At 31.6% G+C, this 72,089-nt stretch overlaps 7 protein-coding genes across 9 annotated transcripts in view; 3 read left to right on the top strand and 4 right to left on the bottom strand.

Moving 5' to 3' along the window:
- Nucleotides 1-38,620: 38,620 nt before the first annotated feature.
- Nucleotides 38,621-42,122, top strand: LOC125066951 (asparagine synthetase [glutamine-hydrolyzing]). The gene is made up of 2 exons (XM_047675288.1): nt 38,621-38,939; nt 40,378-42,122. Exon 2 carries the CDS (start codon nt 40,381-40,383, stop codon nt 42,034-42,036), a length of 1,656 nt encoding a protein of 551 aa, XP_047531244.1. The 5' UTR covers nt 38,621-38,939; nt 40,378-40,380; the 3' UTR covers nt 42,037-42,122.
- A 50-nt stretch (nt 42,123-42,172) lies between these two features.
- Nucleotides 42,173-42,989, bottom strand: LOC125066952. Its single transcript, XM_047675289.1, has one exon. It carries the CDS (start codon nt 42,871-42,873, stop codon nt 42,241-42,243), a length of 633 nt encoding a protein of 210 aa, XP_047531245.1. The 5' UTR covers nt 42,874-42,989; the 3' UTR covers nt 42,173-42,240.
- A 1,348-nt stretch (nt 42,990-44,337) lies between these two features.
- LOC125066712 (protein farnesyltransferase/geranylgeranyltransferase type-1 subunit alpha) lies at nt 44,338-47,634 on the bottom strand. Its single transcript, XM_047674944.1, has 5 exons — nt 47,181-47,634; nt 46,185-46,308; nt 45,934-46,024; nt 45,524-45,663; nt 44,338-44,975 (listed from the first exon to the last, which is right to left on the bottom strand). Exons 1-5 carry the CDS (start codon nt 47,308-47,310, stop codon nt 44,471-44,473), a joined length of 990 nt encoding a protein of 329 aa, XP_047530900.1. The 5' UTR covers nt 47,311-47,634; the 3' UTR covers nt 44,338-44,470.
- Nucleotides 47,635-49,529: 1,895 nt separating this feature from the next.
- LOC125066965 (cuticle protein 67-like) lies at nt 49,530-51,462 on the bottom strand. Its single transcript, XM_047675301.1, has 4 exons — nt 51,445-51,462; nt 50,862-51,038; nt 50,271-50,417; nt 49,530-49,639 (listed from the first exon to the last, which is right to left on the bottom strand). The coding sequence occupies exons 1-4, from the start codon at nt 51,454-51,456 to the stop codon at nt 49,544-49,546; spliced, it is 432 nt and encodes a 143-aa protein (XP_047531257.1). The 5' UTR covers nt 51,457-51,462; the 3' UTR covers nt 49,530-49,543.
- Nucleotides 51,463-55,828: 4,366 nt separating this feature from the next.
- LOC125067051 lies at nt 55,829-62,147 on the top strand. The gene is made up of 9 exons (XM_047675429.1): nt 55,829-55,855; nt 57,078-57,318; nt 57,778-57,935; nt 58,011-58,119; nt 58,801-58,886; nt 59,056-59,196; nt 59,888-59,987; nt 60,939-61,091; nt 62,047-62,147. Exons 1-9 carry the CDS (start codon nt 55,829-55,831, stop codon nt 62,145-62,147), a joined length of 1,116 nt encoding a protein of 371 aa, XP_047531385.1.
- Nucleotides 62,148-63,817: 1,670 nt separating this feature from the next.
- Nucleotides 63,818-65,919, bottom strand: LOC125066824 (3-ketodihydrosphingosine reductase). The gene is made up of 3 exons (XM_047675107.1): nt 65,206-65,919; nt 64,501-64,742; nt 63,818-64,246 (listed from the first exon to the last, which is right to left on the bottom strand). Exons 1-3 carry the CDS (start codon nt 65,750-65,752, stop codon nt 64,028-64,030), a joined length of 1,008 nt encoding a protein of 335 aa, XP_047531063.1. The 5' UTR covers nt 65,753-65,919; the 3' UTR covers nt 63,818-64,027.
- Nucleotides 65,920-66,516: 597 nt separating this feature from the next.
- The window catches only part of LOC125066728 (baculoviral IAP repeat-containing protein 7-B-like), a 10,508-nt gene continuing 4,935 nt past the window's right edge, over nt 66,517-72,089 (top strand). For all 3 annotated transcript variants that reach the window (XM_047674962.1, XM_047674963.1, XM_047674965.1), the window contains exons 1-7: nt 66,517-67,059; nt 67,762-67,907; nt 69,263-69,391; nt 69,647-69,851; nt 70,314-70,472; nt 71,133-71,204; nt 71,307-71,409. In XM_047674962.1, the coding sequence (XP_047530918.1) occupies nt 66,649-67,059; nt 67,762-67,907; nt 69,263-69,391; nt 69,647-69,851; nt 70,314-70,472; nt 71,133-71,204; nt 71,307-71,409 (1,225 nt within the window). In that variant the 5' untranslated portion in view covers nt 66,517-66,648. The remainder of the gene's footprint in view (nt 67,060-67,761; nt 67,908-69,262; nt 69,392-69,646; nt 69,852-70,313; nt 70,473-71,132; nt 71,205-71,306; nt 71,410-72,089) is intronic.

Here is a 72,089-nt window from a genome sequence, read left to right as displayed (position 1 = left end):
CGAAATTTCACGTTTTGTCTATAACACTTAAGCTCGCCAATATTTACCAAACAAATTAAAAAAATGTGACAAAGGTACGGCTCTTAAAAACATTTTGAAATATGTTATGTATACGCATCGCTTGATCTGCTGCTTAAGATAACTTAATAAGTGCAGTGGCGTGATTCAAGCGATGAAATGTGTTCAGTGAAATTAATAACAAAATTGATGACATTACGTTTTGGTAATTCTGTGTGAATTTAAATTAAGTTTAAATTGTTTTTTAAACGGTCACTCTTGTACCTCATATTGATTAGAGCAGCTTGTAATTATAGTTATAAATTTAAATTGTAGTTTTAACAAATAAATTTACGAAATTTTGTTTTTTTTTAAACCTACGCTGCCGTCGTACCTACTTAATTAATACTTACCACCAAAAGAACAAATAATACACACATCAACAAAACGTAGTTATAATATAAATTAAATTGATATTTTTAGCAAATATGCTGAACTGAATGATAAAATAAATTCTAACTACGGAAGAAATGTTCAGACTCTAATGTGCTTAATGACGCAGATAAATCTGAGGACATTTGAAGTCGTACATACGAAGTAGCTCTACGAAGAATGCATAATGACCATTTTAAATCTACACATAAAGCAAAAGAACTTTTCATGGATACCGTTGAAATAATTTCTGAATACGATTCCACCCTAATATTAATTTTCAAGCAAAAAATTATACAAGAAGTCATATAAATCTACTCGAAGAACAACTCAAAGAATTTGATACCTTTTTATTTTTCGTACGTTTTATCAGCCTTTTTGCTACCAAAATCTACGTACTAATATTTATATTCAATGAATTAATATTGGTAGTAGTTTTTATTTTATTTTATATTCACTTATAGTTTGGATCTATCTATCTATCTTTAATTTATCTATATTTCATCGATACATATATCTGTAAGTATTACTCAATATAGCACAGCCATTAGCAAATCGTATGGAATACGTAAATTTATGGTTTGTTTAAATTAATTCCATCTTCAATTGGAATAGACTTTAGTTAATCTGCCTAGTAGTAAACAGATTACTCCGAGTATCTTTCGCTCTTTAAAAACTAATTTCTTGTATGTTAATTTGTTTACTTTGATGTCCCTGTTAATTAATTATTAAAACGTTTTTAATTGGAAATAAATTAGGAACTTGTTTATGTTATTTTTTTAGGAATGCTAACCTTTATCGTGTAGTTTAGTATGTTTTTTGCTCTATACATATATCTCCACAAATATGTAAGTGCGTCTTGGTTTATATTTTTTTCTTAATTTTAAACTTGTATAATAATATGATAATGTATAACGGCGTTTTGTATAATTAAATATTAGATACTATAGGATATCCCTTATACTAGTTACTTACACGTACTTAACCATTATATATGTATGTGAAAGTGCCGTTTACCTGTGGAACTCAACTTTCTCTGTCCATTTTGATCTCACTCGATGCAGCAGTCTCCATTATGCCTATGAAAAGGCATTTAAGAATCTGCTTGTTAAAAATTAATTATAATGTTTTACTAGAGACGTAAGATTAAGCTCTGCTATGTCGTTAACTGTGACATTTGTATATATTTGTATAAGTATTAAAAACAATTTGTTTTGTGTTTCGTTAAACAATAATATATAATTATATATATTTTTTCAGTATTTCAATTTGAATATAGAATAAATACACCTTAATATATAACACATAACATCTTGATTCGCATGATTAGCAACTGACGGTGTAAGGAATGTGTTAAGTATCGTCTGTGGAGGAAGATGATCGTATATATAGCAAAACAGAGCCGTAAGAAATATTACGTTCACCTCTTTAGTATTGTTGATGTTGACAGACACTCCTTCGAATATGTCAAAAAAGGACAAAGCATATGGATCGGCTATTACGAGTATATGTAGTCTTGTATATAAATATTTATTTAAATGGCGGTGTTTTCAATAAACAAATTCCTTAATCGTGTTAGAAATACTTATTTATGCAGTTAAAATAATATCTAATAAATATGTATTTTGTTATTGTATGCGATTTAATAAAAATAAATGTAATCGTAAGTAATCCCGTGTAAAATTAGAAATGAAATCACTGTCAAATGGGAAGTTCTTGTCTATAATGATTTTATTTTTACCTGAGAATTATAAATTTTATAAAATTAACTAAGAATTTTTTTTTAGCATTAGCAGCCCGTAAATGTCCCACTGCTGGGATAAAGGCCTCCTCTCCCTTTGAGGAGAAGGTTTGGAGCATATTCCACCACGCTGCTCCAATGCGGGTTGGCGGAATACACATGTGGCAGAATTTCGTTGAAATTAGACACATGCAGGTTTCCTCACGATGTTTTCCTTCACCGCCGAGCACGAGATGAATTATAAACACAAATTAAGCACATGAAAATTCAGTGGTGCCTGTCTGAGTTTGAACCCGGAATCATCGGTTAAGATGCACGCGTTCTAACCACTGGGCCATCTCCAAACCTTCTCCTCAAAGGGAGAGGAATTAACTAAGTAATAACAATTTATTTATGGTATAATTATTAATCGTCATATAACTTTTAGATCAATTGTACCTATTATGACGGTATAAACGATCACAGAGAAGACCTCGTGCCATTGTGTTTTTTAATGTTCACATTTTATATGTTTAAAGAAAAGAATTATGTACATATAAACTATATAAAAACACCAAAATTTCGATTCGAACCGTTATACCAAACAAAGTGACAACGAAGAATTATATAGAACTTGAAGGTTTATAAAAATAGCAAGATGTGTTGTTCTAGCTATATATTCTCGGTATAGTGTAAAAATTAATTTATTTATGTTATCCCTTATTTTGAACCTTAATTAAGTATTATTTTTACAAAACAATTTCATCAGAAAAAGTCTTTACGAGAAATAATTTTTCAATATTACTTACACCAAGTTCTATGACGATAAACGTTTAATAATTAATTCTGCTTGAATTAATATTTCTAGATATTTATTCAGCCGTCTTGTTTTCAATAAATGAGCCGATGAATAATGATTTATAAGAGGATCATTATTTCGTCAACTCAGATGAGTAGTCCGTGCGGTTACTAGACACAATCTTGCTTAACGTTATGTGACGTTCAATGAACTAGCGCGAAACTTTACTAGATGTTCAGTCATCTGTAAAATAGGCTTCGAATTTATGAGTAGTCTGTATACTGAGGAATGATACGACAGAACATCGTTCAATATCACAATACAGTTTATGATCCTAATCCTAGCGGTTTCATTTTGAAAAGCTTACTAACATTTAATCTGTGACACACTTTTTTAAATTTAAGTATACAGATTTGTTGACAGTCGACATTGTTTGCGCTTTTGGTATATTTTTTTTTTATATGGTTTATTTATATTCATCTTCAAAATCGATTTTTAGTACTACTTATGGCTATAAAAAACTCCAAATCTGTATACATTAAAATTATAGCCCCTATGTCCTTTGCTGATTAGACACAAGTTGTGCCCCGCGATCTAACTCTCTTTAAATGTTACTTAAGTATGGTTGTTTCACAAATTGACTGTCGTCTATACACGCTTGATGCATATATATTGTAATTTAGTCAGCGTATAGCACACATGATCCCCAGCTGCACAGAGTCATTTGACGTCTCTTCAAGAGAGCTTATTCCGATTGCCGCTTGTCAATTTCTGTAATTATAAGCTTGTGTGCGTATAACTACATATGTGCGTATAATCACAACCACTATGGTCAAGCCAATGAATATAAAGCATCATGGTGCGATTACAATATTTATATATATGTGATTTCATAATGAATTACTGAAATAATTATAATAACATTGGGAATACTCACAGTTAGTATATACAAAATAAAAACTGAGTAAAATATTAAAATCGATTGTCGTTCACAGTAATCTTAATTTTTAAGGTGCTTATATATAAACAGGAAAAAAAAAGCAATCAATAAAATTTCAAAGCCGAATAACCTTATTTTTCAGCGCTTACTACTAATGTTTGTCGTTTCAACTGCCGTATAGCAAAGGGAGAAGATTTAATGGTAAGGCTTTAAAGTTTCATATATACAACTTTCAAAATAAAATTAAAGTAAGCCCTTCTAGGTAAGATATCGATGTCGATGGGCTGTGTGGACCGCTCCCTCACACTCCCCACTCAGGTGACCATTGGTCCGCACGTGTGCCGATGCCATAAAATAAAGAAAGTCACGCGAATACTTACCTTCGAACCGAATACACGAGATTAAAAATATATAGATTTATTTTGTGTATATGATTGATTTGACATTTATGTTTGATGGCACATACGTGTCTGCAAAAAGCCAACAATTTATATATTTTGTCTCAATAAAAGTAGCTATTCATGTCTTTGTCTTTACGTAATAAAATACTGTATGGAGATTTTCACCCATAGTAATTACTGAAAATAATAAGTTACAAATCATTTAAACAAACTTTTTCTTGATTAAGTCCATTATCAACAGAATAATTTTACGTAACTCTGCCTGAGTGAAATTTTAAATTATGTTAATTAAGCTAGTGAAATAATAATTAGGATCAATTTAATTAACCTTTTAGAGTAAGCATTCATAGTAGCATCGTTAAAGCACCTATTGTTTTGTTTTCATGAGATTTAATTTGTCCACTAAGAACTATTCAATGTAAGCCATATTATACAGTCAAACATTTGGAACTTTAATGAGTAGTTTATAGAAGAAGTGAGCGAACAAACGGACGATTGTTGTATACTTTTTGGTCGTTATTACGTATTTAAGGAAATATCTACCTATAAATTAATGTAAAAGCTAGTGTAAGTGCGAATTCGAGACAGCTAAACTTTGTCTATATTGGATCTAAGGAAATACCGCTTGCGAACTCGAGATACTTAGAAGGAGGAAGTCGCAATCAACATTAGAATTTATCGGTCCAGGAAGAATCCGCGCGGACTCGAAATGCAACTTTGTTCTTATTGAACATATATCTTTGTTTAGAAAATGGTTAGTTCTAGTTTTAAACTGTAGTTAGATAAGACAGGAAGGAAAACTTCGTGCAACGTGCAAGTTATAAGTTTACCGCCATCAAATTGTTTTTGGAGGCGCTCGCACGTGTCTGTTCGATCATAACTGTAAAAAAAAAGAAAGAAGAACATATCCTGCATAAAGTTATACGGTAAAATAACAATAACACAATTATCAATTTCATTGATATATTTGTTTATCAGTATTATCAAATGAAGCCGAATTGTATTTATCATATATGATATCACAATTCTTTGTTAAAAAAAGATTAATAAAACAGTCCGTATTCCTAATATTGTGTTCTCAAGACATTCTGTTGAAATGAAATTGTAAAGACGTTTATTTATCAGTAGAGTGTGTAATATTTTTTTCAAGTATCGTGTTGACATTTGTATTTAATTGTTTGTTGTTGACATACTTACGCTTTTATATATCTAGGACACGATTTGTTATTCTTTACCAATAAGTTATTGCATTGAAGCTGTGTTATTCACCACGTCGTTGATCTAGTAGCTAACTTGTAAAGCTAAACATCTTATTTTTAAAAAATAATCTAGCAATTCTCATCTCACCGATTGGTATTTCATGATATTTCAAGTAAGTTAATTGAGAGTTACACATTCGTGTACTGTATAATTGATGGTACCGCTTGGATAGGTACCACATACTTATCATATATTCCACCGCCATGTAGCGGTTTGTGAGTGAGCCAGTGTAATACTACAGGTACATAATATCTTAGTTGCTAAACTCGGTAATTTCTCAATTAAATCAATTAATTTTTTTATATAAATGGCTAGCGTTAACCATCCACTGCGATGGCATCCATCCGAGATGACCTATCTGTTGGAACGCGTGCATCTTAACCGACGATTTCGGGTTCAAACCGAGGCAAGCATCACTGATTTTTCATGTGCTTAATTTGTGTTTAAAATTCATCTTGTGCTCGGCGGTGAAGGAAAACATCATGAGGAAACATGCATGTGTCTAATTTCAACGAAATTCTGCCACATGTGAATCCACCCGCATTGCAGCAGTATGGTGGAATATGCTCCAAACCTTCTCCTCAAAGGGAGAGGAGGCCCAGCAGTGGGAAATTTACAGGCTGTTAATGTAATCTAATGTAACCACCCACCTTCAGGTAGCCCGTTTAGCCGTCCCCCTATGTTATCATATAAAATAAAAAATGCGCATACATCCATATTATATAGAAACTTAAATTCGATCAGAAGTGATGTCCTTTTGATCGAATTTCAGTTATTTTCTGCAAATAAACTGAACTTTCACAACATAAAAATAAATCCTATTAGTTTTTTCGAGAAAGTAAATCGTCTTTTCTTAGAAGAATCTTTATTCCGTTGTTTGTTGATAATGTATGAGATACTTAAACACAAGTAACTTTTGACATTAATTGGCTATTATTTTTGTTATAATTATGTTCACCTTGTAGACGTAAAATACAAAAATTGAAGCTTTGGTAACTTTTTATAAGGACTTTAAATACTTGCAATGTATTGTCAACTTATTTCATTAGATCACATGATCAAATGCCCGTCTCCTCAGCTTTCCTTGGCTAAGGTCCCATTTTGAGAAGAAGTTTTGGAACTGATTCCACCACGCTGCTCTAATGCATGGGGCAGATTTTCATCAAACCTAAACGTGATTTCCCCATAATGTTTCCCTCCACAGCCAAGCGCGAGATGAAATATAAACACTAATTAAGTAACGCAATGGTGCAGCCCAGGTTTATTTGCCATCCGTGAAAAGTATAATTTATTCGGCATTACTTTTGTTATTTATTTTATAATTTTAAAACATACTGTACATGCGACGTCCTCTATCGTCCTTTTATCGGCAAGGAGAATCTTATTCGTATCTGTAAACGTTTTCTTGAATTATTATTTCTATCTTCATGGAATTGATAAATTATTTCGATATGTTATTTATTATGTTATTTTTGTTTCACCATCCGAAATATGGATGGCTACACTCACTTAAAGTGATTAACTTAAAGTTCTTGGTATGGTCATCCAGCTCCACCAAGTATGTATTTTTATTTTATGCGTTCAGATTATTTTCTTAAAATATTTTCTTCAGATGAAGTAAATTCTTCCACTGGTTACCACTTCATTTCAAAATTAATTTTTTGTTTTTTTTATTTATGTGTCACGATAAAATTATTATTCATATACATTATATATCTCACTTTAGACAATTAATATATAAACGTTATAAAATAAAATAATAAATAAAATAAGTGGCAGGTCACTGGTCTATTAATATAAGTACTTTTGTTTGTTTTAAAAGGTTTCAAGGGAATATCCTTGTTTAATTTATTTATTATTAGTCTGCATTAAATACTCCCTTATCATTTTTTATGGCTGAAATATGTTGATCAGGAGCCAGATACGATGACATCTGATGAGCTGAGTATGACGCTGCAGTATCATGAAAGATTACTCCGTAATTTTGTATTTTATTTCGATATAAATATTCGACGAGTCATAAATCAGTTGCAAAAATGAATACGACAACGAAAACAATTACTAAAAAAACTGTTGCTATAAAAAGTGTTTTGGTAAGATCTCTTTTCGTTATACTATAAAAATAATATGTTCCGTTATTAGATCACAAAATTTAATTTTGTATTAAAATCAATTAATTAAAATCTAGTGCTAGATTAATTAATTCCTAATTATTATTTTTCTAACCAAATATATTTTTTTGAAAATTTTGCATTAAACTATAACTAGAATAATTAAGAAGCCTACTCAGCAGAATATAAGGATTAGGTAATTTCAATAATTTTTCATTGATATTTCTACAAATTTAATTTAACTAAATACAGATATAGAAAATTAACATTTAGGTAATGCTTAGAATTCGTATTTGGTGACTTATGCTTGCCGCTTTTTCAATCGTGAATAGCTTGCTGCACCGCTCCTAGAATCGCCGCTCCCTGGAAGAACTTCTCCTAAAAAATAAAAATAAATTTAATAGAAGTAGTATTGTAATAAGACACATGGATGTCCTATGATCGAAAGCCTCAAAAACATTTCAGGATTATTCGGTAAAACTGCTCGACTGAGAGTTGATGAATATTACTCAATACAAGATTATGTTAATAATAAAAAGCGTGGCCTAAGTATTCGTTTATTTCCATGATATATATAAATTTAAATAATACGTTATTGACTTAAAATCTGATATTAAAATGTTGAAAAATAGTAGCTGGGTTCTTTGCAGATTTTTCTCGTCAGAATCTACATTCCTTTTTTTATATTTATATTTGATTTATATTTATTCAATACGTAAAATGACGACTCAATAGGGCTAAGCCTACTAAAATAAAGTTTTTTTTGTTGCTTGTGACAAATTGAATCCGCCAAGCTCTGTCCTCTCAACGTTTTTCTTTTAATATAAGATAAATCAATTATACAAGTAAGAAATCAAAAAAGGGGTGTCTCAGATTTAAACACGCTATAATATTCGGTCCATTGTCACTAGTCCATCTAGATAAATATATGAAAACCAATAAATAAATCGTTGATAGTAATAGTACTTAATTAAAGAAAATAACTCCCATTTCTTGTTAATAATAATGTTCATGATTCCGCAACATTTTTTGTCAGAAAAGTAATACAAGTTTCCAGTGCCTTCGAACGCCAATAAGTTTGCGCGTGTGCACGGATTTGTCTTTATTTTCATTATAAGTTACACCCTCGCCCTTGACCTCACCCGGAGAAAGTCTTCATCACCCTGAAACAAGTTAGTATGTGACGTAAATATTTTGGTAAATGAAGTTATATTAAAACACTTCACCTAAACTATATATTTTTATTTATTGAAGGCTTCTTAAGCGTTTTTAAATCGTCATATTATGAGTTTTATGTAAAACTATCACGGCTTCGTAATGTAGATTCTGCCGAGAAAACCCTGCAAGGAACTCAGTAGTCACTTTTTTATTTGGAAACAAAGAGTATATTATTATGTTGATTTAAAAAAAATATTAATACATAAACAATGTTACCAATTTATATATCTAATTATGTTAATGAAATCGCTTGTAGCAATACAAATTATAATCATTAATGATATTCGGTATTATTATTGCTGGCCTAAGGCGTCGTCGCCTTTTCAGGAGATGGTATAGAGCTTATTCCGCCACGCGAATAAAAATGTGGCAGATTTTTCATGTTATACATGCAGTCTTCCTTAAATGAAACCTAGGTTTGAACCGGATTCACGTTTCCTAACCACTGTATATTATTGTCGTTTAAGTACAAAGATTAAATTCAGACTTGTTAACTTTTTTTTAATTTGTATAAAAAATATTATTTTTATACGCACCAGACCATCGCTTATTTTTTTGGGCCATGGTTGAAGTAGTCGGTGAAATATTACCCACAATTTTACTTCCCATAATGTGAGTACATAATGTTATTATTACAAAGAGTAATATAATCTGCATACTGTTCGAGTATTGCTGTTAGAGGAAAATTAATTCGTTTGTGAGTATGATGAGGTTTTTATATGAACTGTGACGGTGCAACGGGGAAAACTTTTTGTTCGCTATCTCTGCTTTTACAACAAATTATTTCAACAACCCAATTATTTCAGGAACCCTACGACACTAAAACGTAAGAATGATTAAAATTAATTTTATAAATTTCATTCGAATCGTGTGTTTCAAAAGGTAAGTACCTCACTGATATAGGTACCTACATACCATCAGTACTTAGTATATTATATATGTTTTTAATAAAATTCTACTAGTTTATTAGTGTGAATTACATTATTCTAGTAATATATTTTGACAGTAACTCAGTCTGTATTTTGTTACGCTCACGGACCACTGAATCGATTTGATGGAATTATGTAGGAAGGAAAGTCTCCAATGACTTTTCTAAATTTAACCTTTTAGGGGTAAATTTGAGGATGAGTTGATTTGAAAAGATGTGTGCAGGTTCTTCGGTTTTAAAAATGGAATTGTACTATTGGGTATGTAGGCTCAATAGCCTTTTTCAATAAAAATACTCCATATGGTGTTGCCATACTTTGTCAAGATATGAACATGAATTTTTAGGCTTACCTGCATGGTTAAGAGGAGGGTTAATGAAACTCAATAAATTAACTAACTAATTTTTTTGTAAATATGAATGTGTAATTCTTTTATATTAGTAAGTATTTAAGTGATGCTCAAACGAAACCTGATTTTAACACTTAGGTCAACGTCACACTGCAATGATTTAAATCGGGGTGGATGTTAATTAATATGATTGTTGCCTTCGTTTTTTAAGATAAAGATTCCGAAGAAAGAGACCGGACCCTTACGTAATTGCCATGGGAGCAATTTTATAGACTCTCGTTTCTTCTAAATTATTTATATTTCTTTACCGTTAATTTAAATATGCATCATTATTATAAAAAGACCTCAACTTTAAAAGATTTGTGTGCCACACACAGGTGAAACCGCAGGTTCAACATATTAAACTAAGGACATGATTACGCTGTTGATTTTATCATTTTTAACATTAATCATTAAAATCATATTTAGTTTCTGTAATAATTCAGGAATCTCGATTCTCGAATTATTGTAGTATTTTATTAAACCCTTTTGGCTGTCTCGTTAGTCTAGTAGCTCGATATAATGCCACAGATCCCGAAGTCTTGGGTTCAAACCAAAGGTCGAACGGACAAAAAGTAATTATCAGTCTTCCATGTCCCGGAAAACATGTAAAGCAATGCTACGCAAAATATGGAAATAGTCCAGTTAGGTGACCTGATTAAATAGGACTAAAACCTAGGATTAAAAAGGACTTGCTTTTAGAGCTAGCCTTTGTGCCTTCTTTTATAAAGACGATTTGTTTTTTTTATTTGTGGTGTGTTTGGGCACTAGCTATTGAAAATTCCCTGTCATGGTGACTAGAGTAATGACCTTATCAAGGACTAACTCGCAGCCTAACAATAAGTACCTGACTATGCCTTTTGCCTTAGTAGCATTATAACAAGATTTTTCAGAAGCTTTCCCATCTCAAAATATTACTTTGCTCAAGGAGGGTCATTTGGAAGTACATAGAGGAAGAAATCATTTTAATAAGAATGGAAACCAATCGTTATTTTACAACATGTTCAATGTTTGACCACTCACTTTACAATTCAAAATTAATTGCATGTATTCCGTAACTTTTTTTTAATGATATAGATGGCAAACGAGAAGGAGGTTTATCTATTAGAAAGTGGCTACCATCACCCATGGACATATGCAACACTGGAGGGCTTACTAAGAGGGCTTATTAAGAAATGAGTACGCTGTTTTCTGGAAGGTTCCCAAGACGTATCGGTTCGGAAAAATCGCCGGCGAAAGCTGGTTCCAAAGAGTGGTTGTGCGAGGAAGAAAATGTCTAAAAAAACGCGCTGTTGTGATTTCGGACATCTAGGTGGTGCAGGGAATTTTGACGAAATGTCCGAATGTGAAATGCTGATTTTCACCTTCAAACATCTTTATCCGGGATTATTTCAAACAATACCTCGGAACAAGAAGGGCTTGATCGTCGATAATTCGAGCCGCTCTGCATATGGTCAAATGGAAGAAGCTAGTACAGGGGAGCACCCGCCCAGAGGTGAGAGTAGTTCAGTTTTAGGCAATGGGGTTCAAATGGGGGTTATTTTTCGAACCCAAACTGACGGTGTTAACCTGTGCACCTAACATAAACTGTTTATGAATTTTAAGTATCGAATCAAACTCTGAGACACTTTTGTATTTTGGGAGAGATGTAACTAATAATTCCAAATGGAATTTCCCCAGGAAATGCAATTTGGTAACTAAGACGTTTATAGAGTTTCGATGGCCTTTTTAATGTCTTCCCAAAATAATTTTCATCCCTACAAGGAATCTGAACGTACTAGCCCACGCTATGTGTTCAATATCTTTATGACAATGTTTTGAAGTAAGCTTAATATAACCTTTCAATTATTTATTTATCTAAATTAGGTACTTATCAGGTAAATGAAAAATACATTTGTGTTTATTTTTTAATATAATAATTAGCTTTTACTTAAACACTACATAATGACTGATTTGGTATTAATATAAATTGATTTAAAATTGTGTTGTATATATAACATATACACAAAATAATAAAACATAAGCAGCCCGTAAATGTCCCACTGCTGGGATAAAGGCCTCCTCTCCCTTTGAGGAGAAGGTTTGGAGCATATTCCACCACGCTGCTCCAATGCGGGTTGGCGGAATACACATGTGGCTGAATTTCTTTGAAATTAGACACATGCAGGTTTCCTCACGATGTTTTCCTTCACCGCCGAGCACGAGATGACATCTCGGCCATCTCGGCTCAAAATAATGTTGCCGTTTAATGTTTCTTCTTATGTAGTGCATCCCATATGTCGTGAGCGGTGTTCGCAATGTTGATTCCGTTACCCTAGAACAAAAGTATCAAAATATTTATATGTACATTTTAAATCCTCATTGTTAAAATATTACTTTAATACGAAATAATATAAACACCTAAAGATGAAAAAACAATAATCTAAATAAATTCATTTTATTAAATCAACAATCAGCGTTTACTTAAACAGTATAACTCTATAAAAATACAAAATTTATAAAATTACTCATAAAACATTATCAAGATTGTGAATTGATATTTATGACGCAATAATTCCACTTTATCAATTTCATTTATTAATCAACGTTTTCTAAACAAAAACAATTATCAATAATTGACACTCACGACAATTTTGAGTCCTTTCTTGATAGCGTTTATTGGTATTTTCCCCGGCCTCGCTTCACTTGGCACGAGAAAGAGTGATAACACACTCATTATGATAAGAAAAAGCGATGCTAATTTCATTTTGATATATTCTATCTTCACTGTTCCTCTCAGCTTGAGATTGATACGTGTATAATGATTTGGCGGACATACTGACTTATATATCTTAATTGTTGAGAAAGATAGTAGTATTTCTTCGAGTACGGGACTCTACCGCCTCCCGCAAGCCGGGGTCATCTAACTCACGCTTCGTGACGACATTTATTATTTATTAACCGTGCCCCGCAGGATTACCTGCGTTAAATTTTATATTCATCATAAAATAAATATGTACGTAAACTATAACTTGTTATAACTTTTGATAGAGAACCGATTTTTATGAAATTAAGACTGAACGGTATCTTAGAATACTCCTATACATTTATTTGTAATTTTTTGCCACCTGAAGACAAACAAACAGACATACAGACAAAAATAATGGTTGTATTGACTTTGACAACTCGCAAATAGCTATATGAACTCAGAAAGGAGTAGGTACTTAACTTAATTTATTTGTAAACATTAATTAAACATATTTGGACTCACTTCAGATAAAATTATTAATCTTATAAAGTAATCTATCTTTTTATTTGTACTTAAATAAAGACCGCTTTAATTTGACCTGTGAGTGGTACGCGCGTTTGTATGGCTTAGGGATCTAGTTACAGATTAGCTATGATATAAAAAATGTGTTTACAGAATGTTTGGATATCTTATCAATTTACTTAAGACCTTCATGAAGGATAATGAAAATATTACCTATTGTTCTAAGATGTTTCTTTTTATTTTATATAGATAAATAATGTTTGAGATAGTCTTATTGAGTTGAGATGCTTATTGTTTTAAAATGTTTCTTTTTATTTAATATAGATAAATAATCTTTGAGATAGTCTTGTTGAGTTGAGATGTACACCTTAGATTACTTTTATAATTATCTTCTTAATATGTCAAAGTCAAAGTCAAAAATCTTTATTAAATATAGAAGTGTTTACACTTGCTTATTGATTGTCAAAAATCTACCACCGGTTCGGAATTTAACACCTCGGACTTGAGAAGAACCGGCGAAAGAAACTCAGCGGGATATTTTTTTTTCCATTTTGCATGTATCTACAATAATAATTATATTTTAGTTATTTGAAACAGCCTGGAGGCGATCATTTCATTCCCAAGGTGTGCAGTCAACTAAAAAGTCATTAGTGTTGTAGTATCCTTTAGCACACATGTGTTTGACACACATACGCCATCGGGTATTTCTATATATTAATGTATATTGTGTTGAATATAACTTATAAGATTATAGATCCTGGAGCTCTGGATTCAAATTTCATAAAAATATTATCATAAAATTCATATGGTATTTCTCTCGCTGAATTGGCAGCTGTTAAGGAAAATTATGGTTCAAAGAAATCTTTATTCAACTTAAATAAACTTTAAATTTACTTATTGAAGGCCAAATTTTACAACGAACTCAAAAATAATACATTAGACAAGGAAAAGAAATCAGGGTAATAAAATTAAAATTTAATTATGTTTTTATTTCTAATGGCATGGAAGCGATCATTATTTATATTTTCGAAAAAAACTCAGGATGAGTAACAACATTAAGCATCTCTTAGGATATTTTTTTAATGTTGGGATAATTTTAGTGCACTGAATCATTTACTTGGTGGTACGTCTTTGTGCAATTGCCGTAATATATACTACCGCAAAACTACAATACTCAGTATTTAATTATTGTGTTCCGGTTTGAAGGATGTGTGACGTAAAATGACATTTATTTACATTTATATTATTGTTATGTCAAATATTTATATAATTACACAGACTATTTTAGTTAACAATGAATATAACTAAAATCAATAAACAATTTTAAATATTTTTTTTTAGTTTTTATAACAGTCGCTGAAAAATCCATGAATAATTTCAATAGACTGTTTGATTTGTCTTTGTCAGAAACGTTTAGTTTTGATATTCAATATTGTCATATAAACTACAAAAAGGATTTCAATCCGAAACATTTTTATTGTCATTTAATTAAAATTGAAAATACGGAGAAATCTTATTTTTTTAATATAAGTCTATAAAAGTATATATTTATGAAATATCTACTAGACGGGATGGGATATCACATCGTAAATATGATTCAGAAAACCACCTTTTTTTTAAATATATTTTTTTCAATAACTTACAACGCCCTCTTTACACACGTGTTCATTTTTTTTAAACGGTTAATCTTTTGACTTTTTCTACTAAATAGAAGCCCAAATATAGGTATCCATATTTCTAACATTCCAAATTGACTAACTTCCGTTCAAACTTCCATCCTAAGTTTCGCGCTCTTACGTCTTATAATCATTAAATACATCAGATGTGACGATATTCCAAATGAATTTTCATCATCCATTTATTAATTTTTTTAATTTTTTTTTTGTTCACACCAACGCTTCAGTAAGAATTCTTGTGCAAAATTTCATCCTATCAGGTCCAACGGTTTAGGCTGTTCGATATACCGACGCCTATCAGTCAATTTATTTTTTTATGTTTTTATGTTTCATGTGAATAAAAATATTCATTGAACACGGTGCATCTAAAATGCAGACACCATTATTTTGGTGGATAGTTTTATTCATAATCTCACGGAGTAAGTTTCAAATCTGTCATCAGACCGAAATCTTTTCGTATAGCATTATACAAAGATAGGAATTGACGGCTCGTAACACGTATTTAGTAAAATTTAATTCATTGCGAATATTTTACGAATGCGTGTTTTCTTGTCGTATTATTTGCGAACAGTATCATTCATCCGATTAAAATCTATGTACTGCACAGGTTCGACCAAAATTGGTCTTGCCTTAAATAAAATGGAATGGAATGTTATATATATAATTATGTCAATAATAAGAATCTTATGCAAGTAACAATGCTGAATCGAACTGCTTAACATTACTATGTTCCGGTTTGAAGCAATGAGCAAGTAAAATACAAGTACTATATATATATGCTAACCACCCCATGATCATAACAGCCAGTAAAATATATATTGACCATCCGATACACAAGATTTTTTCAGTAGCATTATATGCCACAAGGAATAAATCTATAAGAACCGTTTATATTATAACCACAATCATGAATTGGTTTGCAGTATTGGTAATGTTGGTGGTGGCATTGGCTCCATTTGCTGGACAAAGCCGTGCCGACCCTAAAGTTAACATCAATGCTATTAAAAAGGGAGGCAAGGTTATTGTAAGTAATGCAAAACAAATCTCGAGTAATATTGGTAATATTAGTTATTGTATGATTATTATTATTTAAACAGAAAAAAGGTCTCGGAGTGTTCGGTGCAGTTGGAACAGCCCATGAAGTGTATAACCACATCTGCAACAGAAAACACTTTGTATTTGGATGAAAACTTTACACTAAGTACCGATAACGTATTATTTTTCTTCTAACGTGTGTCGTCATTTAATAAATATAATTGTTAACCTGCAACCTGCCGGTTAACCGGTTGTAATCTGGAACCTGCATGTGTCGAATGTCATTTGTAACCATGGTATAAACCTTCTTCTTTTGAGAAACCTTTTCAGTCAAGTCACCTCATAACCCCCTCTTTTCACGTCGGGCTTATTATGCGACCTCTGTTATCTCTCTATTATACCATACGTACTATATCTACGTGTATAATGAACATATTACTTAGTGATGACAAAAAACAAGTGGCTAAATAAAAATTTAAAACAAATAATTTCTTGTCCTTTTTTTATTCATTTTCAATATATTTTTTTTTATTTAAATTGAAATGTGACTTTCGTAACCTATTCAATGACAAGTAGAATCGACAAACTAAAGAATCAACAAATAATTCTTCATATAAAACAGCGAGAATATAAAATGAAAAGAACATTAATATCGGGATTATAACGCAAGAATACAGATCCCTCTTATGGTCGGTCCACTCATGGTCAGTCGCTTATTGTATTCTACAATGTGTACTCAGGCAATAAGCGTATAATAAGAAGATCATTATGGAACCTATCGAGCTGAGCAACATAGTACAGGGCCGGTCCGTGAGTTTATGGGGCCCTACCCTAATACTACTTAGGGACCCACCTAATTACTCAAAGCATAGAAAAAAAGAGACGGTAAAATATTTCATTTATAGTATAATCCTTAGTGATAAGCAACCGTGAAGAAATTGACAAATTAAAAAAGCAATCTTTCTCGGTTCTAGGTTCTTTGTTAAATCTACATTTATGGACAAAACAGATGAATGGTTAAGTCGTGAATTTGACATCGATGTTCTGTATTTATTCTCTACTAGCTGTGCCCGCGACTTCGTGCGCGTTTGATTAAAAAAAATGTTATTGTTCCGTTCCCAGATTTCACTATAACTTATTAATTCTTTATTAAGCAGCTTTAGTGACATTAAGTCGTTGGTGGGAGACCCGACGCGATGGCGGAGTGATGGCATGTGCGAGGACTGCGCGCGGAACAGTATTTGGACATTGCAGCGTGACTTTATTATTATTTTATATATAATTTAAAATATTAGATATTATGAAATATTCTTAAGATTTCGGGAATACGTCAACAAGCTTCTTTTCATAAATAAACCTTTCACGTCATGACAAAAACGGAGACCATCTTCCTTACTGAAGAGACAAGAAAATTCCAACATCAGATTTAATTAAATTCCATTGTTTTAACTGCGATGTGTTTAAATGAGGATTGAACAAAAAAAATAGAACAATTTTAGCTAACGACTATTTTACTTATTTAATTACATTTAATTAAAACACAGCTCTAATTGATTGAGATCATAAGTAATTCTTAAGTGTAGTAATTCTTAAGACTGCAAACCATACGATCTATTTAATTTCATAAAATTAGGGATTCTTTAGCTGAGGCCTCTTGAATTCAGGGGGCCCTGGGCTAGCCCAAAAAGTCATATGGTAGATCCAGCCCTGCCATAGTAACAGTGCAAACCTAACTTACGAGTCTAATAATGTTTTTGTAGTATTTCTACTAACGAAATAACTTTTGCTGGACCACTTGAATCTTATCCATAGATTATGGGTTCAAGACCGAGCAACAACTGTTCGTTTTTAGACAAATACCCGGTAGTGCTCATACAGAACTATAGAGGGTTTTGAATATAACTGTCATATATGTGCTGCTAGTCAAATAGCTTTTTTGTTTCAACTAAAATATAGTGATTGTACACTCTTTGGTTCTCAAAAAGTTTAAATCGGATCAAATTTACGTTCTTAAAAAACATAAATAGCTAACTATAGAACGATTCAGAATACAAACAACGCCATCTAGTGACAAGAAAAAAAATACAGACTATATATTAAATATCTAAATAAGGGGTTTCAACTAAAGGCTTCTCAACAATTCAAACACACACAAACAACAACTATTAGTATGTATCAGTATGTACATAAGGATATAACAACATCGCTGAATACAAATCATTCTAATAATAAATTGACTTATATTTTTTTAATAACTCGTGGAAATTTGAAGGTAATCAGTAATGGAATAATTTTAATTCACAAATTAAAAGAATGTTTATACTTAATTTCTTTTGTAAAACATTCAACGTTTTCCGATTTAAGAAATATTTTAATATCCGGAATAACCGCTTAAGGCTTTACAGCTCGCCGGATATCCGGTACCCGGCCAAACAACTGTCCCTTTTATCTCTAATTATTACTTACATTTCATTACCAAGGTAAAAAAAAATCGTTCTCATCAAAATTGTAAGCCTCGATTTGGAATAAATTAATTTAATTGTTATAAATTATATTATTTTTAAATACATTATTTTAATTAATCTAAATGATTGAGGACTGACGTGAATCTTTACCAAACATAGTGCAAGTACTACTGAATGTTCATATCCTATTAATATAAATTTATCATATTCATTATTGGCTGATATTCTAATCTAAAAACTATTCAATATTTATAAGTAGACAACTGAAATACACATTTTAAAATAATACATAGTAATGTTCGAACGATAGCAATGGCCGCATACCCCTTTATCCTAAAGATCTCTCACTAATGTCACAGTGCATTGTGATACTACAAAATGTATTGCAGTATGAACAACGATTAGAATAAGATGGCGTACGACCACAGATATCATGTGACAGCGGACGATTGAGACGCTTTCAGCGATACCTCACTCCACGAATTACGTTAAGTAGAAGTGGGAACCGATGACCAAACATCCGGGCCTAAATCATAATACTTTGACTTTGTTGGGTAATAAAAGTAATCATTCAATTATATAAATACATTTATTAACACTTAATATTCATATTTATAAATAAGTATGCTATAATTGTACATTTTCTTTCGCTTCATAACAATACACCAATTAACGAAAACAGCAACATCGATTTTATTTTTTGAAACGAATATTGTCGTAAAGGTCACTGAATGTTCCAATATCACTAATAATTCCGAGACCTTTTCTCTGAAACAAAAAAAAAATGTATAAACATATTTTGAAGCAGGATCATACGAATAGTGCAAATAATAATTTAAAACAATCGCCGAAGGTTAGATAAATATTACAATTTAACATTATATCGAATAGAAATATATTATATTTATTTTAACTACTGAGTTGATTTCCTAAGTTCTAGGAATCATTTTGAACTTTACATTTAATTTATCTTGGTAAACAACGATACGAACGTGCTTGTAAAAGTCAGTTTATTTAAATAACGTAACTTTGTCTGTGTGTCTGTCTGACTGTTGGTAATTCACGGAAAAACCACTGAACCAAATTTGATGACATTTGGTATGAAGCAATTAATAGAACTCCAAGGAAGGACAAAGAAATACTTTATTATTTCAAACACCTGACGACCAACCCTTAAAACGTAAGCGAAGTCGCGAGCGACAACTAGTTAAAACATATTTCCATAGGACATATAATTTTAATAAAGAAACTGAAGTACTTAGTACAATAAAAATATTATCAACTTACTATGAACCGAGCTGCCTTCCTGATAGAACTAAATTTCATTCTAGGAGCTGCGCTACTTTGTCCGGTGAAGATTGAGAGCACTACTACCAACATCACAAAAATTGTAGATAATCTCATTTTTATTACGTGTCTTACGAACTGCCTTCAGACGGTTAAGTTGAGAGTTGAACTCCAACTCTGCTAATGATGTTACCACAGTTTAACCCCCTTATTTAAAACAGTATTACATACAGTATAGGGTTTTCCTATGTTTTATCTATACGATACATTTTGGACGTCACAGTGTTGCATACTATATAAACCGCACGTTCACAGTCTCGCAAATTAAGATAACTGTAAAATATATACATAGAATATAAACAATAACAAATATTCTATTGTAAACCATTTTTTATCTATCACAATACAGGAACTGACTCACGGCTAACACTATTTCAGACGAACCCTACCCTAAATGCGTCAGCGTGTGTGTACGTAATATCTTTCAATGAGTGTAATACGTGTGCGTCAATTAAATTTATTTATCAATAATTTTCAGTTTTCTACTTTTTTACTGAGTTATACTATTTTAATGAACTTTATCGAAGATTCAGAGTTCAACCCGGGCAAGCACCACTGAATTTTCATGTGTATATATTATCGGCGGTAAAAGAAAACATCGCGAGGAAACCCGCCATTAGCGGATGAAAATCTACCACGCCGTATCTGCTTCTGCCTTCTCATCGAACAGAAGAGGTGACCTAAGCCCAGCGGTGGGACATTACAGACTGTTACTTTTTACTTTTACATAATTAAGCTGATTTTATAGGAAGGCGACGGGTAGAATTTGTTTTTCTTTTGCAACGGACATATTATCTAAGTATAAATTTTTGAAAAGTACACTTTTATAGATTTTTTTTTTTGGTTTTATTGTACATACCTTTCGCACCCGGTAAACATACAGACACTCAACGGAACGAAAAGCGCGCCTACGGTTGTGAATTTGACTTCGATGTAGTTCGGTGCTAACTTCAGCGCGCTTTCGACAGAGTCGTGAAGGCATCGCTCGGGTCAAGGCAGATTACTTATTGCAACGCATTAGCCGAATGAGATCACGGAACTGTTCTACCGTTCCTGAAGTGCTGAGTGTTATCATTCTAATTTGATTATTTTGTGTGTGAACCTAATATTGTAATAAAGTGTAATTAAATATTAACTAATTGTTTTTTGTTTGTATTCTTTTCACGATTACCCACTGTACGCTCACACGATGAACAATAATAGGGACAATAGATTTGATGTACCTCCGACATACCTATAATATTTTGTATGATATTTATACTTACTTATAATATAGTGCGCTTTGCATCCTATAAATGTAGATTATCGACGCGACAGGTGTGATTTCATGCTCTTGTTATAAGATCACTTTGAGAACGCCCACGTGTGAGCTGGTGGATGTTAGATGTCCTCATCTGCACTTTTGATCACGTGTACTTATGCAAATTTTCATAATGATCAACAACAAATACATAAATTTTATGTATATTTAAGGTTAAAAATGGAAAAGATACAACAACAATAAATTAAGTACAATTTTATTGTTACAAACAATCATCATTATCGAAATAAATAAACAATTCAGTTTAAAAAAAATACGTTTATATATTTTATTATTATTATTGCACTTTGTAAATAAAACCAGTAGATTCAATAATTTCACGGTAAATTTAAATGAACGCGTGAAGACGCGGCGCGTTTTGCACGATGCATTAGCACAGTGCAGTCGATTAAAAAATAAGTTATTATTAAGTCTACGCGGACAATATAAAAAAAAGAAAAAATCAGTTGGCGAATGCTAAAAAATATGGTTTGAATAAAATCCTTATTTTACCCGTGCAAATTGAAGCAAATGTACATACAGTACTATCTATTCCAAGTTTTTGAGCTCATAATATATTTGCACAGCCATCTTGTACAATTTCATGTACATTTTTTATTACTTTGTGCGATATATTTTCAAGGCGGTGTGTCACATGACATTGAGCCGAACCGGCCGGTTACAGCCGTCTTATACTGTAACTTCAGTAATTAAGGTAATTCAAACTTATGAGTATTTTAACTTCTGCACGCCACATCTAATGTAAATTAAATTATTATATTCATATTATATCAGGAAAATAGAATGAATTTACCAGAAAATGTGAACTCATAGTATTAGTACAAAAAACGACAACGTACTTTTTATTTCTCTTCCTCGATAGCATTAGGAGTCAGTAACTTTTATGAGGTAAACAGTTTTACAACAAGATTCATGAAAGCGTTGAAATTTTTTCCGTTGATAATTTAAAAAATATAAAGGAATTTTAATGTGCAACAGGTTATTACACAAATAGTGTGATCGTGGTGATACACCTTGAGAAAGAAACGACCGCCTCCTGGATATTTTTATATCATTTTGATAATAATTACAAAATTAGTGAAAATGTCGATGACTTACTTTTGTTTACGGTGGCATGGCTTTGTACAAGCCCGTCTAAGTAGGTTCCACCCACTCATCATATATTCTACCGCAAAGCAGTGATATTGTCGTGTTCCACTATGAAGGGGGAGTGAGTCAGTATCACCGCAGACACGAGGGATATAACATCTCAGTACCCAAAGTTGGTGGAACATTGGTTATAAGAAATGGTTAAAATTCCATACGGAGCCAATGTCTATGGGCAGTGACCACCTACCATCAGGTGGCCCATTTGCTCGAATACCGATATAAAAAAAGATTAGTTTGATATATTTTTTGATAATACACCATAACGAAACTTCCGTGAATTCCAAGGAATATAAATAATCCATTATATCGAATACTATGAAATAACATTGGGGATCTTGTAAAGAACAAAAAACGATCGCATACGTAACGTACTAACAAGTATGAAAACCAAATAAGATACGCTATGACGCAACATATCTGTGTCAAATATTACGTACAATACAGTAAAAAGTAATTTTGTACTAAAACTTAGTATTACTATTGTATTGTCATATGATTGTAATGTATGTTTTAATATCAATCTTATATAGATATGTATATGTAAATATAATTACATATGTGGTTGTAAATGTATTGTTAGTACCATAACCTGGGAGGGAATCTACTAACTTATAACGATAATAATGCAATCAGGCTTCTATTCCGATCCAACTTTGATCGAACCGTTGGATCGTTGCGTTTGTAGAACGGCTGAATTTTTACAGTTTGATAAACTTAAAATTTGTTTGTAGAATTGGGTCTGAGTCATAAAATAAATGTTTCTGATTCGGAAAGCATATCTCACTCTCCAGCCAACGTCACCAAACAACAAACAAACACACTTCACTGCTTTAATTTACAACACCGTCTGCGTGGTATCTAGTGCATGGGCCATTCGAAACTGACCTCGTGTCTCTGACGATATACTTGAAATTGGAGATCAACTTGTAATGTTTAGTTTGTTTTGTATTTATTCTTTTATCCTCGGATTCCGTCAACGAAGCGAGGTAAAAATATAGACCAGTTTTTAAGTCAAATCCTAAGCCTTTTAGCACAAAATATTTAAGTAATGCTCAAATTATATTATGTTATCTATATATATAAAAATGAATTGCTGTTCATTAGTCTCGCTAAAAATAATAGGGATGGTCTATTATCATTGATTTTTGATGATCATCGATGTTAGACAATAAAACATAGATGTTTTAAAATTGATTTTGCTTTATTTAAAACATCGTTACATCTATTTCTCAAATTTAATAAATTTTTTTCCTTTAGGACGATGCAAAGTTTACAAAAAAACACCGATGTCATCAATTAACATCGATGTTTAGTGCTCAATAAACATTGAGTATTAATGCTCGGTATCGATGTCTTTATCGACGCCATAATTATGTTCTTGCAACAAACCAACCAACAAATAGATCGAACCTTTATTGTCGATCGATTCCTCTTATGACAAAGAGTGCAATCTGCATCCTTCTATCCCCCTATATATTATTATACTCTTTGCTTCTATCTTTGTGAGTGACGGTTACTACTACGTGCGCGAGAACTTTCTTTACTTCGGTGATCCTTTGCGATGTGCTCTTTTTTAACTTTTGTGATAATGACACTTTACCGCAAAGTGCCCGAGAATTTTTCTTACTTTTTTTACGACGCTGAGGAGAACATGAGCTGACTAAGGTCGTCGCAGTCAATCAAATATGCGAAGAGCTTCACGTGTTAACCTTACTAATGACCAGAAAGAGACAGATCGAGAAAATAGTCGTATAAAATTAAATGTTAGTAACATAATGAAATTGAGAGATCTCGCAGACTCAGTGCTCCTGTGATCCTGAAACGATCCTGCATTCCACTGTGATCCAGCAATAGATTATTGTGCCGACAAATCGGTAAAAATTAGGGAAATGACAATAATTGGTAAATATTGTATATGTTGGTAGATGTTACAATACAGTGGTGAATCTGCTGGATTATGTTGTGCTGGAGGCAAAGTAAAATTGCCACAATTGGTCACACCACCAGATCCCTTACGCTCTTTAGTTTCTGGGATGAGAAATGATTCTAAACACTTCTTGGCCAACATTCAAAAATATAACAGCTGTTTCCAGATGACATCATGCCCACTTTCACGGTATTATACTATAATAGTTTTTTATAATATTCAAGTTGGAATTGTATTGGAATATGTATCAGAAATAATTATATACAAATCTTTAAAAATTACCGATACAAGGAAAAGTTTATCACTTTTTGGGGGCGCTATTACCACTACCAGATGCAGATCATCTATTTTTAACAAAATTATTTTATGGAAGTTGGTAAGCGTTGTGCTCACAATCCAACAGTGAAGAGAACCATTGTCCATGAATTACAATATTTTCTTCATCGGAACAACAATTTAGTAAACATGTTCAAAATAGCATTGGATCGAATGCCATCCGAAAGCCATAATATTGTCGTTCGAGCTGACAAAACACCTGCCGATGAGCCGATGCCGAAGAGGGTAAAAGGACAAAATGTTGATGTAGACAATCGTGGGATTGTGCCATATTCGCCAATATTGTCCAATGCTTTTGAAAATCACATTAATGTAGAACATTGTAACTCTGTGAAGTCTAAAGTACATATGGAAATATGTTAGCAAAGGTAGCGATATGGCCGTCTTCGCTATAACCGATGCAAATTATGAAGTATCACAGTACCAGATGGGTCGCTATGTAAGTAGCATCGAAGCAATTTGGCGTATCTTTTCATTTGTGATCCATGAAAGGCAAATAGAGTAGTCCAAAAATAAAATATAATAATAAATTATATGTTAATTACATGTGTAATATATAATTACACATGTAATTAATTGAAAATAATAATAATCAAACCTTATTTATATCAAGCATTTTTTTAATAATTACGAATTCCTATTGTTTGTTTGAAAATTTATTTTATACGAAAGTTTAGCTTTTTTATTTATCGGTTATGACAGTACGAAGTCTGCCGGGTCAGCCAGTATGTATAATATAATATATAATGTATATTATCTGAATAGATATATTGATAATCATTTGTTTTCACATTAAGTACATTTTATCATAATATACACTTCGACTTAAAATATAAAACTGATATTGAATAGGTATAAACGTTTTGTTAAATGGCTGTTTTAATGTTTTTATTTCCGTCAAAACATACTGCATTCCTTTATTAATTAAAATTTAGAGGTATTACAACATTTTAACATACGCCGGTTATAGACATTTGAATTAACATGGCGCTTACGGCTTTTTCAAAGCCCGTCTCGATAGTTGGCCTCCTCCCAATTTGTGGAGAAGGTTTGGAGCATATTCCACCACGCTGCTCTAATGCGGGTTGGTGAAATACACATGTGGCAGAATTTCGTTGAAATTAGACGAGATGAAATAACACAAAATTAAGCACATGAAAATTCAGCGGTGCCTGCCTGGGTTTGAATCCGAAATCATCGGTTGAGATGGACATCTCGGCTCATAGTTGTACCACAAAATCAAATCAAATATTTTACAGCCAAACAGCAACGTGTATTGTTGTTTTCGCTCGAGACATTTTCGTTTCTAAGGTTGGTGGCGCGTTGGCGATGTAAGGAATAGTTGATATTTCTTATAGCGTCAATGTTTGACCTATGTATAGTGGTACGGATCTTAGGTATACAAATGAAACGTCAAACGTCAAAACTAATTTTATATCTATTTTCCAATTTATATTTACAAGAATCAATTTGTTTAATTTTATTAATTTATAATTTAGAAATTTCGTATTTGTTTTACTTTAATTTATATTTTTTATAAACATTATATTTGATTATTGTATACAGATATTCCTAAATAAAAGCAAATACATTTTCCAGGAATCCATATTAAGAATATTGTTAGTGGGTATTACTGAAGTAATTAACTCAAAATTTCAACAAAGTTATTCAATATAAGATTTGAAAAGTAATAATTAAAAAACAAAATAAATTGAAAATAGTTTATTTTTAATTGACTATTATAAATGGCACATTATATTATATACAAATTAATTCATCCTCCGTCCTTTTTATTCGTTGTTTACAAAATTAGTCATTTTTTTTATTTCTGTTTCGGATTTCGTTGTATATTTCATGAGCCGTTGCTGCAGCACCAAGAAATCCAAAACCCTTTTTCTGTAAAAAAAATATTATATATTTTACATAAATTTACATTCATATTTACATCACACTATTTCACGTTCTACAAACAAAAATCCGAATAATTTTATAGCTTTGCCAATAGCAGATACCTAACTTTTGATAACACAAGTTGATGGTTTCTAATACATAATTGAAGCTGAGCGGATCACCTTTTATTTTTCTAGTGGTAATAGAGTTTGACCGCTTTGCAATATTTTATAACCATTTAGAGTATTTTTTAATTAACGACTTACAATTACACGGCCTCCTTTTCTAATCATATCTTTTATTTTGAATTTAGGATCTGCACTAGTTTGGCCAGCAAAGAGAGCGAGGACTGCCATCAACATCACAAAAATAGTTGAAAACTTCATCGTAATTATTATTTATTCTTTACTCGTTCAACTGTCGTCCTTCTCCCTCCTTTGTGAATGGTAGTATCAATGTTACACCCCTCTATTTAAATGAAATATATTCTAAATATTTTCCTCTTATTAACCCAACTATTTTGCTATTCCATGCTCTAACAATCCATATGTGTTATACATGCGTACATGTAGATTGTGTAAATGATATAATTTGACGTCATATTTACGAAAATAAAAATACAGAATAGGTCAATTAACGCTAATTTGTTATGATGACTATTTGCGGTTACGTCTATTATTGTCCACAGTAATTAAATAGAGAACAATATAAATTGCTGATTATAATAAAAATAAGTTAATTAAATTTAAATTACTTTGTTTTTTATTTTATCCGAAAAAGTTATGTTTTTTTCAACATAAAAGTGCACGTTTAGAAGCAACAGTTAATATTTTGTTTGCATTCAATTTAATTCCAAAATAACTGCAGGATTCTTCCAACGCAACTTGACAATAATTATTTTTAAATAAAGCATCGTAAATTAAATAAACGTGCCGCTAAATATATTTCAAGTCATAAAGTAGAAAATTCTGTTTCATAGTTCAGTATTTTATTTTTTTAGTAACAAATCTCCGTGTCGTCCGTGCCGTTACATCTTTCTATGTTTGTTTGAATTTATTTTAAATGCGCTTGCATTTTATTTGCTTGTTTTTATTTCGAAGCATCAGTTCATTATTTTAAAAATATTACAAGCTCTGCCCGCGAATTCACAGCCGCTAAATTAGGTTATCAGTCCGTTTCAAATATACATATTATATAAAAATGTGATGTATCATTCATAGATTTCCGTACAGGATAAATAATAATTGAATTCCAATTAATTAATAATGTAAATAAACATTATGATTGACAGAAAAAAGTACCTACTAAGTTTCTTACCGGTTCTTCGGGATAATATCTACATTCTGATCTCGGAAACAGTTTTAAATTTAATTTATTCTTATAAAATACGATTAAAATATACTCGCAAGAATAGGTACGTATAATCCAAATTTTATTTTAATTTTATAAGATTTTACGAGGGCTTGTTTACTCTTAAAACCGTGTATTGTCTTATTGTGTAAAAAATATTAAAAGTCATTCTAATAGCTCCACTTAATACATTCAACGACATCATCTTTATAATATTAAAATGTAGAGCAATTGAAGTCGTTCAATCGTAGAATTCAAGATAAACAAACCTTAGAACCAGTATAATATACATTACATGCGATTTACAAATAACTCTAGTATACAACATAAACTATTCTTGTTTAATAAAGATAAGATTACATACTTTCAGCGAATCCATTATGAATATTTTCTTAAAGATTTTTCAGGTTCTCGACCAATGATATCGCGTCCATTTAATGCCAAAATGATTTACTCGACTTGATTACTCCTGTGGTTGGAATAGGATATACATACATAGATATGATTTTAATAAAAAACCCATTTACATGAAACATAAATGTGTATTAATTACGGAATAAGAGTGTACATGTTGCGAGTCACGTAGAATTATTTAGTTTAGTTATTAATTGGAGGATGTTTACTATAAATAAGAATAGAGCCCAGTGGAAGGTCCCCCACAGTGATTGTGTGATTTCATGTTCAGTGTTGAAAGAAAATATCGTAAGCAACCCTCCTTGTATCGAGTATATGTATTTTGATGTGTTACATATTTCCTTTCGCTATCCTGCAATCTGTGGCAGTGATTTCGTGAAAAGGGACGGAAGTTTGTAACAGGAAGATAGGGAAGCGCGTGCTATTTGATTCGACCAATGAGCTGTGGGTTGTGTGTGTGTTGGGTTGATATCATTTTAATATTGCTTATTACCGATAAGATATTACAAATAATAAGCGACTATTGCAAGGCTTATTCTTAATTTTTTATCGTTATAATTTGTATTTCCATGGACCACGATAGGTACGAATTATTTATATAACATTATATTATATCTACATAAATAATCACGATTAGTATAATTATTTTAATACTTTTTTCTCTTTCGATTAACTATATCTTTGTTATGTATCGCATACCTTGGCCGCCGCCCTGGATTGAGTCCAACCAATGTTAAACTTCTAAGTTTAAACGGTTGTTATAAAAAGGAGTATGTCTATTAAAAAGCACCTATTTTTATGGAATCATCTACTTATCTCTTCTTAGTATTAGCTGTATTATTTGACAGATAGCCAGATGGCTATTTAAGAGTAAGAGTAGGGTCTATGCCGAGTATCTGTATAATAATGAATACAAAACAAGATAAAAGATAAACAAGACTGATATCGACAATATAGGAATGTAAGATACAATTCAGCGTGCTAGCCGTCGTTTTGCGTAAGCTCTTCGATAGCTAATGTCTCTGTCTTTTAAGGACTTTTCTAATTAGCAGTGGCATTAATCCTACTCTCTCATACTCTGAAACAGAAGAACACATTTGGAATGCTCAATACTTTTAATAATAAGCATACTTGTAAACTAAAATTAAAATATTAAAAAAATACAAATGTGTCTTCCTCCCTCATACTCTTTATTAAAACACGTCATATTTCGAATAACAAATATTTATTATGAGCCATTTATATAACATATATTTTAAAACTGTTAAACAAAATTAAGTAACACTTTCACTTAGTGGTAGGGCTTTGTGCGAAACCGTCTGGGTAGGCACCACCCACTCATCAGATATTTTACCGCCAAACAACATCTACTTATAGACCGGGAGATGATGACACAAAGTACTACGTCATTTGTACCAGTATGGCGGTTCTTCAGCGGTCTATGACCATCATTTTCCTTTTTGCCTTTACGTAATTAGAGCCCTGAAGAACCACCATACTGGTACAAATGACCTAGTATTTTATGTCATAATCTCGCGGTCCATTAGTATTTTTGTATTCCGATTTGAAAGGTGAATAAGCCAATGTAAATACAGGCACAAGGCACATAACATTTTAGTTCCCAAGGTTGGATGCGTATTGGCAATGTTAGGAATGGTTAATATTTCTTTCAGCGCCATTGTCTATGTCGTGGTGACCACTCAGGTGGCCCATATGCTCATCCGACAACCTATGCCATATAAAAAAGCTCTCTAACAGCAACGGACACCTTTTCTGAGCGCTGGAATGCTCACTTCTCCCAAAATGTAGTCTTGTAAATAAAAAATCAGCTGTACCTCGCCTCGCACCATCGTTTACATTAAACAAACCAACTAACGAATGTTTATTAAAATGCTAGAAGAGGACTTAAATAAAAAAGACTAATGAGGCAATAATTATTATTGCAATTAGAGCAACAACCGTATAAAAATAAAAAGGGCCAAGGTTGACGTGAAGTTAAGGAAGCAAACAGATATTAACAAAGTTCCGTAGCTATCAGTCTAAAATATGTACTGTACCAGAGATCACTCAATGTATCACTTATTATATGCTGTTCGTTATAATTATTTCATTTTATATTTTTATTCATTTATAATTATCATTGTGCAAGCCCGTCTAGGTAGGTATCATAGGCAGTGATATTTAGTATCATCGTGTTTTGGTTTGCTGGCTGAACGACCTCATAAGACTGGAAGCACAATAATGTTATTTATTAAATTAATCTTATTTAACAGACCAATTGAGAGAGAGAGGGCGCTAGTGAGCTATTGTTTTGTTTCAACTCCGTGGTATTTGCGACCGTAAAATTATATTCTGTGCAAAAACTCAGTGGAACAGAAAAAAAGTGGTAAAGGAACATTTAAATCTTAACATACATTGTAGATAAAACCAACTACCAAGTAGAAATTGAGAAAATACAGTGTAAAATCGTGACCGAGTGTTTAAAGTTTCTGCGCATAATACGTCTACATATCGAGGAAATAAACACATGGCACATAAAGAGAATTAAAATTAAAGCAAATCGTGAGTAACAACTTATCATAACGCATTTTTAACAGACCAATTGGCAAATGGCTAGCAAATGGGTAGCAGAGTAAGAAACATAGACCATCCCTTACAACGCCAATGCGCCCCCGACCTTGGAAGCTAAGATGTTATGTCATTTGTGCCTGTTTTAGTAGCAAATTGATATTAGAAAAAATTGTATACAATATGAAATATCTTGAAGGGTAATGTAAAACAAACATTGTTTTTTTTATATGGAATGAGTAGTTTAGTACCAAGTTTACCTTACAATTGCAAACACATATTACTCAATATATTTTTATATGAAATCTAAATAGACTTGTTATAAGTGTTTTTGAGTATTTTTCTATTCATTTTAATAAATTAAAAAAATGATAAAATAATAACTACAAAGATTCATTATCTTGCCCAACCCTAATTATGCGACATCAAAAATTCATTGAGCTTTCCCGTCAAGTCTCTTACATAACAATGAGTTTTTTGTCCTTTGGAATTTCGTACAGTAATAAAATTATATCATCTTCATTTAACTTAGTTCTGAGTGAATTATGAATTATCTGATATTTTATTTTCGGAGAGTGCCTTGCATAATATACTGATATAAGTGATTTCTGGCAGCGTAGAAGAGCTAAACCTATTCGTCCTGAGGGTGGGAGATATTTGTTAGATTAAACTAAATATTTACAAGAAGTATGTGCTACTCGTTCGACTCTAGTATATTTTAAAACATATAAATAGCAACAGAACCTCTTTATAGGACACCAATTAGGAACGGTTATTTTTCTTACAGATAAGTGAGGGTGAACATGCACAGGGGATTATATTGCTGAAAGAGCGGGAATGTGATACGAATCAAACGTATAGACGTAGTTAGTTGAGAGGTCTCCAGGTGCAGATGTTAGGTTAGGTTAGTCTTTTTCTGTATCCTTAAAATGTGCATGCAAAATTTCCTGATGAACAGTTCAGTACAGATTTGAAACGAAACAAACTGCATTTTACATTAATAATATTAGGCTTATTTAATAAATACTTTCATATAACTTATAAATTAAATTAAATACAAAGCCATTCGATGTCAATATATCTATATATTGAAATGAAAGACTGATTGACTCATCACTAGATCTCCAAATCTATAACTTCGATTGAAAATTAGCATGATAACTCCTTTTGGGACGGAGACGTTCGCTGAGAGGATTTTTAGAGATTTCAACTTAAAGGGGTGCATGGTTGGTGTAACTGTACGGATTTTACTCGTATGAAAGCGTAAAGGTAGTATTGTAAGTAGGTAGTAGTTACTGTATACAGATTGGGACGTATCACGTACAAATACCGATATTCGGCTGAGGTGTCCTCTCTCAAATTACGCTTGGGACACAAATCGATACATACCACATATATGCTTCCGAGGCAGTGCAGTGTATAACTGCCAACTTCCAACTACGTACCGCTCTGAGAATTTCTTGACAAAGGAACACCTTTTGAATTTACTTTATTCACAAGTTTAATGCAAAACTACCAATTTTCCAATTACTTTAAAGCCGGATCCGGAATTTGAATTCAGAATCTCAGACCAATGTTATATTTAGCGCTATTTAATAATTACTAATTACTATTTATGCTATATTTTGCGCTATATTTAGTGCTGCTTCTACTATTTCGCAATACAGACACGCGAACGTGAGAGTGTTAGCCATCAAAATAAAAATATTTATTTTGGTTCGGTTAGTTCATAATACCGCCAACCCGCATTGGAGAAGCGTGGTGGAATATGCTCCAAACCTTCTCCTCAAAGGAGAGGAGGCCTTTATCCCAGCAGTGGGACATTTACGGGCTGCTAATGCTAGTTCATAATATAACTATTTGGTCAAATAAAATTCAATAAATTAAACTTTCAGCATATTTTTAATATACCTGCGTCTATATTCAGGAAAGTCTAAAACAAATTAATCTATAAATATTACTGATTGAAGCCGCTTAGTAAAAGGCTTAGCCGTTAATTGAATGGCTAATTAAGCTAGTGACATGTACAAAAAAAACAGAGCGGTTTTTATATTATCATTAGTTTTCTAAATTTTATGATGGGAATAACTATCTTATACTCTATCAAAATATCAATGAACTTTTTTTATGATATCGGTAGACAGACGAGCAAATGGGCTACCAGTTTGTGAGTGGTCACCACCGCTCATAGAAAATGGCACTGTAAGAAATATTAAACATTAACTATATCACCAATGCGCCACCAACTTTGGGAACTAAGATGTTATGTCCCTTATGCCTTTAATTACGCTAGCTCATTCGCCCTACAAACCGGAATACAGCAATACTAAGTACTGCTGTTTAGCGGTAGAATATCTGATGAGTGGGTGGTACCTACCCAAATGAGCTTGCACAAAGCCCTACCACCAAGTGAACCATCGTAACGTGTTTATAAGTTATAATTCATGTATAATTTGAAGAATAAATGTTCTTTCAGATAAGTTTTACCTGACCGACCATTTCTCACGAAGCGGACCACTAACAATGCAGTTTTATGCTCGTTTAAGACACTACAAGATATTTTCCAAGAAGACAGAGTCTTCGCGTATTATTTTACCCGTAATTACGCAAACATCTTATATATATAGTTATCACAGGTAACAAAAATAGATTTCCTTTGAATTTCCCCTTATAAAAGACTTATTTTGACATTTAATATTAAATTCCTCCAAATAATCTTTGATAACAAGTGTTATCAATTAACACTTCCGGCCCTACATATACGGCTAGTTCGGGTACATCTTGACGATTATTTAATAAGTATAGATTAAAACTTTTGTTCTACGATTTAATTAGTAATTTCATAATCAAATAAATAGTTGATTCGTATTTCATGTTTTATTCTATTCATTAATGGCGCCTTCCGCTTGTCAGCTTCCGGCGCAATTAATAATTAGGCATATTTTTATTTATATTTTCTCAAATTATGTCGATTAATTAATGCTACAATGATTTTGTTTTATTATGTATAATGTAAGGATTAAGCTACTAGAATCTTATTTTACTGCTCCGGCTTGGTATAATCTCTGCTGCTTATCAACTTCCGGTGTAATATATTAATCTTTAATATTTAATGTTACATAATCGGGTATTATTAAATAATATTTTATTTATTATTAATCATTGGTATTATTTAATCATTAGAATAATTAAGATAAACAATGTTTAATATTATCTTTTAGTTTGTGAATTTAGTGTTAAATTAAGACGTTTTAGTTTAAACATAGCCAGTTGGAATATATCGGGCATTGGTATGGTAACCGTTCTATCGAGCATTACAAGTGTTTCTTTATATAACGTTTCGTCTTTTTCGCCGCCACCCTGATAACCCACCTTCTATACAAGATTCAACAATGAAATGTCAAATTGTCAAAACGAAACAGAGTCTGGCCACATTTTATAAGGAATGTCGAAATTTATTCATAAGAAAGAAAAAAAAGAGCATGAAAATTCTGAAATTAAATATGTACGTATATTTCATAGACTTATTTTTCTTACTATAAAACATAAGCATAACTATTTACTGTGGTATATTCGTTAAATAACGAGCAGAGGTAAAGTGAGATTACTTATACTGGATAGATCGCGGCTCAAATCCGGCGTGTATCACTGCATTTATGTGTGCTTAAAATAACATATTAGGGAAACCTGCATGTGTATGCGGATCATGTGGGAGACATGACCTTGACATGACACTTCAATTTCAGCGAGTTAATTCTTCGCGCGATGACGGTGAATTTTGTTATCTGGCAAATTTCCCGATTTAATTAAATATAAGTAGGTCGTTATACCTTAAATTCAATCCGGCAATAAAAAATAGCCGACTAACAACAGACAAAAAATAAATTAAAAAACGCTAGTTTAAAACAAAGGATACTTGTGGAAATCAAACCCTATTATTGAAATTTTGCATACAGCGGATAAAGTTTTCATACATACTTTTGAAATGAATAGCATGACTTATTCATAGTGGAAAATGTAGTATATATTTTATGAACTATTTATATTTTTAATAAGAAAAGCATCTCCGATAACGCGAAGATTTATTTTTTATTACCTTCTTTTGCGGTCCCTAAAAATTTGCCGCACTGGGCACTAGCCGCAAGCAGCCCTAGTGTTAATCCAGTAATGCGAACTTCTGTATGAACCTTTATCTTAGACCAACCAATTTGATAGAGATAGAGAGATACCGCCCATTCTACAGCCGGTATTATTGTGGTATTATTAGAAAGTCGAGTGACCATGTTTACAGGCACAAGGGACATTTTCAAAGTGGGCCAATTCCCACTAAATAAGGAATGTTTAATATTTCTGACTGCGCCAAAATGATCGGTAGTGACAACTTGCCATAATATTGACAATTTGACAATCCTCATATACACTACAAATTTAAAAAAAATCGTTAAAGGAAATCAACTTTATTCATGTACTCAAAAAGTTTACAAGCTCGTTAAGATACAGCAACTTTAACTTTTAATTAATAAATCTTTAAATGATAATGCAACTTCCTTAAAAGTACGGCTCAAGAAAGTTTATTTTAAATATGTTTTTAGCTTCAGGTTCGTTGGAGCTCCAAACTAACTTTATTAAATTAATTATTGTTATAATTACACTAGTTTGAATAAATAGATAATGTATCTATATGTATATATATTTGTCTGAATGAATGTTTTAAAATTAGTTTTGGGCACAACTGTACCACAGTATAGAGACTCTGTGCTCCAAGTCTATTTTAGTCGTAGACAAGTTGTTAGGCAAGACGCAGTTCATGCAATTTAGCATGTTTCAACAAGAATGTGGGAGTTCCGAACTAGTTTGGCGTGAAACACGTGAAATGGTTCCATTTGAGAGATTACATTGATTCTTTTCTCGCTAAACGTTACCGGAAATACTAGAGAAGATATATGTTAACCTTCATCATAATATATTTATAACATTTCCTCTTCTTCTCCAAACTAAAAAAATGTATTACAAGTAATAGAATAAAAATTTAAAGTAGGGGTACCTTCTGAATTTGTTATTGTTACATTTTTTCCTGAGTTATCTAGCACATTTTTTTATTTACATTGGAATATTAAGTAAAACAATAGTAATGGATAACTTCCAACTTATTTTTGCAAAATATATTTTTTAATATTTTTCAAAAATTGTTGTACGTGATCGATAATCCCGACGCACCCTTTAGTCGCCTAATAAATCTGTGCGGGACGATATGTTGACACTTTCTCCGAAAGCACAGGGCGCAGGCGGTGTCCGGGTGCTACATATTTATTGGTGATGCCCAATCAAGCAAGGTCGACGACGTATATCTCGGTTCCTCTTGGAGCAAACTTACACCGGCATCGCACACATACAACTGAGAGCGTGCACAGAAACTAAATAAAGACTATTACAGATAGCTTAAAGAAAGTTTTATCAGTTATGTTGTAAGTTTAATAATTAGTTATAAGCATTTTATTTATAACGGTATATAGTAAAATTCGTTAATAATTAAATTTGTATTTGAAAACCTTAATTTAAATTAGTGTTGGAAATCTACTGCAAATTGAAAATCTACATTTAATACCGAGATGCCCCAGTGGTTAGAACGCGTGCACCTTAACCGATGATTGCGGGTTCATACTCAGGCCACCACTGAATTTTCATGTGTTTAATTTGTGTTTATAATTCAACTCGAGCAATTTCGTTGAAATTAGACACATGTAAAACCTACATGTGTCTAATTTCAACGAAATTCTGCCACACGTGTATTCCTTCAACCACCATTAGAGCAGCGTGGTGGAATATGCTCTAGATCTTATCCTCAGACGGAGATTAGGCCTTAGTCCAGCAGTGGGAAATTTACAGGTTAAGCATTTAGGCTGTAATAGAAAATATTTAATATATTTAATCATTTCATAAACAAATTTAAACATAATACAATTGTCCCCAAAATTTTTTACTTTAATTATTTTAACGGCAAAATTATTTCAATTTAATTTTAAATTAAAATACTAAGCAATACAAACGAGTTAAAAATATTTTAACAACGCCATCTATGAACAATAACAAGTACTTATTATACAAAAGAAGAATTCAAATTGTTTCATCCACTTAAGGATAGATGGCGATGAATACTATAATAATTAAATGAAAAAGTTATAACCAATACAAACAAAATTACTAAATAAATAAATCCAATCTCCAATGCAATGAAAACTATCATGGAATAGATACACAGGGCCGGACATGGCCAAAAGTACTCGAGTGACTATTATAATTATTGAACATATATATTTTTTTAGCACATTGATCTCAAAAATAGCGAGAAGTTTTAGAGATTTTCTCAGGAAGATCCATTCTGTAAACATTTCCGAGTCCAGAGGATATGTAGAGTCGTAGAGAATTTTTTCCCGTTGCTTGACTACTTGCTCCAATTGTTTGATGCCGAGTCTTTTAGTATATAGGTACGACTAACTTTACTTGACTACATATACAGACAATACCTAGTCGATTAATTGAGCGGAAGGTTGAACTAGATATTAAAGCTTACATTTTTTAAATACATCTTAGATTGTTAGCAGGTTGTGTAATGAGAGAACTTAACAAATGGATAATTGAATAGGTGGCTGGGTAGATAGATAAAATGGATATATAGGGGAGAAGTGCGTAAAGAGTATTTATTGCCTCATCGTAGCTTGGCATCTCGCAAAATACTCTAATAGTGTACCTATTGTTTGTGTTTTGTAGTACCTATACAGGTATTTTCAGGATTTATTTAGTATTTTTTATTGATTTGTCTTGATCACTGGATCACGCTGTTATTATTTCCTATATAATCAAAAGATGATGCAACATATACACAGGTGTACTTCATATATTGCGTCATTTAGCTGATATTACTTGTAAATATGTACATAATTCAATCTAAACTTGTTCTAATATGTATACTTCTTTCGCTCTCATTATTATTCTAATAGTTCTATCTCGCTCTTTTCCTGGGATAAATGGTACCTTTTCGGTGTAGCTCGGTTGTCAAAAGGGCTGCCAGTCCGTCTGGTTTTCCCACTATTCGTCTAAATTAATTTTAAATTGAAATTATACATAAAGTATCACATATATTTTTTAACTATTTCAAAACGTTGATGAATACATTACGTATGTTGAAATAAGCTGCCTTTATGCCGTTATTATTTTACAAGTATATATTTGAGCATATATTTAAGCTGAAATTAATATAAATACATCATGCAAACCTAAACGTCTATTTATGTTATTGGTATTACTGATTCTAATATTTATTAGTTTTATTTCTCAGTAACCTTGTTTTTATTAATCGTTTAAAGGTTAATTCTGACGCTGGTCGAATCTACTGACTGCATTAAGGCGAGCCGTTATGAAATTACAAAACCCGTAAATGTTATGATTTTAATCCATAATAAGATGGCTTACAGAAAAGCTACATATAATTCAAATGGGCAATATTATATTACGCAAGAACTAACCAATTTTGTTACTTCTATTTCCATTATAATGATTTATCAAAAATAATTTGAATAATGGTGGAAAATTTGTAACATATTTTTTTTAGTTTCCAACACATGTGAATAATGTGGTAACCCTGTATTATACTGCTAAATGCTAAGGCTAACCACTATGACATTATTTGTGTCGATCGTCGAAGTCAAGTTGACTTGTAGACTGTATCTACACGTGTGTCTATGTGTCTTAAACTAGTAGTGAACTACTAGTGACACTAGTAGTACTTTTAGAAGTACGAGTAGCAACGAAGTTTACCTGATTGTGCCATACAAAATCGTGAATAAATACGAAAAAAGTATGTTTTAACAAATAGGTACTTACTCAAAGTAACCTAAAACGTAATTGAAATAATTATAAGTATTTATTATAATTGGATTTTAAACTGCCACGTTAGATTTTAAACAGCTAACAATACTTTTACTTCGACCTGAAAGAAAAATAAACTGCTGAAATTCAAAGGTAATATTGGCGTGATTAATTGATATAATTTTAATTTATTCCGTAGGAACCGGCAAAAAAAAGGAAGCGAAGTGTAATTTAAAAATTATAATGTTTGGTTTAATATTATTTATATAATATTCAATTACTTTATTGATTTGGACTATATTTAATTTATAAAATGATTGCTGTTTTTTTTTGAACACGCAATAACCATTGAATATTTATATCATTATATTGAGCGCGTTTCAGAGCTTTTTGACTGTAACGTAACCACAGCAATGAGTGGCCGGGTCTGCTAGTTTCTAATAAAATCCACATTTATAAATACAAAATTGCACAGTGTATTTATTTAAAACTAAATCAATTATGTATTGGTAAGCAATAAGTGTTAAGTAAATTTTGATGAAATTGAAAAATATACATTAATGGAGCTATTTTGGTTACATCGTATAACTGCAAATATGTACATACAAACCATATTAATTTATATGTATTGGTACATATAAGTCAATGATTCACCCGGATATTTTCATTTTCCTACGTGTCCTTCATCCAGATGGTACGAAAAAATGCCGGCTTAGATATGCTTGTCTTACAAATCAATAATTTTTAACATTTACAATAGCAGATTACTACAAGCAATCGAAAAGTCATAAATATGTATAAATTATTTAAATATTTAAAACAAAAAATAAAAAAAATTTCGTCTTATAAATATTCATAAACACGTATTTATTCTGTCTTTAAACGAAATAAGGCATTTTTTCAATCTAAAATAAATACGGACTATTAAATATTTTATCAAAATATATAGAATATCAAATGAAAACGTTTAATTTCTTTCGTTTAATGTATTTTGAAATATCGTGCACTATCACGAAGTACATCAAATATTTAACTGTTACTTATCTATTTTAAGTAGAATTTTATATTTGTTTCGTGCTCAAGCTGTCCATTCCTGATGGAGAATATCCAACTGTGAAGGACATATTATAATGCAAGAGAAGGTTGGAGTACTTTATTTGCTACCTAGAAACTTCAGGCGCAGAAACAAATGCTTTGCCTACTTTTTCAGGCACGCTATGTATGTCATACGTTGCCAAAATTAAATATTTGGGGCTATTACTGAGAATTTCTTAACAGAAAGACCTACTAATTTCCGTACTGATGCTGGATTTGAATCCAGAATCTCGAGATCATCAGCCTTTATTTTCTATTGGCTAGCTTATACAGCTAAAAATATCCATATATTGTTATTATAAAACGATATCTAAGGCAATGTGGACGAGTCCAAATAAAAGTTATGTTTTTATGTCTATTGGACGATCATAACCAAAATAAATGACGCAATAATCACATTGTATGTTTATGCGAAGTTATAATAATCAAAGAATATATGAATAAATACGATGAACTTCATTTTGCTTAAATAATTAATATTCAATTAACTTTTCAGAAAATGTGTGGAATTTGGGCAACATTTGGAACTGAGGGAGGTCTCAGCGCCACCTGCCTTAAATGTTTTTCCGCAATAGTACACCGCGGACCGGACGCATGGCGAATAGAGCAAGACGCAAGAGAACCTCTCGCTACACTTGGTTTCCAAAGACTCGCTATTGTTGATGGTCTACATGGTATGCAACCTATGCGATTACATCGTTACCCTCGAATAACTCTCATTTGTAACGGTGAAATATACAACTACAAACGACTTCAAGATCAATACAATTTCCCATATGAAACAAACTGCGACGTGGAGGCCATTATTCACTGTTACGAAAACTTTGGCATTTCTGATGCCGTTAAAAAACTTGATGGTGTATTCGCATTTTGTTTGGTCGATGGTGAAAAAAGAAAAATTTTCATTTCTAGGGATCCATACGGTGTCAGACCCCTATTTAAGTTACAAGATGATGAAAATGGTTTTATGGCAATTTGTTCAGAAGCCAAAGGTTTGATTGGATTAAAACAAAAGGCAAGCGAAACGTCGACTTTAGGTCAATTTCCTCCAGGGCATTTAGAAGAATGGGATATGTTAGAGGGAGGTAAAGTTAAACTTAACAAAACTGAACAGTATTTTACGCCTGGTACTGCACCTCGCTTTTTACCGTTCGTATCTGAAGAAGAAATCTCAGAGTTAAGTGTTTATGAAAAAACTGCTTATTTATTAGAAGCAGCTTGTAAGAAAAGATTAATGTCCGATAGACGGATAGGATGTCTTCTTAGTGGAGGTTTAGATTCATCACTTATTACGGCTTTAGTAGTAAAGTTAGCCAAAATACACAAACTGCCATATAAAATACAAACATTTGCGATAGGCATGGGAGATTCTCCTGATCTTATCGCTGCTCGCACAGTTGCAGAATACCTTGGAACCGAACATCATGAAGTCAAATTTGATGAAAATGATGTAAAACAAGAATTAGATAATGTAATATATCATTTAGAATCATACGATATTACAACTATACGAGCTAGCTTACCGATGTATCTTCTTGCAAAGTACATTAAAGAAAACACAGACACTACGGTCGTATTTAGTGGTGAAGGGGCAGATGAAGTAGCTCAAGGGTACATTTACTTTAGAGATGCTCCAGATACTAAAGCTGCTCACGATGAAAGTATACGTCTGCTTTCAGATATATATTTATACGATGGATTAAGAGCAGATCGAACAACAAGTGCATTTAGCTTGGAACTTCGAGTACCATTCTTAGATATTCAGTTTACTAACCACTATCTTAATATCGAACCTTCTTTACGCCAGCCTCAAAACGGCGTGGAAAAGCATTTACTCCGTAACAGTTTTGCCAAGAGTGGCCTGTTACCGGACACAATTTTATTCAGACATAAAGAAGCATTTAGTGACGGCGTCGCTTCTGTGAAAAAGTCCTTATTCACAACGATTGATGAAATAATTAGAGAAAGATTGCCAAATGAAATTCCTTGCTATCCCGGAGTTCAACCCAACACTCCTGAATCTAAGTATTACCGATACATATTTGAAAAATCTTTTTCGGGTCAACATAACTTTACACCATATTACTGGATGCCCAAATGGGTCCAAGTGTCGGATCCATCGGCAAGATTTATAAAGCATTATGCAGCTTTATAATAATATTATGCTATTATATCAAAATGTAGATGAAATTTTATTCGAGTGTGAAATTTAATTATGATTTTCAAATACATAGTTTTTGCTGTTGTTTTTATTATTTTATTATGAAAAAATCGACATATGTTACATTTCTTTGTCATATTGCAAAACAAGGATTCCATTGCGTATATAATTAATTAAAGTAATAAACAAAAGAAGGGATTATTGATTATAAATGTCACAATTTCTTAAAGGTGGTCTAATAGAATTAATAAAGTTGGACATGCAATGGCAGTTGTTATAAATAGGCGCCGTTTCAGGAGTTTCTTCTTTATACTCTAAGTAAGCCATTGGCTCTTTTCTCATGCTAATATCTTGATCTTCAACATTAGCATTTGATACTTCAGAACCAACTTTATCTAATGCAACGGCATTATGACTGAGCTCACATTGTTTTGTATCTGAAGTAGATTTCTCAGCAACGTTATACGCTTTCTCGGTTGATTTGTCACAACTAAACATTTCTGTCTTGGTTTCAATTTCCTCATCTTTAAAAATCTTAACATCTTTTTGACGACTTAAATTTAAGGCCATATAACACCCCGGACAGAGAGTGTTGTGTAGAGATGGGACTTGATGAAATTTTTGAGCTGATACAGCTCTAGATATTTCTTTGACAAAACATTGTTCTGTCACTTGATTTTGCTTGTCATGGTAATCTATAATATTTTCCAATGATTTTTCGTAACCTTTACAAATTTTACAATTACATATGTTTTTAGCTAATAATTGTTTTAAGTAACGCAGCTCTTCTGGCTCAAGTATGCAGCTGGAATTTGGTATTATTTTCCACATTATGTCGGCCACATCACTTGCAAAATGAAATTGATAAATAATTGTCCATTATTAGAATTATTGTTACTGCATTTTAATTACCTTCACCAGATCGTTTAATACATATTTACTTTCAAACTGACGTGTGCATACAGAGTACAAAAATATTTCAAAAGTTCAAATACAGTTTAAATAAAAAAATATTACAATTATCTGGACTTTTCACATAGTGTTTCTTAAATCAATTTTATGAGACAATTGCACATGGCTTAACAATAAAAACAAAAGTATTAGCCATGAATTATTACAATGTAGTATGCAGTACAATTCTACATATATTTATCAATCGCTACTACGTAAGCCATAGTAGGTAATTCATTTAATCTTAGATTTTCCAGAAAGAAGTAATATATTTACAAGGGATAACGCACGGCGATTTGGTAACGATTAGGAGAACTCACCAAATGTTCTTGGTACAAAAAGTGGTGCAGCAGTGATGTCACCAATTCTCTTACTTACATTTTTGACATACCGTATACTTTTTCTAAGTTTCGCGATATAATTATATTGTCAAAACTAAGTCAACATTTAAATTCTCAATATATTGTAAATTTAAAGAACGGTCACAATTATATTATAATATATAATGCTGTACCTATGCATGCCTTACGAACTCCTTACATGTAGATATAATGTCATTCCTTACGAATATCTATTTGTTTAAAAAGGATAATCCAAAAAGTTTTCGCTAATTACCAAAAATGACACGATTAAAGCTTCAAGTTTTTGGAACTACAAGTAAGTAAATAAAATTAATGTCAAGTAATTGACTAGGTTATTCAAGATTTTTCATAATAAATATGTAATATATAAATCAAAAAAATTCAGTTACCAAAAAAAACATTATCTGCAGTAAAAATATAGCATGAAAAAAACTAAAGGAAATAAAAAAGGAACTTCAGTACATTTAACTTCCAAGGCACTGCATTTTGCTTCATATATGAGACTAAATATAATTATTTTTTTTAGCATTAACTATATTTACTTACGTCAAATTTTAAAGCACTTCTCAACACTTAAATAATTTCAGTCTATAATTTTATTACAATAATTCATATTTATTTGTAGCCATTTTGCGACTGTAGACAGTGCAAGTGCAAGAATTGTCCGGACATAAAAGATCTACTTTCGACGTCGCTCCATGGAAAATCAAAAAATATAAAAAATAAATCTAAGGCAACATTTTCTAAAGATGTAAAGGCTAATCAATGTTCCAGTAACGAAGTGGAACATTTTATGACTTTAGTGAAGAATGATGATGATTGCAATTGCGAAGTAGTGGTGCGTGCACTTCGTTCTAACGTACATTTAAATCTTGATTTGTCAGAACAAAGAGCGAAATATTCTAAAACTAATGATTGATAAATAATAAACACTTGCTTTGCTGGCCTATTACTTTATTTATCATATAATGATATTCAAACACTAAATAAATATATTTAATTTTATAAGTGTTGATTTTACTATGGTTGTATCTCGGTAAAAAAGTTTTGCATTAATTAATTGATTTATTATTAACCACAGTAATCTAATTCAAGGTTCTTTTCGAATACAAACTTTATTCCTCCATATTATTTTGTTCTACTGTTTTAATATTTTGCAATGCCTTAATTTTTTCACTAAAATAATTCCAATATTTGGATCTTATTTTATCATACTTAGTGGCCAGGGCTTGACATAGGTCGATTGCTCTTTCGGAATTATACACGCAGCTCGTCTCGCCTTTCTTGAGATTTTCCTCACAGATATCAATAATGAACGCAAGTAAATATGGTGACCGACATTTATTTTTATAAAGTTCCTCACAAAACGATGTCACAACTGCATTACCACTCATTCCTCGCTTATCGTGAAGCAAAACTCCTCGTAAATAATTCCAAGCACTTTCATTGTTTTTAACAAACTTGATCTTTTCTAAGGCGTAGCATATTTCCTTCTGAACATTATAATCGGACCAGCCGAGGTGGTTGTTCATAATGAAGTAACGCTGATTCCATGCAGAATTATTTCGGACATCTTCATTAATTAAAGTATCCACAAAGTCCATCTCCTTATCAAAGAGTCTGAAACGTATGAGTTTTTTTATTTCTATTTAAAATTAAAATTATAAAGGCAAAAAAATCCTTACTTTTATATTGCATAATAAAGAAAACTTGTTTAATAATATTAAATTTTGGCATGAGTTTTATAAAATTCTTTAACAATATTTTCAGTTTATTTTAAATTGAACCTAATTGTTCTAAAAAAAGCATATATTTGCAAATCCAACATTAATATCATAGACTTTTAAACCGATGAGGTGAGAATGTTTGTTTAATTTTTGTGTTATTGTGGTAAGAATCGACTATACATGTCCTCTAAGGCATTAGAATGTAAACACTGCCAACCACTAAACTAGGAATTAGTATTTATTTGACACAAAACAAAAAAAAATTCGCTACTTTGACTTATATATATGATACATATATATTTAGGCAATGGAGGATCTACATTCTACATCCTTGAGCTAGCCCCTAAATAAGGAAGCACTGAAGTCATTTTACTTCATATTTTCACTATGAGTATTTCACAAAGATGTATATAAGTACTTAGTGAAAAATTAAACACTAACCCAAACGTCTTTATAGCCCATTGTCTGTGTTGCCAAGCATGGTAATTTTTAGGGTCCTGTTGAAGAGCATCACCAGTTACTTCCAACTCTAGAGATGGATCTTGAAGCCACTCGATTAGGACCCTTCTATGATGCCATACCTATAAAACAATTAACATACTGTATGAAATCCTAGGAAAGAAGTAATATGATATTGTAAGAATAAGAGCTAAACCACTTTACCATCTGAATATGGAAAGGTAAGTTTTTTTGGGAAAACCGAGAGGTGAGGATTTTCTTTACATATTTAAACACAATTAATGGTATAAAGGTGAAAGAAACCTAATGATATACTAATAATACACTATCAATGTGTATCTCAATTATATTAAAAATGTGAACATGAAAATATAAATTTTCTTAAGACTTACCTGATAATTTTTTGGCGACTGTTTGATAACAGCTTCCACATATTCTAATTCCGTTTTCAGATCAGTGCCTAATGCTTGAAGAAGATCTCTCCTGTAATTTTTTTTTATTGTAACATTACATAAAATGGAAATAATTATTATTACTATCCAGTAGTTATTAAAATTTAATAATGTGTATAAACAATATTTATGGTTATGTATTTACATATAATTATTTATTTTCAATTGTCAATTATAATTTATAAAATTACCTATATTGCCACACTGTATAATTTGCTGGATTGAATTCAACAGCATCCTTAGTAAGTAGCAATGCCCTTTCAGATTTTTCATTGGTCTTTAATATTGCTCTGAAGTAGTCATATACATCTTCAACTGAAATTAAAAGGTTAAACTAAGATTATTATCATTAGCAACATGCTAATAATTGCAAATTTTTTCATGTCATGTTACAAAATGTCAAATATTTAAAAGAGCTTATGTAGTAAAGTAATTTAACAAGATATTTTAGAACCATCTACATTGAGACTTAATGATCAGTCATAATATAGGCAAACAAAGCTCAGAGCTTCATAATACTATGTACCAGTAAGAAGTGAACCAGTGTAATTAAGAGGCGAGATGGCACAGGGGTTAGAATGTGTGCATCTTGACCAACAACTGAGGTTTCAAGTCCAAGCAAGTACTGCTGAATTCCATATGCTTGATTTGTGATTATAATTCATCTCTTACATGTTGGTAAAGGATATAATCAAGGTGAAATCTATGTGTGGATGATTTGAATCTTTCAATGAAATTCAGTCACATATGTATCCACCAATTTTAATAAGCGTATGGTGGTGGAATTAGCTGAAAACTCAAAGGAACCCTTCCTTTGAGGTTTGCAGTTCCTTTGAGGCCTGAGTCCAGTAGTGGGGCATTAACAGGCTACTATAATGAAGTACTACTTTACAGCGTAAGTAAAAACACCCTGCATATAACATCTGACAATTTCAAGGTTAACAGTGTATTAATGGAATGGATATAAGCAAAGGTTTCTTTAGTGATTATTATACAATATCAAGGGAAATATTACAGTACAAAGTACAATTATGTAAATTATTTTTTGTATATACAGACTAATTGTCTGGCTTTCTTTAATGAATAAAAATGATGATATGCCATATGGGGACTTAAAGAAGTCGCAAATGTGGCCACTATGGCCATTAGTTAAAGCTCTAAGCTTGATGATGATGTATTTGACTTACATTTTTCAGAGTGGGCAATGACAACTACAGGTGCTGGACCATCATCCTCTGGTATTGGAGTCACATCACTCCAATCTGGCCTATCTTTATAGAAAATCCAAGATGCATCACTGTCTCCACTCTCAGACATAATTTATTCAAAGAAATGTTCCAACTTTATAATTAATGTCTTATGTATTCAGATTTTTGTCAAAGTTAATAATCAAAGTAAGTTTATAATCAGCTGTCGTATTTCTATAGCAAGGCGACAAGAGCCATAAATACACACTATCTAGGTCGACAGTCTTAATTTGTTTGCTTCTAGCTTTATTTATATATTTGATAGTAGTATAACACTGATAATTTACATGTGATATTAAATTTTATTAGTTACGGCCTGCTACAGAAGTACACAACAGCAAAATTAAATAAATAACATTATGTCTACACCTACAGTCGGTCTGAAAAATGTATATTATACAATACATACATACTCTTAAACTGTCACTACTGTCAATACATTGTGACAACTACTATTAATAATCTGTGGACACCGGGCTATACTTTTAAATAGATATGATTGAGCTATTAAAATGTATTCGCATTTATATCTTGAGTGTATTGGAATAATTTATTGAATAAGTAACGAGAGTATATAAAAGAAAAATTAAATAAATATAACATTAAATTTCAAACAAACGGATTGGGTGGAACTGGTTTAAAATTCAGTGAAAAATGATAGAGCTTTGTACTAGCCCGTCTGAGTAGGTAGTAGTAGAGTAGTTAGTACCCATTTATAATAAATTTTACTGCCAATCAGTAATACTTAGTATTGTTGTTCCGATTTGAAGAGTGAAAATCTTAGATCCTAAGTTGATGGAGCTTTGTAATCTAATATCTATGAGTGGTCTGACAACATACTATGAGGATGATACATACCCATTGCAAATCCTCCTACCGATTTCATTAAAAAAAGAAAAGATTTGATTCACATAATTATAAACAATTGGAATTAAAAAGAAACTTTTAAAATAGTTCGTTTATATATTATCTAATATTTTTAAATTACAAACAAAAATAACTAATTACAAATTATTAAAACGTATCTATAAAGTATAAAATGAGTTTTTGTACAGACAATTTATACCTATTTATCTCCTAAAGTCAAGTTAGGTTTCTAAAAATTTATCTACCCACCTACCGATGTTGATATGACTCTCAGTAAATTTCAGCTACTTTCACAGTATAAATAATATATAATATATTACGGTATTGTGCTTTGGGGTAACGCAGTCGCTATCCACAATATATTTGCGCTGAAGAAAAGGGCTATCAATAACATAGCTGAAAAAAATATAAATGATTTTGTGAGAAAATGAGATACTCATACCATGCCCTTGTACCAAAAACCAATTAGTCGACTGCCAAGAGTCAGAAACTCTTTTGTTGGGCAATGGATACGGTTCTACAATAGGATCCGAGAAAGCGTAAAAAATTACTCTGTTACCAAATTAAAAAAAAGTTAAAGAACACTTGTATGCGAAAGGTATTATACAATTAGTAAGTTCATGATTCATGATAGTACACCTTGGAAATAAAACGATCACCTCGTGGCTATTTAATATATGTAAATAATAATCACAAATTGACAAAAAAAAACGTCTTTTTGCCAGTTCTTTTTAGGTTAAGGTATTTTCTTTTCCGAACCGGTGGTAGTATTTAATTTGACAATAAGTTAGTGTAATGCTTCTATATTGAGTTTGATTTGATGTATATTTATAATATTACTACTTTTTATATATATTCTTTAATTTTATTTATTTATTTTTACAATATTATTACTAAAATACGAGTATTAAAATAACTCGAATAATAAAAATAATTAAAGGGTAATCTTGATCTCGTGGGAAACATCAAATATATAGCATATTATGTATATAAAATAAATATATTCAGAATTCAAGACGTGAAAAAGCAATCTTCTCATCATAATATCTACCGATAGTAAGTTCATGGTGAATTTCTAAACATAGAAATCTTAATGTAGAAATTTATACATACATAAATCTGAATAGTTTGTTTTTTGAACGAGCTTATTTCAGAATCTACACTTTTGAATAGAGAGCCCATGCATCAAATCAATGAAAAAACGCAGCGCCGAGCAGTTAGTTAATAATAAATGTATTAACACACAAGTTCTGTTTTGATTAACTTCAAAATAAAAGAGAGATTACATTGATATATTGTTTTAATATTTAATTAAAATAAATTATATTAAAAACTATCAGATAACAAACAAAGGAATCCTTAATTAGTCACAAAACAAAAATAACAAGACAAAATAACATTATATGGAACTTGTAATGCTCATTTTGCATGATTAATTACCATCCGTAAGCCAGGCCAAGTCCATTGGTATATGTCATGTGTGAAACAGCAGGTGCAGCAGAGAAAGCCACGCCCAAAAGACCAGTCGTCACCTGAAATTAAGCAATTTGAACAATTTACAAAATATTAAACATACACCATAACATTTGAAAACAACATATATCTATATTAAAATAATGCTTTATTGCGAATTGCTTGCTTGTGCTAAGCTTATACACAGCTATTGAATTCGCGGTAGGTAGGTACGAGGATTGGGTAAAAAAAAATGAACGGGCTTTTCTTACAAAAATATCTCATTAACAGTCTGATAGCAGTGTTATGCAAAGCTGTTCCTCCAGAATCTTGGTCTTTCCGCGATCCTTTCGGATAGTTGTACCTTCAGACTAAAATATTTTTTGCGTGTGTACCTGTTCATTTTCATAGACAAATTTGAATGCGATGTTATTTCCTGTATCATTATTGTTACTCAATTGCAAAAGTAAAGTTTAATCAAGTCGTTTCATACCGCGCACGAAGTGTTTGCGATCGGTGACTATGCCACTATAATTATAGCTATATCTATTTATTCACCATTAATATTTAAAGCATATTAAATTGGTTATGAAGATTTAGTAAGAGAACAATGCAAACTGTTAATAATCTATTTTGTTAAAAAGAAATAATTTATTTCGATAAAAATACAAAATACTCGTTAGTAAAAAATATTGTATTGATTCAACTTACTCTAGGTGCTGGTAGTGGTGCGCCAACTAAGGGTGAAGCTATGCCGTGGTAAGTTGGAGCGATAGCGATGCCCGGATTGCTTACACGTACATCCGCTTTGCGCACACTCGAAAATGGAGTATCTACGGCCTTGGTGTAGGTCGACACCTAATAAGTTTTATATAAAATGTATTTATTTTTATATACAGGAAGACTAACTGACTCTGTATTATTATCACTTATGAGTTCCTGGTCTCGTTTAGATACTATTTACACTATATACAGGTAATCAATACTGAATTCTTCGGCATAGTCTTAGTTCTTTAACATAGCTTTATGGCGCACTGTCAAATCAAATCAAATACCATGAGATTTAGACAGAGAATTTTACTACTTTTTACGAATTTTTGTATCCCTGACAGACTCATGCAAAGTGAAATATAGCCAAACCGTCTATCAATAGACGACGTAAGCGCCTCAACATCAAGAGCATTCTTTACAGGGTTGGTAGACAATCAGCTGTAGTAATAAACTGCCAAAAAATGTCTTCAAACAAAAACTATAAATAAGTAAATATAATACTTAGGTAGGTATATCACATTGAAAACAGACCTGCCCCAAGTTAAACGGTGATCTCAATATATTAGAATGTTGTGTAGCAATAGCCGGTTGAGCTGGATATGAGCTGTAAGGATTCCAGCCGCCATAGGCATAAGAACCGTAATAACTGGCAGGTGCAATCAGCCCTCCGGCCTGAACAGCCGTTGCCACATACGCTAACAATAATACCTAGGAAACATGGAAAGTAATATTCGTTAATATCCCATTACTGGACTAAAGGCTCTCTCCTCTTGATTGTTTGTTAAAGGTTTGAGGCTTATTCCACCACGTGCTCCAATGCGGTATACCCATGTGACAGAATTTTATCAAACACATGCATGCTTCCTCCTGATCACGAAAGCATATATAAATACAAATTAATAACACGAAAATTCAGTGTTTTATAATTTAATACAATAATATTTGTTACATCGTTTAACAACATATCGAATAATTGGATACTATTTCAAATTATTGGAATTGGAAATAAAATCGTAAAATAAACGGATGCGTGGTGCTTAACCTTTTTCTACTAGGTAATACTAAACTTATTCCTTTGCCTTTTGTAATTATTAAAAAAAGTTATCAAGCTTACCTTTAACATCATTGTTAAGGTTTCTGAACTTCGATGTGATATGGTTTTCAAACGGACCCGTGTCGCCTTTTATATCAATGTCTGACAACTTAATATATTAAAGGGCATGTGTTTGAATACGCATAAAACGTATATTACGAATATTGAGTTTCGGAAAAAGCGTATGCAGGTGTTGTAAAACAAGGACAAAACGTTTGTTTGGTCTAGATTTTAATGTTACTCAGTGAGAGATATGAGATACATATTAATAACTGTTGCGAATTTATAATACTGCATGTCCATGTTTATTTATTGTGTTAAGTGAATTGCGATATTAATCAATGTTTATAATTAATACTATTAAATGAGGATTGGGGACGAGACGTTTTTGAATGTAGCTTCGGTTACATTTTTTCTCTCTTAGACCTATTGTATTGTTTAAATGACATTCTAATTATCTTGTTATTATTCTACTAGTAGGCGCTGCGGCACATCAACATATATACCGTTTTCGTTCCGATGGAACGATATAAATAGTTATGTGCTGCAAACAACAATATTGGTATATGCAGACCTAGTCAGACCTAATCTATCGATTTGCTAGTTAATAAATCCATCCATCAGTCCATCTTAAAGGGGAGTAACAATAGGCTAACGTACAGACTAAATTTACATTGGTAATAACTAATTATAGAAGAAAATACTTAGACAATAATTATAGAAAATTATTACTCATATAGTTACAGTAAACAATCCCGATCTTCACTTTAAATATATTTTGTTTGTATCTTTATAAAATAAATTTAATCATTTTAATTACTTTATATGGTTATCATTGAAGAATAAATTACCTTTTAATTCCAAGTTTATAAAACATGGAATAGCTTAAATATTTTTTGTGCGTTTCAAAATTCCTTATCTTTACATAGTATAAAGGAAAGTCGCTTACCGATGTCCGTATGTGTATGCTTAGATCTTTAAAATTACACAACGGATTTTTTTAATAGATAAATTGATTCAAGGGGTTTTTATGTATAATACGTGCACAATATACCTAGTAGAGAAATACTTATTTAGAGGTTTCTAAAGTGATGTCGTAAATAAACATATGTAATGCGCTTACATTATATAATCAAAATAATGTACTACAGTATTGTACACCTTAAAAAGGTATTCAAAAAAGTCTATCTCTTAGGGATAACCCATAATAACCATTTTTTATCATTTTCTTTTGATATGCGGGAGATAAGTCTTATTTTCGAAGCGATTTGAAGCAATAGGTACAGCATTAATCCTTATCCGAATAAGTACCTTAAATATATTGTGCATTTAATATACTTAGATCAATATGGCCCTTTACAACATGTAATTTAAATTAATATTTTTGAAGATATATCAGATTTAAAACCCAGGAACATAGCGGTTTGTATTGTCTTATCTAATGACTGAAAAACTGTAAACGTTGTAAATCAGTAGTCAGTCAGTCAGTAGTAGTCGGTAGTATATTTAGTATGAGCATTGCACCCGTGCGAAGCGGGGCGGGTCCTAATAAAATTATAAAAAATATTTCGTTTCACAAGATAAAAATAAATAAATTAGATATTTATCTAAATTAAACTCGTGTATCTTTCAGTTTTTATTAATATATAAAGTAGCTTAACAAATATGTAGTAGCATATTTGTTAAGAATACGTCAAATGAATAAAAAGTGGTAAAATGTCTATGCTTACTGTCGTTGATTAGGTTCCAAGTTTTAAATTAAAATTAATAGTATATCTATGAAATTTCTTTTAAAACATTTGGTAATTTTTTTTTTCGACTGTTCGAATTACCTTTTATATGGCTGTTTCTGTGACCTTGGAAAATCTAAATTACACCTTATTATAGCACTAATACTTGACAATTTAACAAAGATACTACATCAAATCGGGGCAATACCGGAGACAAAACACTTTTTGACCAACCCAAAATACAAATTCAAATACCGAGATCTCGCCATGGTTCGTTTGTAACGTCGATCTGTACAAAGACTTCGACATTGATTGGATTGCCCAGTACCTCAAAATACTCTCTACGGCGTATTTTGAGAAAGCCATAGAACACAGTGATCTGTTGATAGGCACAGCCATGCTCCTACAACTCCTTCAGAGGAAATTTTCCGAACAGACTCAGGCGTTCTATGCACGTTCTAAACGATAAAGACGATGGTATTACTACCGTAAAGGAGTCCTTCATAGGGAAAACTACATACCACACACCTACTCCGTTTCCGCCGGTGAAAACGAGGTCCAAAAAACCCAATTATTAGAAAACAATACTCGAACAAACAGCGCTATCACCCCACCAACTAAGTCCTAAGCCGAGGTGCGATCTCATGGGAGACACCCTCAGAATGAACGTCACTCGGAGCCCGAGGGGGCGCATACTTCAAGGCTACGTCTAGTACTCGCCTTCACTTCCAATGACGCTGTAAAGGTCAGTAGAGCCATTAACAAAACACAAACAGTTACAAAATAAAAAATAAAAAAGCCGTCTCGTTCAAGAAGTGGATTGAAATATATCCTCAATCGTGCTGTGGGATTCCAACGATATATTGTTACAAATTTAAGATAGTATTCTTCGAAGACAAAAAGTTATTTTTAGAGCTCCAATCATGATTTCAATGAAACTGCATGTAGCTTCTTGTTTCAAATAAAACAGTTCTTGTCAGAACTATTCAATGTTTCGAATGATGACGTTATATAATGCGGCATGTTTGTTTTGCTATAGGCGTAACGACGTACTTCTACATATGTATATATTACCTTAGTATATAAAATGTTTTATGCATTGCTAGTATGTCGTATGTATGTCGTGCTCTCTCAATATATTAGTATATATATATACTATGTAATAAGCATAATCAGTTGAATTGAATTGTTGGAAGAAATATTAAATTCAACTTGTGATTATCTAGATTCTAGATAGTAAAATATATTATATTAAGGGTTGTCACTTACTTAAATGTAGTAGATTATTATTCATAACTATAGAAAAAAGTCAAATGTAAGACATCCGGGGCTCCTTGATGACACCAGAATCATTTTAATTCAACTCTTACTTCCAAAATATTTGATTAATAGTATTAAAGCTAATAGCAACGAAACAAAAATGAAAATGTTCTGAACTGTTTTGTCAACCAGCCGATCACTGCGCCACTGAACGGGTCCAATCTTACATATTACATACTACATACACGATCAGAAGATTTATCAAAAGTCAAAAATTAAATATAAAAGCATTACAATTACTTATTGATTGTCAAGAAAAAAATTACTACCACTGTTTCGGAAAGAAACACCTCAAACCTGAGAACTGGCGAAAGAAATTCAGCGGGATATATATATATATTTGAAGCGTATCAAATAGCAGCCCTAGTAGTTACTACAAGTAACAATTACATTTGGGTCATGTTCATATAGACCTTAGTTTACATATACATATAATATGACATACTAATTCAAACAATCGCAAATTACTAGTTATATCGAACATTGCACTAATAAAATATATTTTATATGTAAAACTGGAAATTGGCCGTGTGTTTAATAATTTACCTTTCTATATTATCTACACTTAGGCATTTTTATTATAAATTCTCAAGGAACTTTGTTGTTGTTTGTTTGTTCGTCTGTCTGTTACGCTTCCAAAGCAACCGAACCGATTTTAATTACATTTGATACGGAGCAAGCTAACCAAAAGGACTTTGATTGTTTTTAACTCACCCATCCAAAGTTAAAAAATATATATACACAGGTAACATACATACATATACATACATACATACATACAAGTGCAATAGCATAGTATATGCAAGTTATTCAACTTTATATACTTAGTACGTAGGAAACTGAAAAATGAAAAATACACTCATAAGAAGCCGGACTTTGCCAAAATATATGAACACTAACATATAGAGTTTTGGTTAAAATTTATATCAATATATTTTGGAATTAGCCCTATGGCAGGACCGAATTACCTATTATACAGAGTAGGCAGTTTAAATTCCACGCGTGAAGTTATAATACATTTACATAAGTTCTAGTTAATTAGTTATCACTGATACGATAAATGTGAACGTTTCGTAATTGTACTCGTATATTAAGTTGTTTCTGACGTAGAGCTAAATAATTAGGTATGCTTTTAAATACTTACATCAAAATTATACTACACAAGCGTATATTTGTGATTTCTTCCTGCGTGTTTTCTTTTAAATTACATGTATACTAGATAGGCAAACGAGCCAATGGGTAGTAAGCAGCTGGGCATTGGATAGTAAGTAGTCACCACCGCCATTAGACATTGGCATTATAAGAAATATTAACGATTCCTCACACAATAATAGATCTAGCAATCTAATTAGAAGATGAACGCTCTAATAGGCCATCTAATGGTAAGTGATAACCACCACCCATTGATATGTCATGACCCTTCTACCTGTAGTTACACTGGCTAATTTACCTTTCAAACCGGAACACAAATACTAAATATCGCTGCTGGTAGAAAGTAACATGAGTGGTTGGTACGTACCAAGACGGGCTTATACAAAGCCCTACTTTTACATAGATATTACAAGGTGAGTAATATCTGTGTAAAGGTGTGCAAATCTTTGTACAAGGATGTATCTGTACGTTATAACACTGGCAAGGCACATGGCTGTGATTCGGTTTAAAGGGTGGGTGTCAATCAGCCTTCTTCCCAGTTGAAACACAGCAGTGCATGCAATATTTAGCTGTTCAGTCGTAGAATAATGATGTATAAGTGATTGTAATCTTCTCAGACAATTTTTTAAAATATAATTATATTAATATTGCAAGATAATTTTGAAACTTTTTTTATATGGTCTTACCAAAAACAAATAAATATTAGTAATGATAATTTAAATCTCAAAAGATTAAACAAATAGCGTCATGCATCTTTTTAAACCAAACTCCGTTTGAGTTTAAATTATAGTGTGTATATAATCATTAAGTATAGAGATGGCAGAACATAATAATCGTAGCGTGTATCTGTATATGTGATTGACGCCACGCGATAATTCTAGTGTCTACTTGAAACACACCAATTAATGACAAAGTATCACATACTGTGTTAGTGGGGCAAGTAAGTAAATCATTGCGGTTTCTAAAATGTTTAATTACATCCGTCAAGCTGTCTCTCCCGACCATTATAAACCCATGATACATATTCATACCTTTTAGTTTACTTTTTGCACTGAACTGTATTAGAAACAATGAATCTAAGCTACCAATATGGAATATAAAAAATATCTAATTATATTAATCAATATCTTGTGTATTCACAGTAAAAATTGGTACCTTGCAACTGATAATAGTAATTTTAAAATATTTGAATCACGAATAAATCAAAAACAAGACAAAATAAGAAGATTTATCCCACTGAATGTAGAAGATCGCGGCTTAATAAATAAGAAGAATATTAACTCCACAGTACATGATTATTACCTCGCCCACATACGAGGCTTTACGCCTTCTGATCCCTTGCAGATATCGAATCTTCTAAAATCATCAACTCGGATAGCACTGAAGACTGATAGTGTACCAGATAATACGTATAATATAAATAATACTGTCCGCAACAATAATATAATTCAGATAAACCGATCCAAACGAAGAAACGAAAAGAGACGATGTGCACAAAGATCAAAGAAAAAGCGTTTTAATTCAAAAGGTCAGAACAGATTTTTAGATGTATTTGAAGTGGTGGAATTCGACCACGTGACGTGTTCGGCTCTTAATGGATTCGAAGGGACTTGTCTACATGAATATGATTGTCAAAAAGTAGGTGGAAAAACGATGGGAACTTGTGCTGACGGTTATGGAACATGTTGTGTTAGTGAGTGTTGACCTTTTTGCATAATATTGTTGTGTAATTGTAACAGATTCTCTGTTAGTAGCCTTATTTGTTGAGACCCTCCGCTCGGTTCTATAAAATCAAATGATATCTCATATTTTAATTTTAGCCATCTCTTTACCATATTAGGTTCCTACCCAATTCCTCCAATTCCGTCCAAACACGTGATGTCAATTGTTTGAACGGAATTGGAGGAGGAGTGTAGTCAATTCCGTCCAACCATTTGTCAGTTGTTATCCATGTTAAAATATAAAAACATTTTAAGCATTTTTCTTATAAGAATTGCCATTTATATTTGTATATAGGTATATTTGTCCAGAACCTAATTAACTATTGAAACTTAGAAAAGAAATAATTAAATTGCTTATTGTTCTTAAAATCAGTTTAAGAATACATATATTTAGGCTGTTAGTATATAATAATTATAATTTTTATTTTTAGTGCAATTTACTTGCGACGAACGTTCCTCATCTCCTAGTGTATGGTTCACTAATCCCGGATATCCTACACCAAATCCTGATAGGCTTTCTTGTTCCTTTACATTAGAAAAATATTCTGATGAAGTGAAGCAAATACGACTGGATTTTATAAGTTTTGAGGTGAGAGCAATGCATGTTATTTCGTTTTTATATTACTTTGTTTACTTAAATATATGTGATATCTGGTATTTTTAGATTTTACCGCCTACAGCGGGAAGTTGTGAGCAGGATCAGTTTTTAGTAACAGGACAAAATGTAAATAATGTTATACCTATCCTTTGTGGTATAAATTCTGGACAACACGGTATGTTATCATATAAGTTAATTTATTGCTTATCACTTTATAATTACATTACACACCAATTGATAATTTGAAATCTATGATCGCCCAGTGTTTTAAATTTGACTGTTAGAGAAGATGGTGCTGAATTGTTTTATCTTTGCTTAAAATATAGATACTAAACAGCATACATTGCAATGGCTTTTTAATATATATTTTTGTAAACAATAATATCATACAACTATTGTATATTTATATAACAATGGTAGAAGCCTTCAGAAAAGTGCCAACTTAACAAAGTTGGTACTTGTACTACTGTACAAAGTCTTAACTCGATCACATTGATTGTCACACTGAACTACTTGTTTCGGTTGTATCAATACTCTATATAAGTACATATTTAACATTAAAAGGGCATCCGCCATAGATCATCGCATATAGTCTGGTTATCTTAGTATTTATTATAAGACGATAAGTCCAAAGACAATTATTATATTTCTTAGGGGGCGATAAATATCAAGATTAGTATACAAACATATTAATATATTTATACGATTTTTACGGTTGGATGTGATATACAGTATTAATGGAAGTCTTTCTTGAGTGGCTCTACGCTAAGCTGATTATATTAAAATTTTCATAAACAATGGATGAAGCTAATATAACTGTACTCTCTTATTGTATTGATTTTTATTTAATTTTTAGTGTATATAGAAGTTTCAAATGCAGAGGGTCCAGTAGTTCTTTCATTTCAGACAATATCGGAAGAACAGCGCTTGTTCTCTATTAAGGTAACATTTATGTATTTATTTTAATAATCATTACATAATATAAAAAAGTATATGTCTATCTCTTAGGGATAACCCACAATAACCATTTTTATCATTTTCTTTTGATAGGCGTAGAAGTACAGAAGTAAGTACTAAGTATAATAAATAAATAAGTTCTGGTTTTGAACAGGTAACTCAATTGATTTCCTCTGACAATTTAAAAGCTCCTTCAGGATGTTTACAATACTACAAGGAAGAACACGGGTACCTAGAATCATTTAACTACCGTGACGTATCTGAAATAGGAATTACAAGGATATCTAGTTACATGGTAAGTTTTCAATTGTTACACTTTATTAAAAATTGATATTGTCGACATATTACACAATATTTTAAACTTACACAAAAAAATATTTTAGTCGATCTTTCAATTTGCTAAATCGAAAGCGATTTAAACCGTATGAATAGGATAAAGTTTAAATAGAAGTAACAAAAATTGATATAATGTAATTCAGTAATTTGCTTTGCCGATACAATTTTATTGGGGTAACAATAAAATTGTATCGACAATCTTTGTCAATTTAAAACATGTGTACAGAGCTATATTATTTTATACATATCGAAGACCGTTTTAAAAATGCCATGAAGAAATTCAGAAACCGATACACACTCAAAAAATGACGTCTTCGTGTTACTTACTGTAATTAAAAATCAGGGCTCTACAGGTCCCATAATATAGTAAATACGTACAAAAGGCGTAGGGTGTTTCAATTCAGCAATTATATATATATATTTAAATATAAATCATAGGTCATAAAATATAACGTAAATAGGCAGAAAATGGAATCACTATATATATTATTTAATTACAATCCTTGGGTATACGTACGAAATAAAATTTTCTTTTTTTTTTTTTCTTATCAATCTTGCGACCTTGAAATTTTATTTTGAATATATTTTAATAAGTAAATAGAACGTGTTTAAATAACTCGCACATGAAACAACGTAATATTTTTTTTTAGAACTACCTGAATTATGCTATATGCATTGAACGCGCAAATGCCTTCTGTAGTATAACGTACAACAACGTCGGGGATATGCAAATTATCAACTATGATACTGGTATGTTCAAGAACATCACAAAGCGGTTGTCAACGAATGACGTAATTAAATAAGTAGGTACGTAGTAAGAATTTAGTCTTCGCCACCAATGTATATACGCTTACTTCCCAACGACTGTACCTACATAGCGTAGCAAATATTCTTTAGGTAGGGTATATATAAAAATACAATATTATTTTTGGTCGATGAGTGTTATTTTCTGCTCCTTCGTGTTAATGCGATTATGTCGTTATTAAAATTATTAAGAATAAGCTGAGCCACATCTGCATACGCATCTGGTATAGTTTTTTGTTTTTTAGGTAATTTTCAATTTAAAATTTACACTCGCCATTTTTCTTGCATGTCGAAATGTATAATATATATAAATAATATATCCTTAGGCATTTTAATTGAAATATAAGATATTTGTGTTTATTAACTTACATTACTTTAATTTTTTAATTGTGCGTTCTACTTTCTTGTCTTTGTTTCTAAAAGAGCGAGGAGCTGTGCCAATGAGATAATGCCATTATGGAAAAGTGTAGATATAAATCTTTATTCGTTTGACCTACATTTGGTTCGTCACAGTAGACAAACGAGAATTATTACACCTGTAAAATCAGTTTTAAGCCTGACTTCAACCATATGCGTCCATATTATGATGCTTTTCCTGGTGAATAATTGGGTACTGTTCTCTTGGGTACAAAATTTCACAATTGTAGGACAAGTTTCACAAAAACTCTCACAAAAACTCTCACAGGAACACGGCAGATAAATTCATATGGATTATAATATTCACATTGAAATAATTATATAATAATTAAAATAGCTTTACGTAATATATATTTAATTTCCAATTAGTTCCTAAAATGTTTTTCAATCGATTAACAATCTATAAAATGTGTGAATCATCTATCTGCACAAGATAACATGGATATCAATAAGTGTGTTATACATTATCTGCTATTTTAGAAGGTCTGCCTGTAATTCCACCGCGACAAGCAGGAGTTGAAATATTCGACTGTCCGAGCGACTGGCTACTGATAGCCGCCGTCCGACTGTGCGGCGAACGTCTTAATGATGGTTCTATTCTACAGGATTTTACTTTGGATGCGCCCGTGACAGGTTTGATATGAAAACAGGGTCTTGTACATAATACCTTACAAATACATTATTTCATCATGACAATGAATCGAGAAATACTATTTTGACAACCAACAAACTGTTAATTTAGGTGTCTCGCATCGTGTAAGTAAGAAAAATAAAATTATAATTAAAAAACACGACTACACTGCCAAAAACCTATTATACATTACTTAAACCATATAATTTACCGTACTGTTTTTATTTAAAAAAATATTTACATAGAGAGTGTCACTTTTATGGGCAGTTGTGTAAATATAAAACATTTTTTATAATAATAAAAACAACAGTTACATGTTGATATGAAGCGTTTATTTTATAATGAACTAGGTGGTTCTGCGATCCACTCGTGACATATTTTTTCGTAATTCATGTAATTTGTAATACCTTTGCACTTAACCAGTTTTCAGTGGCACAATACGATTAATTCAGTCGAGTGATGAGAACGGAGTAACTTAATAATTTTAGTGTAGAAAATATACATAAATTGTATTACGTTATGAAAATACTTACTTACTTTTTAAATATAGTCATCAATAACCATAAAAAGTAGCTTGTAATACTTAACTTCTTCATCCAACCCTAGTGAGAGAAGTCCCTGGTCAGCCGAGGAAGATTTCAAGGCAAGAACAAATTCGATAGGATTAGGTCAATGTCAAAAATTTGTAAACTGTAAAGTACTGTCTACCGATTTAACCATATGTACACAGAATGATTAGATATCAACGAAATGGTAATATCTTATGCCAGATTTTCTTATTTATGTTTTATCTTAGTTTTATATATACTTACCTACAAGTTAGCTTAGTGCAAGCGATTTGAATAAATGCCTACTTATAATGCAGATTTAAAGTAATAAATAAATGTAATAACTTATATTCATATTAATTTCAATAATTTTATCTACATTACCTATAAGTAGCATGTATTGTTTCAGATGATGGAGTGGGGCCAATTGTAATATGGTTCAGATCTGACGGAATATACGCCGGTCGGGGTTTCAAACTAAGCTATCAACAAAACGCTTGTACTAAATAATTAATACAATTACACTTTATAATTTGAAATGCTATTTTACTTTAGTTTTATGAAGTGTCTGGCAGCCATGACATCTGACGATATGGGTACTTCATACTTCTATCCTTTTGTTTAGAATGTGGTCATCATTTGACTCATTATATTGACTACCTGAATGAATGTCTGTCAATATACATTTCATTATTTCGAAAACGATTTTCTCTAAATGACAGCTTTGAATATCTAATCTGAAGTGTATCCATAGCCGTTATAGAATTTGGTATGTTTTCTATATAAGAATAGGTATATAAAATATATCTAATAAATAACCAGAGGACTGCGTGTGCCTATAAATACCGCAAACAAGCATTAGTATTTTTTTAAATTGTTTATTTAAATTAAATAAACACAAAATATTGTACTTATACCTTGAACAAAGTAGTAATCTCACTTTATGTTATGTGTGAAATCAATTATTAATCAAAACTGTAACAAGCCAAACCAAGTCAAGCCAAGCCAAGCCTTGGAATCGAATAGCCGACAAATTCTTTTACGAACGTTACTCATTAGTTACGAAAAAGAGACTGTCGCCCATGGCAACCATAAATTATAACACGAAAAGACGGAGTCACTATAGTAACAAGGCGGAAAAATATAACGGAGTGGAAAAAATAATAAAAAATATATATAACATAGTTGTTGTTATTGCCTTTCGTTTTAATACTTAATATAAATTTTGAAATGATTGACAATAATCAAATCAACAATCAAAATGTTATGTTGTTGCAATCAGTCCATAGTTCCATGTCAAAAAGGGAAATACTGGTTGGACGGGGTTGGTGGTAAAAAAAAATTATACGATTATATTGTTTTAATTTGAATAAATAAAGCACATTTATAAAAGATAAATAAACAGGCACATCTTATTTAGTCACATTCACATTTTTACTATGAGCTCTGTATACATTATTTTTTGAATACAGGAAAAGCTCATGTTAACATTGTGCATTTTGTCGGTAACAATCTGAATGTGAAATCAAACCTTTAAAAAACTTTTTATTTTTTAACTTCATATTTAGGAAGGAAATACTGTCAAACAACATAATAATTATTCATTACTTTCGACACTGTAAAAAGTAAACGTTATCTTTCAATTTATTTTTATCGTAATATTCCTGTTGGCATATAGAATGTTAGATATTGTTTATATTGTGATTAAACAAAATCATAAATTTTAATCACTCTGTCGCTTTAACAGTTAACTACATTCTTTCAATCTTATTCAAATAATATGTATTATCTTTGGAAGTAATAAAAATCACATTTTAACAAACATGAAATTGAAAACTGCAATCACTTACATAAAGATAAATACAATTAAGCATTCTTTTGCCTTTCTTACTGAAATTTTGTAGATCCACACATCATAGATGATATATTTGTTGAGATTTTGATGACCATAATAATTACTTAATATGAACATTGAATATGTTCATCTTAAAACTATAAGCTATTTAGTTTTATAAGTTTTATGTGCTAATATAATTTGGATAGATATTGATAATGTTGAAAAATATTTATTAAAAAAATAAGATTTAAAAGTAAAATATTCTCTTCAGAACATTAGTTTTTAGAATACATACTAATATATGATTAAAATCTAATGAGGTGTTCTTAAAATTTATTTCATAAAATTTAAAACCTTTCTTAATAAATATAAATGCCTAAATTATTAGTGCTTTTTATGAGCCTAATGGATTAAAAAATATTTAAATTTGAATTGATTTTGAATATTAAAGTTTGAATATAATAGCATTTAACACTACCAAATTAAGAAGTTATAGTTTTTTTTTAATTGTGTTATTAATGATACAGGACTAGATACATTATTTGTGATGGTGTTATAAACTTTTTTCTTTTTCATTGTCACCCATGTCTTTATCTTTTAAACCATCTCTTACAATTTTATGGAATGATAACTGTACTCCAATCATAACAGCCTTTAAAATACCTAAAGAAAATATTTGGAGTAGAACTTGTGTAACATTGTCGATTGTCCCACAGTATAAAATTGATAAAAGGTGTCCACTGAAACCAAATACGGAGTATACTTTGCCATTCTGTAATAGAAAACAATTTTAAACTTTAAAGATGTTTTAAATAAAAATATATGAATACCATCATACATAAAAATCTTGCAACATTCACTGAATAAAAGCAAAGGTCAACAGAATAAATTATTCCCATCAACATGAATTGATCTAAATTGAGACATTTATTGTTATTTAAATAAACATCATCATGACTTGCATATTATATAATCAATGTTGCATATGGAAACATACTTCCTAAAGTAATAATATTCTTTACTAACCATTGCATCCCTTATCAATTTTCTCCCAACTTCCTCAGGCGTGTGAAGACCTCCAGAACCTGATATCAGTTTTGTTTCTTTGGGTTTTGTGAGTTCCTCGTTTTTAAATCCAGGAGTATCAGTGTCTGGTGGAAATGCAAGTGTCAATCTCACATTAGTTCCAATTAACTCCATGAAGACAGATTCAGCTAAGCCACGTACGGCCCATTTCGCAGCACCATATGCACTGTATCCATATATTCCTGAAATATGTAAATTTTATCTTTAGCTTCAATTTTAATCAATCAATTGATCAATTAGTAATAAAAAAATATTCAAATACCTCACTCCTCAATCTAATAAATAAAATTAAGCATAAAATATGAAAAAAAAATTACTTGGTGGTAGGGTTTATTGTAAGCCCATCTGGGTAGGTACCACCCAAACATCATATATTCTACTGCCAAGAAGCAATGACTAGTATTGTTGTGTTCCTCTTTTAAGGGTGAATAAGCCAGTGTATCTACAAGCACAGGAAACATAACATCTTAGTTCCCATGGTTGGTGGTCCATTGTGATGTTAGGGAGGTATGTAAGGTTAATATTTTTTACAATCATGTCTATGGACAGCAGTAACCACTTACCATCAGATTGCCTTTTTGTCTGTTCACCTACATATATCATAAAAACGTAAAAGATATATGCTTAGCAACTAAAGATACTTACCCAACAAAGCAGCTTCTGTGGAAACAAATACTATTAAGCCTTCATTGCGTTTTTTCATTCCTGGCAGAACATACCTTGTTGGATAGGCTGTGCCAAAATAATTTAAATCTATCATCTGTTTTATATGTTCTATCTTCATATTTTCAAACTGGCCACAAATACACATTCCAGCACAATTAATTAACATAAATATTGGTCCAATATCCGATTCTGCTTTTGATAAACACTTCTGGATCGTATCATAGTCCGATGTAATATCTAAAGAAATATAATTAACCTTTTGTCCACTATACGGTTTACAATGACCAGTTATTTCACTAACACTTAAAATGAGTTTTTGAATATCGCGACCGATTATCGTAACGTTGGCTCCTAATTTAGCCGCTTCAATAGCCACAGATTTACCAATACCGCTCGACCCGCCGGTAATGACGACGTGCCTATTTTTAAGATTCTTGTAAACAATTTTCTTTTCCAAACATTTATGCAAAGCAAATAAAATTATCACGATAATAAGAATTACTGCACCAATATATATTAATATCATTTTAGCGACGTTTAAAATTCTCCAACTTTTATTAACTGCCGCGCTTAGCTTATCAGCTAGTATGCAGGCAAAGACGTATCTTAGTGGAATCACTTTAACAGCAGAGTGCAGACAACAGTTGCACTTGTATCGTAATTTTTAATTTCAAAGGTTTCAAAAGGGTGATGGGGCCATTGACATTGGATAGTGTTGCCAACATTTAATTTTTTCTTATCGTCTATGAAGACAGTTACAACAACAAATATACAACTGTTTTATAGTACTTGATAAATGTCATTTTATGAAATAAAGGTATTTTGGGATATGATATAGAAACAGAAGTTTAATTAAATGTACTAAAAATAAATAAAGCAATTCCTAAATGATGTTCTCCTCAAAAAAAATAGTTTTAACGGATGATATGTAAATTAAGATTTTGATTAAAAAAAAGGGAAAGAGAGAAAAAAAATTAAAGGTAGTATAGATACCGTTACTATAATAGCTTAATCTTATTAAACATTCAGTACACTAAAGCTTAGGGTTAATTTTCAGGTTTCATCAGGTTGATTGAATAATTGAAATGAGTGCTTACATTTTTAACAACTGTAAAGAATGTATTGATTTTATTAATAAATTCCATAAATAAATAAAGAACTATTTGTAAATAGTGTACTATAAATTAATGCGTTGGCAATTCTTTGTACTTGAGATATCTAGTAACAACATTAAAATAGGTGTCACATCAAATGTCATTATACTTTTTTCTTATTGTCAAATCAATTATATTGATTTATTTCAATTTTAAAAATAAAATTGATAATACATACATGAAATATTTAAAGTAGTTAGAATATAACTCAGTTAGTCTCATTTTTTTTTTGTAAACTTAAAAGTAGTATTGTATAGTGCCGTTTATAATGAACCAGGAGACTAATAGACTAAACACATTTACAAATTGGCCAACTTCAGCTCCTGTAGATCCAATTAGAATAGCCAAAGCGGGTTTTTTTTACACGGGACAGGGAACAGAAGTTGAGTGTTTCAGTTGTGGGGGAAAAATATCTGAGTGGAATTACGGAGATCAGGTTATGTGGAGACATAGAGTCATGGATCCAAATTGTGCATTTGTTTTGAATCCAGTGTTATCTGGCAACGTTCCCCTGGTGATTGGTCGTGATTGCAATTCTATACAAAGCACAGAGCAAAGAAATACTTCTCAAAATGGTCAGCAGGAATCAGATCCACCTGTCGAACCCCATAGGGTTACTGAGGAAGATAATATGTACAAGAGTGATGCTTTACGTTTGCTATCATTTGTAAATTGGGATGTAAGTTGTATAATTACATACTTGTTTTTATATTTACATACAATTCTGTATATACTGTTTTGTTTTGTTTACCATTTTAAGATTCTATTATCAAGTTATTTTTATTTAATTGAAATCATTCACATCCACATTTTATTTTACATTTCTACAATAAACATGAAGTAAAGTTTTCAAGAGATGATAAATTTACAAAAACAATACAACTAAGGGTATTTGTTAACAACCAACAGCTCCATAATTAATCTGACCTTTAAGTAAGTTAGCCAATAATTAAACGAATTTGACCTTACTTACCAGTATTTGAAGTTTTGTGTAGTTTACACAAGTGGGTTATTGTTGCATAATAATTTTTCAGTCTTGTTAATGTTCTATATTAAATTATATTGAGAATTTGCACTTGCATATCATGCAGAAATTGATATTATAGTATATCTTGTTGCTTTTTAAAAATATAATGTCATTAAGTAAATAAATTAAATCTCTATTACTTTAAATTCTTAAAAGTTGTACTCATCATATATAAGGTATTTATTTTATTCTTGCTAAGGCATCATTTCTTTAAAGTTTTGAGCAAAATAAAAAATTAATTTAAATATAGAATTGTTTGGTTATTCTAATGAAAAAATATGTCTAATTGAATAAAAATTCATAATTAATATTTTATCAATAGTAAGACTAAATAATTAGAAAATCTTTTTAAAGGATACATCAGTAGCACGAGAAGAGCTGGTGAATGCTGGTTTCTACCATGCTGGTGAAGGACGTATCCGATGTGCTTGGTGTGGAGGTGAATTGGCACCTTTCAGAAATTTAGGGTCACTCGGCACCCCATTAGATGTGCATAGAATGTAAGTATGTACAGTTGTAAGATTTATAAAAACTGTGTACAAAGTTTATTGCTTTCAATATTTGAAATTTAAGGAATGATGACCAAAGATTAGTTAATGTAATATTAGACTGAAAAATAGAAGGGAAAAACTATATAAAAAGAAAAACTATTATACAAGATATTTTTTATTGTATATTATGTTTATATATACATACATAAATATAATATCTCAATATTTATAAAATAGTAAAATAAAACAACAACAATGAGAATTAACAGCTTTCATTATCTTGATTAATTTTTAATGTTTTTTTTCTGCACACCTTTATTAATTTTATTAACACACTACCTAATTAAACCTAAAAGATTATTAATTTTATGTGTTTTATTCTAAACTGCATCCATTCTCAACTTAACAGTGACATAATAAATTATTAAATGTAAAAATTACTTACAAACGATGTATGTAATAAATAATACATAGATTTATATAGTTGTTCTTTATTGATACTAAAGTCAGACATTACTTAAAGTGAATTCCCTAAAGCTATGAGTCATAATATTTCTCATTAAATTGTTTGTATCATATCAATAAGTTTTCCTTACTTTTGTAAAATATTTTTTTTGTGTGTTAATTTGTCATTTTGGAAGTTCTAAGAGGCCTTAAACTTATGATAAAATGTTAACTTTTAATGTAATGGACTTGATTATGTTGTTAAGTAGTATGTATTGTTGTGTGTGTTTGTTTGTTGTAAGTATGTTTTATTGCAAATGTCCCAAACTCCACTCTCATTATGTAGTATATTAAATCTAAAAAAAAAATATTAATATGCCATATTTATTTATTCAGACAGTGATGACAGTAAAAAACAGCAAACATAATTTAAGCAAAAAGTTTCAATACTAAAAGAGTGTGTGTTACATTTATGATACTAATTATTAATATTATTAACATAAATGTTTTATCTTACGCGTAAATCGAAATTACTTATAGGTGTATAAATGGTAGTTTTTTTTAATGAATAGGTATATATTATCCACCTGCTTCACTGGCCATTAAATAATAAAAAATACAAAGGATCAATGAATTAAATTTTTTTTTTTCTTTATATAAAATGACATCACAATATTTTTTTCTTTATTACTTGCTGTTGATGACGCGCCGATATAATTTTCGAACGCATGTGACGTCATTATATTTAACATCAATCATATATATATATATATATATCACAGGATATATTCCTGGCACGTTCAATAGTCACGTAATATTTATATATTGTTTAAAAAATCCATCGATTTTACATATTATTTGGCATTTAAATACTCTACTGTATTATCATTACATCAAATCGTACTCGATAATATTTTCAGGTATTTCCCAAGATGTGAGTATGCAGCGACACTGGAGGAGGAACGACGTAATGGCGAATTTTCACCACCAATATTACCTCCTTCGTACACACCGCCTTTGAGATCTCCATCAACTACCAGACCTCAGTCGTAAGTATGAGATTGATTATATTACTCAAGGCTTTGTCTTCTTTTCTTAAATGTCAAGTTACTGATGACAGAGAGAGACAAAATGGTGGATGTCAAAATGTTAAATGGTGGTAACATCGAAACATTTCGAAGCACGGATTATGACTGTTTCTGTTTCGGAATGTTATGTCTGGCGGGGAAGAGTATGAAGGATAGATGCGCTTAATATTTCATTTCTTATATGTATCTCTTAAAGTAGTTACCGTAATATTACAGTTCAGGTGCCGTACAAAACGCTCGCGTGGTGGAGGCGGGTGCGGAGTGGAGATCTTTGGGAGTGGTGGGGGGAGGAGCGAGGCATCCCTCTCGCGCCGCGCTCGCTGCTCGTCTCGCTACATTCGAGCGATGGCCAGCGGACCGAGCACAGGCTCCGAGGACTCTCGCTGATGCTGGTTTCTTTTATACTGGGATTGACGATCAGGTACTGTATCAATAGGATCTGACAAAGGTGGCTTGAAATTCGTGTATGTGGTACTTAAAGTAAAGTAACAGACTGTAATTACTGTCACACGGCTGGGCTGTTACTCCATTGATAAGTTGGTGGACACTAACCTTTTTTAAGCATATCAATATAACTATTATCCCTAGTTACAATTTGGGATTTAGTGTTGGTCTGCAAGCATAGTTTTGATGATAAATATTTATTTTGTTGCATTCTGCACTACAGAACAGAATAACTTTATAGTACTCTTTAAAAAGTAAAGACAATAGTGCACTAAGTGCTATAATATGAATTACTTATATTAATAGTGAGTTCGAGTGGTCCGGTCGCACTCTGGTGTTAAGTAATAATCCGATGGAAATTGTAGGCTAAATTTTTATAATTTACTAAGAAGCAGAACGGTAACCATCAAAGTCGACCAGTAACGCAAACGATACGCAGGTGCGCTGCTTCTACTGCGACGGCGGGCTGGGCAAGTGGGAGGCGGGCGACGCGCCCTGGTCGGAGCACGCGCACTGGTTCCCGCACTGCGGGTACGTGCGCCTCGTGCGCGGGCAGGACTTCGTCGACGCCTGCCGCACGCGCGCCGTGCCGCGCTCGGTGAGCCGACACAAACACACCAAACCCCCCCCCACACACACACACACGCACACACAGGACGCTGTGCTAATACATCTATGTCTCAGAATAGTTAATTGTGTTAAATACCTGCGCAATTGCAGTAGCCTAGTATAAAAAATGATTAAAGGACTCAAATTTTACAACACGTTTGTAATTTTCGTTTAAAACGTTGTAAGAAATAATCAAACCAAAAATTTATATATACTTTATTAAAACAGGCATTTACAAGCCCTTTTGAATTGTTATATTACAAAATTGTATTAAGTAAAGGTACCACCAGTTCGGAATGTCGATTCTACCGAGAATAACCGGCAAGAAACTCGTTTGTTAATAAATATTACAGCTGAAATAAATCAGCGTCGCATTGACGGTGTAAGGAATAGATGATATCATTAAATTCTTATTTCTTCTTTACTAAAAAAATCACTGTGGATTTTATTTATTTTTTATAATGTATTTTTTTACGAAACCATAATGTTATAATTATTGTAGATCTCGACCAACGACACCGTCATGTCAATTCAAGGTCAAATTTGTTTATTAATCGTCACTCCTGCCCTTGTAATAGAGTGTATATTAGTCATACTATTTCATAATGTAAATTATTAAAATATTTATTTTGATTTGTAACAATTTCAGTTCTCCGCCGACAGAGGTCTGACTTCAAGAACTCGAAATCCATCAGTTAATTTTCCAGTTACCGGTAGCCAGGTGAATTTTTTTTTTTTTATTTGATATTTATGGAATATTCTCTATTCAAATCGATAAATGTATGTGATTGGTTAAAATTAATCATGCTTTATTTAATTGTAGATAGAAGAATGTATGGAAAGCAACGCAGCTGTAGCCGCCCTGGGTGCGGGATTAGACGCTGCGAGAGTACGACGGGCCATTGTACGAAGATTGCGAGCCACTGGTACTAATTTTATTAGTTACACATACATACATACATACATAGTCCGTATTTATCCCACGACTGGGAAAAGATATCTTCTGTTTACAAATATTTGGGGCTTACGCTGCTAAAGTGTAAATTTATATTATTTATATGATTGGCAATGTGGGCCTAGTGGCTCGGGTGGTTGCAGACATTGTATATGCCTTTGTGGCGCATGCGCAGAGATCACTGCAGTAAATATAAATACATTGTTGATAATGATATTTACAGTAATTAGTCCTACGTGCTTCGATAACACAAAGCACTTACCTTATATCTTGATTGTTACAATACATTTCTATCTAATCATTATAATGGTTCTGGGTGGATAAAGATTGCTTGTTAGTTCACACGGAGATATTAAATGCTATATTATATACTAGCAGATAAAAAAATTAGAAATATTCTAACCATTAATAACATGGTCCATGGTAGGGTTTTGTCAAAGCCCGGCTGGCTAGTAACCCACTTATCAGATATTTTACCGTCAAACACCAATAGTTAGTATTGCTGTATTCCATTGTGAAGGCTGAGTAAGTAAGTAATTACAGGCACAAGAGATATAACATTTTGTTCCCAACCTTGGTGGGGCATTGGTGATGTAAGGAATGGTTAATATATCTTACAGGTGGTGACAAATTACCATCAGGTGTCCAAAC

This window comes from Vanessa atalanta, chromosome 10, assembly GCF_905147765.1.
Source record: "Vanessa atalanta chromosome 10, ilVanAtal1.2, whole genome shotgun sequence".
NCBI classification, from domain to species: Eukaryota; Metazoa; Arthropoda; class Insecta; order Lepidoptera; family Nymphalidae; genus Vanessa; species Vanessa atalanta.
The sequence above is the reverse complement of the archived record's forward strand: the minus strand, read 5'-3'. Positions and strand labels throughout refer to the sequence as shown.

Bases quoted from the DNA above. Each gene is read 5' to 3' on its own strand.
- LOC125066952 (XM_047675289.1), bottom strand. From the start codon at position 42,873: ATGTGGAAAATAATACCAAATTCCAGCTGCATACTTGAGCCAGAAGAG.
- LOC125066965 (XM_047675301.1), bottom strand. The intron at 50,418-50,861 runs GTCTGTTTTCAA...AAAACTTATTAG, and splicing joins CACCGTTTAACTTGGGGCAG to GTGTCGACCTACACCAAGGC. The intron at 49,640-50,270 runs GTAAGTTGAATC...GCTTAATTTCAG, and splicing joins CACCACTACCAGCACCTAGA to GTGACGACTGGTCTTTTGGG.
- LOC125066951 (XM_047675288.1), top strand. From the start codon at position 40,381: ATGTGTGGAATTTGGGCAACATTTGGAACTGAGGGAGGTCTCAGCGCC.
- LOC125067051 (XM_047675429.1), top strand. From the start codon at position 55,829: ATGAACGCTCTAATAGGCCATCTAATG. The intron at 59,197-59,887 runs GTAAGTTTTCAA...ATTTTTTTTTAG, and splicing joins CAAGGATATCTAGTTACATG to AACTACCTGAATTATGCTAT. The intron at 61,092-62,046 runs GTTTGATATGAA...GTATTGTTTCAG, and splicing joins TTTGGATGCGCCCGTGACAG to ATGATGGAGTGGGGCCAATT.
- LOC125066824 (XM_047675107.1), bottom strand. From the start codon at position 65,752: ATGATATTAATATATATTGGTGCAGTAATTCTTATTATCGTGATAATT. The intron at 64,743-65,205 runs GTAAGTATCTTT...TACATATTTCAG, and splicing joins CACAGAAGCTGCTTTGTTGG to GAATATATGGATACAGTGCA. The intron at 64,247-64,500 runs GTTAGTAAAGAA...TTTCTATTACAG, and splicing joins AATTGATAAGGGATGCAATG to AATGGCAAAGTATACTCCGT.
- LOC125066712 (XM_047674944.1), bottom strand. From the start codon at position 47,310: ATGTCTGAGAGTGGAGACAGTGATGCATCTTGGATTTTCTATAAAGAT. The intron at 46,025-46,184 runs GTAATTTTATAA...AAAAAATTACAG, and splicing joins TATACAGTGTGGCAATATAG to GAGAGATCTTCTTCAAGCAT. The intron at 45,664-45,933 runs GTAAGTCTTAAG...ATTGTTTTATAG, and splicing joins AGTCGCCAAAAAATTATCAG to GTATGGCATCATAGAAGGGT.